Source organism: Oryzias latipes, chromosome 5 (genome assembly GCF_002234675.1).
Source record: "Oryzias latipes chromosome 5, ASM223467v1".
NCBI classification, from domain to species: Eukaryota; Metazoa; Chordata; class Actinopteri; order Beloniformes; family Adrianichthyidae; genus Oryzias; species Oryzias latipes.
Genome location: NC_019863.2, coordinates 12,754,904 through 12,826,992, shown reverse-complemented (window position 1 = coordinate 12,826,992; position 72,089 = coordinate 12,754,904). Strand labels below are relative to the sequence as shown.

General features: G+C 38.0%; 3 protein-coding genes across 4 annotated transcripts in view; 1 reads left to right on the top strand and 2 right to left on the bottom strand.

Moving 5' to 3' along the window:
• LOC101169441 (eyes absent homolog 2) overlaps nucleotides 1–9,419 on the bottom strand; it is a 27,978-nt gene extending 18,559 nt beyond the window's left edge. Inside the window, exon 1 of one of the 2 annotated variants that reach the window (XM_011474931.3) lies at nucleotides 9,136–9,419. In XM_011474931.3, coding sequence (XP_011473233.1) covers nucleotides 9,136–9,141 — 6 coding nt within the window. In that variant the 5' untranslated portion in view covers nucleotides 9,142–9,419. The remainder of the gene's footprint in view (nucleotides 1–9,135) is intronic. The other variant, XM_004068709.4, reaches the window with a different exon arrangement.
• Nucleotides 9,420–40,811: 31,392 nt separating this feature from the next.
• rtf2 (replication termination factor 2) lies at nucleotides 40,812–67,891 on the top strand. Its single transcript, XM_023954922.1, has 9 exons — nucleotides 40,812–40,976; nucleotides 41,249–41,343; nucleotides 42,091–42,184; nucleotides 42,636–42,775; nucleotides 43,451–43,529; nucleotides 64,042–64,152; nucleotides 64,257–64,311; nucleotides 66,305–66,379; nucleotides 67,086–67,891. Exons 1-9 carry the CDS (start codon nucleotides 40,908–40,910, stop codon nucleotides 67,280–67,282), a joined length of 915 nt encoding a protein of 304 aa, XP_023810690.1. The 5' UTR covers nucleotides 40,812–40,907; the 3' UTR covers nucleotides 67,283–67,891.
• On the bottom strand, nucleotides 50,690–60,090 carry LOC101157298 (beta-1,3-galactosyl-O-glycosyl-glycoprotein beta-1,6-N-acetylglucosaminyltransferase 7-like). Its single transcript, XM_023954921.1, has 5 exons — nucleotides 58,340–60,090; nucleotides 55,630–55,885; nucleotides 52,307–53,042; nucleotides 51,782–51,877; nucleotides 50,690–51,300 (listed from the first exon to the last, which is right to left on the bottom strand). The coding sequence occupies exons 2-5, from the start codon at nucleotides 55,834–55,836 to the stop codon at nucleotides 51,056–51,058; spliced, it is 1,284 nt and encodes a 427-aa protein (XP_023810689.1). The 5' UTR covers nucleotides 55,837–55,885; nucleotides 58,340–60,090; the 3' UTR covers nucleotides 50,690–51,055.
• Nucleotides 67,892–72,089: the final 4,198 nt, after the last annotated feature.

Below are 72,089 nucleotides of genomic sequence, written 5' to 3'. Positions count from 1 at the left end.
TCAGCAAATTATCATCAAATAGTACAGCAGAATAAAGCTCTGTTTGAAAGATTGCACAAAAACGTCCATTCCTGTACAGCTAACAAAGAAAAATAAATCTACTCTAACCGCAAATAGTCAGTATTGTTCCAAAATAATAACAAAATCACCTATTAGAAAGTTTGAAGGTCTTAATAAGTTTTGAATTGGATCTAGTAACAGTAACATTTGTTGCAATGGGTTCAACTCCTTTGCAAGCTGAAGAACTTCCTCTATGTACACATTATTGTTTCTCTTGTAACTGATGTCAACTTCAGTCAAAGTTCACCAAAAAATTCATAAAAAAACAGTAACAACAAAATAGATACAGCTTTGAGTGCTAGAATACTGTCCTACCTTTACAAGAGGTTTCTCTATACAGTGTTACCTCACATTGCTTTACTTTTTGTGAGCTTGTAATTCTTTTCAGTGCACACTTTTCTTTAAACAGCAAACTGTGTTCTGCTTCCTGATTGGCTGTTGGCCTTGTCAATGAATCTCTTCTGTGCTGTGTCACCTCTAAAGATATGGGTTCAGCTTTCCAAATCTACATAAATATTTGATTGTGAGTAGGTTTTTGTTATCATTCTAAAGTACTGGACTTATTTTTTCTGTGAAGGTTTAAACTTTGAGAGTCCAAACCTTAAGAGAGAAAAGTGCGAAAATCTCCATGTCTGTCTGAGAAAAGTGTATAAAATGTGATGTGAGGCATTTTACAGCCTTAAAACATCCGTAATCCTACTTTGCAGTTTTCACCCATGGCAGGTTATTTATGGAACGTATCCCTCACAATAACCGGGGCACCACGGTCACAAAGCTTAATCTAACCTCTACCACAGGCACTGTCTACAGATTGACACAAAAACAGGGATATAACTGAACACAGTAGCTGTTGCTGTGTTTTTGCCTGTCCTGGCCCTTTCCAGTAATCAGAAGAGAAAATGTCCTCTTGACTTTGTCAAAACCCCTTCAGTTTATGCTAATACAAATCCACAAAGACGCAAAAGTCGTGTGACAGCCAAGGCACTTCCTGGTTAAGGGTGAGGCCTGGGTGGAGGGCAGCCAAGGCCATGGGAAACTACAGGACATTGGGAAGAAGATGCGCACAGCTCAGCAGAGACGCAGAGAGCCAAGGTCTGAAACCGAAGCTAAAACAAACTCTGCAGGTCTACAGGGGGCCAAAGGGCCACAAGGCCAGTCACACAAGTTTCACCTGGGCCCCAGGGTTCTGCTAAACCACGACTTCTTTCACGGATATCAAATTCTAACCTTTGTGCTGCCTATTGTGCAGTAAGTTGAAATATAATTTGATACACTTAAAAAGAGCTCACAGTGTTTATGCAGATGTACCTGCATGACTAACTGCTGAGTAAGGAAGGAAACACTGACAAAAAAACAGAAACCCTTATAGGGCCCATAACATAACCTATGAAGGCAAATGGAAAACTTGGTGCAAGTCGATATATTAGATTTTTTGTCCAACGGTTTCGTTTATCTGGCAATAATTAACTGTGATGAGACTTAAGACAGTGTTTCTCTATTTACAGAAAATTCATTCAAAGTGATGAGAAAAACAAAACAAAGGTAATTTAGACCAATTCTTGGTATTATTTTATATGAAAACATCTACTTTTCTGCGTACAAGCTCAAAAGGTAATGTTCCTAAGAAAACACTTTTAATATTTAAACTACTAAGAGAACAGAAACTAGAAAAACACCAAGCCCCTTATAGAATAATTTCCAAAACTTTTATGCCTACATGTAAATCAACAGCAATGGAAAGAGGAAGCAAATTTGGCGAAATACAAGGAAACTGACTGACAGCTTCACTGAATACAGTCTCTGTCTAAATACACACAGCTTAAATCCCATTTTGCCATAAAAAACTGATTTTCATGGGTCGCTGTGCCTGCTCGACAAGAAAAATGTGTGTCCGACATGATTTGACATGATTTGTGAAATCCTGAATCAACTGTAACAAACCTGCTTACACACTTCCCCAATAGCATTGTCTCTGCAGTTCCGGGGTCACTGTTAGGTAAAAAACTTCCATCAGATCAGGAAAGACAACATTTTAACGTCTAACATTTGACAACTGATAATGTGAATAAGAAAACAGCAAGTGAGAAATAGGAACCAACTACAGAATTTGTCTGGATAGTTAAAAGAAGAACATCATTTCTACACATCTTCATGTATGTTAACAGGTCAGCAATTTATGATTTACACACAAAAAAAAACGGACTCAAGCTAAATGAAGCTTAACTATATCTGCCACAACACGCAAATGGAAAGCAAAATAAGCGAGCTAACACAAAAGGAAGCAGTTGTGCAGACATTCATATTCTTTCTCTGCCAGAGTAGAAACTTTACCTCAACACTAAAGTTTTACTGAAACTACTGTATTTGTTTAAATTCCCTCTCCAATCATCTTTCAACCTATTGGTAATGTGTCCCCAGTGGTCTTATGGTTATGGTGTTTTTAGGCAAAGTCAAAAAACCTGAGTCATTTTTTATAGTTTCTTCAGAGCGGCAGGAGTTTATCAGAAATTTGCCTCTGAATTGTTGACAAGAAGTAAGTCTGGGCTCATTTCCAATCATCCCACTGCTTATACTCTTTCCTGCTAGATTAAAACCCTTCACAACCCCAACCTAACATAAGAAGTGCAACAAAATGTCATGCAGTTTTTAGCCAGATGCCAGCTCAGACGAGGAAAATGACGATGTGCATTGATCTAGTTGTCTTCAAGTGGATGCATCAGAATGGAGCAGAGCAGGGAGCTTGTGGCCTGCCAATTGTATTTTCCAAATTAAAAACTACAAGCTTTTTTAGCTGTCCTTTTTTTGTCTGCTCATGATTTACATTGATTTGAAAAATAGAAACACTTTAAAACTCAGTCTTAATCTTAATTTCCTTTATCTATGTTCTCCTTTCCTCACAAGAGCATGTTAAAAACACAAAAACACCATTATCATTGGATCAATGCAGTTTACTCTTATCTGAGGCTTACACAAGAAAGCCACAAAGTAAAAGCAAAGCAAAACAGTAATGTCAGAAATGTACCCTCAGTAATACTCCCACCAACCATCAGGTTTTCTTAACTTTAGAATAAAAGGGCTTTTTTTAAATCCAAATTAAAGGAGATTTATTTTCCGAATAAAATAATAAAATAGACCAATTTGTACTTATGTCTGGTGTCTGTCTGACTGGAAATTCATACAGCATCAGAATGTGAACTGTGTGCAAGTCTGTTTTGATGTCTGATTACATTTTGCAGAGACCTTCTGAAAGTCAGCAGCCTGAAAAGGTGACCTGCAGGTCTGTAGTCAGGCCATATGGGACCCCACCTGGAGTCCTTGATTTGGATGGTCTACAAAAGTGCCTGGGGGCCTCTGGGTGGGCTTAAATCACGGTTGAACACAAAACTTTTTCTCAACTGCTGATAAGACAAATTACAAAAGGGCCACTATGTGAGACTGTGACACGCTTGTCTTTTAATGTGGGGATAGAAATACCATCTGTCCAGTCTTTACCACAAAGCTTTTAATTTACAGGACAGGCTAAAGTTAATGGTGAATATTTGGGGTAAATTTTGTTCCAGAAAATGTCTTTATAACATTGCAGTTCACTGAAATAATTGGATAAAAGACAAATCCTTATTGAGACTTAGCGTAGATGACTTCCTTGACATGATGGAAAACATCAGGAAAACAAGCAATAAACATAACCCTCTAATGTTAAAATTCCACTCAATATTATATAAAGCCTTAGATTAGAAAAGCACACTTTAGGTTTTTTTAAGCAGCATTTTCTTTACTTAAATATTTACAAATATGTCCAGAAACCTAAACTCCCATTTCATGTAATCTGGCTGAGTAACTACTCACTGACCGTTTCTACATGACTCACTCAGAATTTCACACTGGAAAAAAAAATTCTCTGTGATCTTGTGGGTAAAAAGGATTCACAAAACACACCCGTCGTGTATCGGCAGCACAAAGGGTATGTTTCCTTATCCAAACAACTACTAATCTGTTAATTTGTGAAATGAGGCTCCTATTGTGTTTTCAGCACTTCTGATGGACCCTAGGTGTACTATGTGGCAGGAAAAAAGAAAAATGTCCTCGTTTTTTTTAAATTAAAATTGAATTTGTCTTAGCAGAGCGAGAAAAAGCTGAATTGTGGTATCTTAGAACTACCGGTATGCAAAACCATAAAATGAATTAACTCAGTAGGGGAAGGATTATATAAGATTGCTTCTTCCCACTCCTTTCTGGAGCAATAAATCAAGCTCTACTTGACTTTAGTTAATGATCACTATATTATAATTAAGTAAATCTGACTGAAGTGTGTCTTTATTTTTGTTAGTTTGCTTTTTATCGTTCCACTTCATAATTTTTGAAATGAGTTTGATAAATCTGTGTGTTATTTTTGTATTGTGTTGACAACAACAAATTCTTGAAATGAATAAATAAAAATAAAAAAAGAGCAAAGAGACATTAAAATGACTCGAAAACACTTATTTTAATTATCCTGAAATCAGATTTAATGAAACTGCAGCGTTCGATGCCCAATCTGTATGATATGGATTTGATCCATACTTAACATTGTATGTATATAGAAGAAGGTTTCATATGAGGCAAACCTGTGATCAGACTTAATGAGAATACAGACTGCGTTGTGTCCAAATTCATTCACTACTCACTACATAGTGCACTTTTCCTCCCCATTTTGTAGAACTGTTTAAATCTAAAATTCCAAAAGTCTCTGCAAAAAACCAGTCTATAGGAGTTTTTTAGAAATTCATATCTGGGATGTGGGCTGCTGGTGTGGAGTAAGCGTACCCTCATTTCTTATCAACCCTTTGTTTACTTACTTACTCTCCTACGGCCTTAACAACCTCAACCTAACATTACAGGTGCAAAAATAAATGGTAGTTTTATTCTCAATTTTTTAAATATAAGTTGTCCATCATAAGAAAAATGCTACAAGAAGATGGTAAAAACACACACAAAAAAACAATTTTCATCGGAATGGGTCTTTAAAAGAATACTCAATCCTACCGATTCATGAAGCTAAAATAGATTCAAACATTGTCTTAAACAGACAAATAACTATAGGACAGGTGGGATTGATCTCAACAACTTCTTTACAAATCGTGCAGAGTGGAAGAACATGTGAGCTAACATGTGAAAGAAGAAGAACAGAAGTCATTCTGCAATTGAATTCAATTAATCTCTAGCAGCAGTGAAGCTGTTATCGGCTCTGTCTGCAGCCTGTAACTTTACCTCCAAACTTGATGGCTTTTCCTTTCTGCTTGAGTAACTCTTGCACTAAGACCACTATAATGCAAGGAACCCCTTGTGCCTCTTAGTAATCAAACCCCGTTTTTTCAACTGCTTCTGCATCTTTATCTCCCTGTTTCTCCAACATGCACTCTTTCTTTCTTTCTAAATTACCTTCTGGACACAAGATGCTTTTCTTTTCTCTGCTTCTTGATACTATATTTCTTCCATACTTCGGTTCAATGTCTGTGTCAGAGGACTTACACTAATTATATCCTAACAATTTACCCCTGTAATACAGGCAGGAGGGACCACCAACCCCACGGCTCAAGACTCAGTCTCCTCCAGAATCAGTGCCCCGGGACGAAGGTCAGCGAGAGGGACAGCTGGCAGACCTCCCAGCAGACTGAAAGAGTGAGCACGGGGTTGAAGGACTGGGCTGACCCCAGTCAGATGGTGGTCCGGCTCCCAGGTAGAAAACATCTGTCCCAGTGGTGAGAGTGCGGCTGTACAAGCGCTCACAGATTCAGGAGTGACACATGCCTGACTGCACCAACACTCCTGCACACACACACACTTGCAGGCCTGCTGCTTTATTAGTCATTAGGATGAAAAGGTTTGCCCTCGATTAGTCTCCACTGCACATGATGGCAAGTGGCCGCCCAATTTGCTAACAGCTGGCTAGACAGACACAGTCACTATAGACAGGATCAGTTCCAATTACCTCTTTAGAAAGCTGCATGGATGAGTTTCACCAAAAGTAAGAAAATCAGGAGAAAAGATGTGTTCCCTAAAGTATTAATTATGGTTTAGATTAGAAAACTAGTGTAAAAAAAAGAGAAAAAAAACTGTGGGTAGTTTTATAGATAAAAGCTAACGCCAAAGGAATTTTCTGTTGAAGCCACAACAATAGTTCACAAACGGAAGAATTTTTAAATTAACTTTCAAGATTATCCACTGAAGGCTTGTTGCGATGCGTGTGGCTTCATTGTGCGCCAAATGAGATAAGGACAGCAGAGGCAGCCGGAGAGACAGCTGCTGTCTGCTGACAGAACAAGGTTTATTACACACACGCACGCGCACAAACACACAACACCACAAAGACATCCCAAGAGCCGTCTGGGGACTTCAGGGAATCAAAAAAAAAATGGAGCAGAAAGAGGACAGAGATATTTAGAGGAAAGTTTAATCACATCTCAAACTCTTTGAGAAACCAGCTGCAAATATTCACAAATGAGCAGCCAAGAAAATATCCACAAGGATTTTCCTGCATGAAAAATATAAGAAGATGCTTTCGTCTGTTTGGCTTTACATTGGATGCCATTCCAACAATACATTATTTAAATTAACAGTTCAACGTTTTTCTGAAGCTTAAAAATCCAACTTCAAATTTCGAAAACGCAAAATTTCAAAACCTATTTCTTCATCCAAGTTAGCCAACTTATTTTTAATGAGCAGTAATATATATTTTAAACTTAATGGCAAATTTGGGTCAGGTTTTTTTGTTAACATAAAGGCAGATTTAATTAGAAGAAATTATAGGTAAACAAAATGATTGTGCATTAGTAGGGTAATGCTCCAATAGTAATCTATTGACTCATAAAATAAATATTCAAATTGAATGCACAAAAGACCAATTTAACACAATTAAACATAATTGGATTGAAAACAAAATAGTTACAGTACCTTTTTGTGGTAAACAAATGCACAACCAATACTGTAAAAACTGAATAAACTAGTTGACATGTTTTTATTTTACCTCTGATTAGCCCGTCAATCACATTAGAAAACAGACTCTCAAATATTTGTTCTGTGGAATAAACCGACAGCTAAAACCACAACTTAGTGCAGGAGGTTCAGAAGAAATACGCGAAATGTGGAAAGGCTTTTTTGCGTGTCCTGGACTATCCTTGTACCAAAGTGGCACATGAAACATTTTAAGGCTTAACTTTATTTTAAGCCTGAACTTGAGTAAATGTGACTCCTATTGAAGAGGAGAAGGGTATAATGGAAAGAGGAAGAGGTTCAGAGGCTACCAGGCATCAAGAACTGAAAGGATGTGAGGGAATATAATAACACTGGAGCAGATAAAGTCAAGAAAAGCAGAACTTCCTTTAAAAATATTTATCAATCCTACAAAAATGTGGCCACAGAAGGGTTTGGAATTAATTTGTGTTTTCTTAAGAGGGGGTGCCTCGTGCTACAGGATGGGGAATTCTCCACAGCCCTGGACTTTTTGAAACTCCTGCTTATCCAAAATTTATTGGAGCGAGTAATAAGAACCATGGAGTTTGAGGGGAAAAGGGAACAACTGTGAGGGTCTGGGGTCAGCCATACAGAGGGAGTCCAGAATTGGGGCCTAATGTTATTAGGAAAAGAACCTCGGTGTTAAATCAAACAGGCTTGAGCACACTACAGTATGTGGTCCGAGAACACCCTCCTCTGCCTCCTCCAAAACCGGGGATGTTATTTAGGAAGCTAATTATACAGCAGATTTAGGAGGACTTAAAGCCTGTCAAGATTCAGAATACGATATAATGCCATTTCAAATAATCGTTCTTTGGCTGTTCTTTAACCGCAGAGGCTTATTTCCAGGTTATTAACGCTTACATGGAGTAACGTATGTTTAGCTTGTTTTAATAAAAAAATTTAAAATGTGATATTTTTGAGAGGTTTTCTCGGCCTTAAATTTTTTTTAACTTGTCTTGAAATATAAAAAGGGTAAAAACATGCACATCCCCTAAAAAAATGAAATAATTACGAAAGTTTAAACCCTGAAAAGTAAAACACCCATATAATATAAAATAAAAATGTAGTAAAGTTTTATTTATTTTATGGCTTGACAGATATAAGTGGGCCTCATCAAGTGTTACTCTTCTGCACAAATTGGTTTCAAACAGCTGGCAAAACACAGACAGCGACTTTTTGATTCAAAGTCATGAAGGGTTCCTTGAAAAATATGAATACATGCCTTTGAAAAAAATGTTCAGGGAGTCTCCCCTAATTTACTTTAATAAGGAGAACTTACATCGCTTTTCTGGTGGGGTATCAGTAATTAGGGGGCACTCTTCTGTAGCTCAGGCTGAGCAGAAATGCAAAAAAAACAACAAGAAACATAGCAGCCAGTATAAATGAAACAACACTTCAGGAGATACGTAAATGACTGTGAAACACAAATCATCATTTGAATGGTTCTTTTTCTTCTGCTCATAAAAACATTACTAAAAAATTAATGTGCAGTTTTTACTTTACTTAGGCCTATAATAACCTGTATACAAAATAATACATATTTGGGTTTATGGGTTCTTTATGCTAAATTAAAAATATCCTGAAAATAATAGGAGTTCTGCTGGCTAATTTAGTTTGTACCAGGCCTTTAATGAAGAGCAGACCTTAAATTTAGGAAAAGATGTGACAGGCTGCGAAATATTTTTGCTTTTTCATTCTTCATAAAAATAATATTTCATTATTAAACCTATAATACTCATTAAAAAACCTGATTCGAATGAAACAATATATTTACTGAATATATTTTAAAATAAAATGTCCTATTAATTGGAAAACTCACAGAAAAATACAAATATAAGCAAAACTCAGAAAATAATTGCCTAATACGTGTAATAGGACCGATAATTCAATTTAAGATAATAATAAAAAGCTTGTTAAATTAAAATTTGTTTTATACAGCTTCGAGTCTGAAAATGTTTATTTTAAATAAACACAATTTAATACAATTTAAAGTAGCCTAATGAAATCATAAAAAAGTATTAGAGTTAAAAGAACAAATAAAAACAAGGTCAGAATTAAATGTAAACTTTTTTTTAACCTTACCATCATTTAGAATGAAGCAAAACAGGAAGAATCCGAGCAGACTTCAGCAGCGTGGAGTCTCCATGCTGCCGCCACGGGCCCTGAACGCAGCGGGGAAAGGAGCGCTCTTGCTTGCCGGGAGCGGGTGAGGAGGAGGGCGCCCAAAAACGGGCTCCAGGTGACCAGCTTTGTGCAGACGCACACTCGCGTGGAGCTCAACTCTCGTCCTCTGCAGCCTTGAGGAGGAGTGTTTGCTTTCGCGGCCGTGGGGAGGTGATGTGAGGAGGATTCCTGGTTGCTCCCTCCTCCTCCACCTCCACGGCCTGGCTGTGCGCGTGCTTGTCTGTGCGCATGCCCCTCCCCCTCTCAGCAGCAGCGTTCCCCTTTTCGCTCCTTTTCTATCTGCATTCCACATGTTTTCTTGGTCAAGGGCTATTATCCACGTTTGTTTACGTTTGAACGAATCATTGAAAGTCTCTGTGAGCGCTTCAGATATGAAGATTTTTCAGATTTGTAAATAACTTCAGACTATTGACTGCTCTGTGGACAGCAGCGGTCAACGTCAACAGTTTGTTATCTTTGAGGGGGAGATTCATGATTTCCATTCTCTCTTCACCGCCTTGGTACTACTGTGGAAAACTCATGAAGAATGCCAAACCATGTTTGAATCAATATACAACACAGTCAGCCACGTCTTTCAGAAATGTGCTTTAAATTTCTGTTTCACTGTAGGAGTTTTACCACAAGGGATGCTTCATTCACTTTAAGTATGTGTGTCATCTGTATAGTTGCGCGAAAAGAATGGTAAAAATTTCAGCTATTATTTTATGTGTGTGAACCAGTTAAACAGGCATGTCCAAAGTCCGACCCAAAATGAGGTCCGCATTCAAATTTCCTCCGTCACACAGGCTTTTGTCAAAAACTCAATAATAAATGGCTGAGCACTTACAATTTCTCAATTGTTTTTGGACAAATTGTGTAATAAGCTGTTGTAAACCTTGGCTACTTTACCTTTAGAGCCCTGAGGGCCAAACTAGAAGAACAGAGTCATTTCTTTCTGCAATCTAAATAAGATAAATATTTGTGTTATTTTTGAGCGTTTCATAGTGTCCCCTGCATATGAAACATTTCATATAAACAGATGTAATGTTTTCCGACAGACTTTCTTTATTTTTTTGTCTCTGGTTGTCAAATCAGAAATTCAAAATCATTTTGATAAAGTCGTTCGTTGATGAGTAATTCATTTCAGAAGTAAGTGTCAACTGCTAAAAAAAAATTTCAGTTTTGTTTTGGTATATCAACTTTATCCTTAGTTAAAACCTATAAATACCTGGGACTTGTTTTAGATGAACATCTTATATTTGATGAAGGAATTTAAGCTCTGTCAGAGTCAGTGGGACGAGCCTTAGGAGCTGTGATGAATAAAGTATGTCATGCCTTGGGGTTTAAAACCTTCACAGAATTGTACAGGTCCTGAGTTCGTCCTGTTGGACTATGGAGCTGGAGTCTGGGGTTTTTGTAAGCATATACACATGTAGCGAAAAGGTTCAATGCAGAGCTATGAGGTATTTTTTATGAGTACATCAAAAGGCTCCTGAACTAGCTCTGCATGGAGACACAGGCTGGGAACCTTGTGAAATAAGACACCAGTGTGATATGGTAAGATTTATTAATATGCCTGACACAAGATTGACTAAACATATAGTTATTTGGAGTTTATAAATCCTCCTGGAGTCAGCAGATACAGTACATTTTGACAGAACTTGATCTTCAGTATATTTATAGAAACAGGCTGAGCTGCAATATAAGAAATTAAGAAATACATGTTTTGAGTTATATAAACTGCAATGGAATACTGATGTTTTATGTAAACCAAAATTAAGAACTTATATTTTGATAAAAGATAGTTTCAGTACAGGACTTTAAGTTAAACATAATCCAAGTTGAGGTCAGAGGTCTGTGTGTGCCCAGTTTAGATGTGGTATTCTGCCACTAGCATTAGAAATGAGGCGATTCCATTCTGTCCCTTAAGAGATCTGTGTTTGTACCCTCTATCACCTAAATGAAATAGTAAATGAAAGCCAGTCTTTGTTTTATTGTCTTATCACGAGAAGTGAATTGTTTTCTGGTTTATTTTTGTTTGATATATCAGATGAAAACAGATTGAAACATTTGTTTAAGTTTAATGTGTTTAAAACGGCAAATCTTGTTGAAAGCTTGGGAACGCTGTAAGACTTGACTTAAAATAGCGACTCGTCGCATTTCGGGCAGACACTCGGCAGAATTGCAGGTTACTCCCCTAGGGCGGGTCAGTTAATTAACCCACCTGCTTAGCGTCCTATTTAAGTCAGGTGTGCAATTGTTCATTCTCTCTTACCTTCAGCGCTCATTCTTTGCCCCTCCCTCCTCCCCGGCTTCCACCTGTGGGCTCCGTTAGGGGGGTTGTTACCCGAAAGTGTATGGAAAAAATAAGTGTCTCAAGGAATTGAACGGAGCCTTATGCCAAAACGAAGTTGTGAATCAAATTGTGAATGTCAACCTAAAGATGTTGTGAAATAAATATTCTTCTGCAAGAGTTGTCTGACTGAAATGAACATTGTCTGTTGTTTGTCTTTGTTAGTCCATGTGGGCTGGGCACCTTTGGTCCTTTACACTAAACTAAAAATAATTTTAAAAAAAGAAGATAAAAATGTATTTAGTTTTATTTCTGTTCTATGTGAAGATATGTGGATTCAGAGAATGTCAGGCCGATTAGTTAGCCCTCACACATTTTCTTTCCACCAAATCTGGCTTTCTTTGCGAAAAGTATGAGTTACAGTAATCACAGAAAACAGATTTGAAAAGTCACATTTGGAGCCAAAACCACTATCTTTTCAAAATACTCAGAACGTTTTTATTCTCTAAAATCTTGTGGCTTTATAGGAGAAAAACGTACTCACATAAAGTGAAAAAAATTAAATAAAAAAATTACAGTTAAATCTTTTTTATTTATTAGGGACGTAACAATTAATCAGCTCAATTGATCATTCAATTTACAGCTGTTAGCTGAATCATTATATATACCATTAAAAGATCTTTTCAAAAGGAAAACATTTGATTATAATCAATATGGGAAAACACCATTTAGATTTTGGCATGGTAGGTTTATTTTACTATAACATGAAAAAGACCAAGTGCCATCTGAACTTTATGAAACTAAAATGCGAATGGATTTGCCATTATTAGATGTTTTTGTACACATATTTAACTTACACTTGATTATCTTGAAATAAGTATAAGAAATCTGGAAAACATCACCTGCACTGTTCAGTACCCAGGTATTTATCTCAGAGTCCCACTGGTTGAATTTTCCGCAAAAGATGTTCTAGATCAATTTTAGCTCAGGGAATCAGCTAAGATAGTTAAAAAAAACAACGTATCACCCATTTAATTTATCAATGTTTTTTGTCATGCAAGGGAACGCTGGTTGAACTGTAAGATCATGAACTTTAATAAAGTTTCTAAAAATGTATTAAAGACTTGCGAGGATGTAGCTGCTTCTGATTGAGTGGAAAAATGTGAGAACTTTTTCAAGGAACCAAAACAGATCATGTACCTGTTGTACAGGAAAGCAGTTTTTGACAGCCTTATCTGTCGAAGCCAAACACATTCCCAGCAAGCTTCCCTGAAAGTGAGGAAGTTGAATGCAGGTGTTTCATCCTCTGTTCATCCCTAAGATTCATGGAATAAGAATGTGCCAGTCTTAAGCATGACCAGCATGTGTTCCATTGTTTCTGTGTGTTTTCTGTAACACGAGGAAGACTGTGTCTGAGCTAAGAGACACCATTCAGGAGGAAACAGGTTCTCCTGCGCAGGGACAACAGGATATAGTCACTGACATCATCTCCACAGATTCAGCGTGGGAGGTAACCTGGGGCTTGATCTGTTCTACTTTCTGTCTGGGTCAGTGTCGGCATCAATTACTTTAACATAAAAAACAAAGACATCATTTAGGAAAATTTGGCAGCTATTCTTTAGCTGACTAATTTGTCTAATGAAGCTCAAAAGTAAAGATTTATTGCTGCAGAAAAGAGTTATAGAACTCAGAATTTCCTAACTCTTTTTTTGTGTTATTGATCTTCCAAAGCATCTGAGGAATTACTTGGGCTCGGAGCTTTAGCGCGAACCTGCAAACCTCTGCAGAGCAACATTCAGAAAGAAGAAAAGAGAAAGAGAATTACAGCCACATTTCAGCATAAAGCAAAGCTTGTTGCAAAAGTGGTGCATCCTGTTTGTCTGAGGCGGTTGAACATAGGAAACAAATATTTCTGCTTTAAAACTAGTCTGCAGTTCTACAAAGATCTGAAAGAGTAGCATTGTCAGGGTTTAGATTTTTAAACAGAAAAACATTAAACCTTTTTATTGGAAATAATTGAAACAAGCACTGTTGTCTGGGACTCACACCTGTTTGCCCAAGAGGGCTGCAAGTTATTGTTTTTAGTGGGAATGATTTTCATTCTTATTGAAACCAAAGCACTCAACTCGGTTGTTCAGTAACACAATAACCCTTCCATAAACTTTCGGCTTGCACACTCCCAACTGCTTATTTAGTTTCACAGGTGTCTACTTTTTTTTTTGCTGGGAGCAAATATTCAAATCGAATGTTTCCCTGTGCTGCTCACTTTGTTCTTTGTTAAACAGTGAGGAGGTTTGACACCCTCTTTATCAATCAGCTTATTTTTTCTTTAAGTAAATTTTAATTTTGTGTAAAATATTTTGAGGATTTGTCTGAAGAAGCAGTAAAATCATTTAAATATTTAGTAAGTTTTGAAATATCTCTGACCCGAAAGTCAGCTTATTTTTCTTTACTTGCGAGCCAGAAAGGGGTCATTCTAGTTAATCTCATTTGTTAGTGTCTTAGTTTTATTTTAGAAAATTAAATGAATGAACAGCCACTGTGTAGCAAAAAATGTAAACAAAACAAACGTATCTTATGACAAAATCTAATTGCAAAATTCCCAATTGTGAATAAAATTTGATACGTCCACAAAAGTGTAGGTCTGGGGCTGGATTGGACCATAGCATAAGACACATATTGAATGTAAAAAAAACTGTAAACAGATTGTATATTTAGTCCACAATTTTTCAAAACAGAGATATTAAATGTTCTATGGTCTTCAAGGGAAAAGCTATCTGATTATGTGCTAAAAAGTCCCAAATCCGTTGTAATGTATTGACTGTGCTTGACATTTAAAATGCATTAAGTGCAAAATTCCTGGACTTGGGCCTCTCTTGCATGGGTTTTGCTTTATCCCATAGATTGCAGCACTAGTTATCCAATATGGCAGCACCCCTGTTTAATTCAAGAAGGGCCCAAGTCCAGAGCCTTTAGTTTGCTAGTCCTCTGAAACTATAAAAGTGAGGTGCCTCATATTATAGCATTTGTGAGCTCTGAACTGGTGCTAAATCTGGGTAAGTTATTCATTTGGTGTAGCCTCCCTTTAAGTTATGCAATTAAAATAATTTCCTGGAAAAACAAACTTCTTGGACTTGGGCCCCTTTTGAACTAACTGATTCATTTTTATCACAATTTAGAAGGATTACAAAAAATAAAAAACAATATAAAAAACAAATTCTGTTTATAGTTTATAGCAGGGAAACACAATTTTGCTTCAAAGTTAAACCATCATACACGGCAGTTAGTGGTTCTTTAAAATTAAGCAAAGTAAAAGTTTAACTAAGATTCTCCACGGAATAAGTGTGCTCATTTCGATGTGTGCAAGTACCATATGCATCGAATGCAGAAACTAAGTTTGGGGCATTAAAGTACTTGCGAAGTAGTGAGAGTTCTCTCTGTGTGCTTTGTTTCCTCTTGTCTGTTTGTTTGTTCTTATCTAATCATTTAAAAATTGAGAAAGATCTAATAAGGATTTTTATGTGATTTCATGTGTTTCATGCAGACTATGCTGAAACTTTTTTATTTTTACCATTCAAACAACCACTTTAGTCCAAGTTCCCAGATTACTGGTAGTTGTTTAAAATTTTGGTTGTTTTTGTTCTTTTATTTTTAAATATTCCATTTATTGTGTTGCCTCAGTCTAATTTTAGTTAAAGCTGTGTAAACCCTTTGTCAATACGTTTACATTTTTTCCGTTTGTTTATTTTTGCATACGTGCACGGTTCCATTGTCACAACCGTGACAAATACAGTATGTAGAAGTTGTGCACCAATGAGGGCTAAAGCAAGGATTAAAAAAGAAAAAAAGCTGAAAGATTCTACACTGAAACAGAGGCATGAAATGAAATTGGGACTGGAAAGTACAGTAACCCAGACATGATGAACCAGTCTGTCTTTGGTTCCAACAGCAGTGGTTTTATTTCGTTACTTTGACAGGAAGCTGTGATGGGCAAATAAAGGCTTCCATTGTTTTGTGTCTTCCCCTAGCTGCTTCAGTTGGCAGTCATTTTATCTGCAGACACTCATTTACTGTTGTGTGTGCTGTTGGTGTTCCCCAAATCTTGCTAAAAGACAATATAATGAATTTCACTGACACTAATATAATTTAATATACATTTCAGTTGTGCTTAATTCCACATTGATAAAAATTTCTGACATAACGTTTTTTTTTATATACTGTTAATCCTATATAGCCCTAATTTTTCCTGGATAAAAGATGCAGAAAACTCTACAGGAAGAGGACAATATTAAGAACATCAAATAAGAATAGAAGTCTATGCATTTGGTGATATCATCTTGTATTTGCTCACTAAACCAACTTTTAGATTGTTTTGACTTTGTATTTGTATATATATACATTTTCAAATGCTTAATGAAGGCAAGTACATTTACATTTGTTATACCTCAGAAACCTGATTTAAATTACTTCTTCCATTTTTGACATGTAATTTTAGCAGATTTAAAAAACAATGTCCGGGATTTTCCCTGTGTCCCTGGTAAAAAATATGTACCATACATTCCAAAAAAATAAGAATTAAGCAAATATTTATGGAAATTAACTGATTGCTAGACACTGTATTTCTTTCAAAACATCAAACCTTTTTTCTCATTGTAACATCCCACCTTTCCTCCTTCCTTAAACCACAGGGACCAGTGGTAGAGCGGCTCAGCCTCCCAAACGGACAGCTTTCAACAACTCTGGGGGCTGTATTATGTGTTATTGAACTGACCCTGGACTCTCACAGGAGGCCCTCAAGAACACAGGCATGTGCTAGGCCAAGGGAGGTTATTTTCCGAATGCGAAATATGTTTTAAATTTGCACAATGAAATGAAAACAGGTGTTGTATTTGTGTATTATAACACAAACAGAGGGATTTTCTTTGTTCTGTAAAAATGTGTCTAGCAGTAACCTATGAATGTGCACACATGACACATAACTATCCATAGCTGTACACCAAAAACCCCTTCATCGCAATTTTATTCCTCCTTCTCAGAGCCCCCCAAGTCTAAGGTCTGCGAGAATGATTACCTTAATTTTATAAAGTGCACGGCTTCCTTTGGTTCAATTTTCACCAACACCATAAAATACAACCAGTTGTAAGGTCAGCAAAAACCCATCTGGTTTTGCCATTCCTCAGGCTTTAATGACCAGGTAATAAAAGTTCAATTTGACAGAAATTAGAACAGATGTTTCAGGCAGTAAGCCTCAGACAGAATTGGTTCCACAGTAGGATGAAATCTCAGTCTGCAGAAGCTGCTTATTGGTTCTATATAATTTATAAGCTGAGTGATGTTAGAATGCCATTATAAACAGCAAAGAAATGTACATTGAACTACACAGCACGAAGACCTTGCAGTTTCTTTTTTTGCAGTTTATTTCTTCTGTTGGTGTACAGTTTCTAATCAAATATTTTACATTTAAGAATAACGGGGATAATCATTTATCAATGCCACTCTGTCTATGAAATATGGCTTTGTATTTTAAATTAAACTTGTGGCTATAAGTGAACTTTAGTGACATAAAAATGTCAAAGTAAATTATTTTAACATTCAGTATATATCACATTTGTATTAAGTCAAGAATGCTTCAGCTTAGATAGCTTGATTCTTTGGTTTGTGCTGTTGCAGGGTTGATCTGTGTGAGAAAAAAAGGAATCGGCTTTGGGATATTTAGTCCAAGCCTGCCAAAGTGTAGTTTGTGTGGACATCCTACAGTCAGACTTGCCTTAGTGCGGGCTATTTGTCTGCTCAGTATATATTTACACATTTTTCACCTGCTAACAGCCCGTATCTACCCGTAAGGGAAGTTGTGACAGAGGCAATCGCCTCAGTGGAATTTGTATCAATTTTATGTGCAAAAATGTCAAAACTTTTACCAGTTATAGAATTTTGTTGAATACCTGCAATTTTGAGGTTGTATGGTTGCACATTTTGTTTGTTAAGCACATTTTTAGGACATTGAACACTACATCAGTAAAATTATGGTTTTTGGTCTACATATTAAAATATAACCCACTTGTTTGATTATCTCAGGTATTTTCTGTCTGAAATCACTACAGGTGTGTTTGGCAACTTCATAAAGAATTTGCCAGTAGGTGCAAATCTTATACTCTATCCCTGCTCTTGGTTTGTGCTTGAAGCGTGGGAAAGTGTTTGGGGAAAAGCAGTCTTTCTCACCAACACTGGAAAGTATTACCTTGTTTTAAACATATAAGAATGCTTAAGTGGATATGTCATATTAAACATCCTCAGGGCAGGTATTCACTGAACTCATTTGTTAGTTTTCTCAGGTTCATAACCAAACTTTCTTCTGTTTCAGCTTGTGTGAAAGCAGGTTTGAGTTTTATTTTATCTCTCGCACAAACAGCGACCCAACATTGGACCATTAAGATATCAACTGTCTCACTAAGAACAACTTCTGATACAAGAAAACCCTTTGGTGCAAAATGTGCAACCACAACAGACCAACAACGCCTTATCAATCTGCAGGAATATTACAAAGACCATCTGAAAAGCAGCATGCTGCCAAATGACAGGTCCCGCAGCTGATACAGAGTTTTACATCTGCTGATTTATCGTTCCCCAATGAGCACAAACAAAGCAGATCCTCAGCCAGTCTTTTATATGATGATGATCTGCGTTTTGCATTTTGAAGCCCTCAACCTACACCTTAAACCCGCACACAAACATGCTTCTAAGCTGTCTATTTCCTGTGTGTTGTCTCAAAGGTGAGGTATTTTTGTTCACACATGAAGTCACAACAATTCCCACGACTCCAAAGAAGGCGTCAAGCTTAAGGACCGTGTTTAAAACCTACAGGAATTTTGTAAACTCCTCCTTTCTTTGTCCCTTTGTCTTCTTGTTTTTCTCCTTGTGTGAAAAAAAGAGATGTGTTGAGAGTATTGTGTTTCTGCTCTCCCTATGTGACCTTTAGGAAGGTGCGGATGCCAGCTGTTTGACTGCCAAGAATTATTTTATATTATTTTATTATTGTGTTTCCTGGGGTGTGGGAAACAGGTGTGAAAGAAGATGATCATTTACATCTGAATTCACCTGTATTTGTTTTAGGTAATGGTTTTGTAAGGAACAGGGAAGGAGTGTCGTGTCAGCCGCATTCCAATTGTAATGCTAGACAGCCGTCATTGTCAGGTCATGTCCTACTTCTATCACAAAAAACAAGCTGTTCTTGGAAGTAAAAGTAAATAATTTTACTTTGCAATTTTTTGTGTGTTATTTGAATACTTTTGGTTCATCTTTAGATAAAAATAGTCAAAACTTTAATTTTCGAACATTTCTGATTCTTTTTAATAAAAAATGTGTCAGATACATATAAAACATCAGGTTGTGCATCCCGTTTTTATAAAATGAATACATAAAAAATAAAACTACTGGCTGGCCTAGATATGTACATGGTAGTAGAGAATATAATGAAGAGAAAATAATCAAAAATCCAAATGTATAATTTGGAGATCTTTCATTCTGAAGTTTCTGATAGTGCTGAAATAACAGTTTTTTAAATAACCCTATGCTGTCTCTAATTTTTTATGTCAAATCACTGAGTTCAAGCAAAAAATACAGATAAAAATCTATAGAAAAAAATTACTTAAAGATCTGAAATGTTAAATCACAATATACCTATATTTTAATAAGTAAGAGGCAATTTTTACTCAAATATATGATTTTTATCAACAGAAAAGTAAAACTAGTTCCACAATTTGGAATCTTTGCACACACATTTTTCAACAATAACAATATATATATATATATATATATTTTTTTAAAGCACTGAAAATCAACTAATTTAATTAAATTGACAGTTTTTGTGAAATTCAAGTAGAGTAAGAGCCTTGTTTTAAGCCTTGAAAACATTGATTTGTTTCAAGCAGCATGCTTCGGCCTGAATCACTACTGGCTCTTGTCTTTTACAAAACCATGAAAATTGATTGCAGCAAATCAATAAGAAACATTATAGCTTAACATACCTCCTTAGTGTATGTGTGAGGGAGAGTTGGAAGTCACTGACAAAGGATAATTGTTTTTTTTCACAGCTGTAGATCTATTATTTAATAATTCATGAAGGTGAGTTGGTCTTTATAAACCATAAGAAAGATATAAATAGGGTTGGGGGAAGTACATTTGAAAATACATATAAAGAGCAGTGATAATCTCTAAAAATTATTACAACATTTGGATTTTATTCCCTTTATGTTTCTTTAGAAGGTACACTAATGAGAACTACTAAAATATTTAGTAAAAGCAACAGTTTAAAGTTTAAATGGTGGTAGGAATGCATTTTAATTGTACATTTGTCAAGATTGCTGTTGAGAGAAGCAGTTAATGAAGTATGAAGACACACCTTTTCAACTTCCATTTCTTAGTTACAAATTGTCATGATGACCTTTTCACCTTCTTGCAGTAAATGAACTCATGGAACACAGAAATGATTCAGGGGAAATTGAGAGTATGAGACAAGGAGATACCTGCTCAACTCCCACAAAAATCTGCCCTGGGTGATAAGCACAGAAACTCTCTCAGGCATGTTTGTCTTTTTTTTTTGAGAAAAGTGATAGAAGGAAGGGGCTGGAGAAGAGACTACAGGTGACCTTTCAGTTCTTCAGTTCATTGCCTAAGGTGAATGAGTGGGAGAGACTGTAAAGGAGAGAAAAGGTGGGGAGGAGCAAGACGCTGCAGAAAATCAAAGAACTAAAGTGTTCATTTCCTCTTCAATCTGCTGCAGGCAGTGATTTTTGGCCAACGCTTACCTACTTGCACACTGTCTTCTTACTACTGTGTGTGAAAACTCCACCCCTTTAGGCTGAAGATAGAAGGAGAGAATGTTTAAAAACAGAGTACTGTGTCTGTGTTTTCAAGTAGGCATTTCGTCAAATCAGTTCATGAATGGAGATTCACACGGTGATGTTCCCTCATACCTACAAGACTCCTGGCCCACAGCACAGGTTGTTCTATCCAAAGCTGCAGTGTGTCGTAAATCTGCCTTAACCTTTACACCTCAGTTACTTGTCAGTCTTGTGGGGTTGGGATGTGTCAATCATGTCCATAATCCATGCTTGGTGCGTTTCAACATAAAAAGGAAAAAAGATGATAATGTGGCAATGTTGAAATATGACCTCAAAGATTGATGTCACACATTTATCTAAGGACTTTTTAGTGAATGATCATTTACTCCCAAGAACAGTGTAAATTACTTTGATAATTATGATGGATTCTGTGAAAACCTAGGCAAAGAGGTACATCCATGCAACATCCATGCAAATGATTATGTACAATTTTCTGCTCTTTGCTACATTATCAATTGTTTATGTCATGTTGATCAAAATGTATTATATAGTTCACTGTGCAATAGTCTTACTCCTCAAAACACCTAGTCATTAGTTCATCGTATAAGTCATTAACTGCAAAATGGTTGACCAAGTTGTCATAATGTGACAAACATATTTCGCTGCATTGCAAGAAAGGATTTTCGCTGTGATGTGGATGAGAATTTGTGGCCTAACATACAGGAACGACAAGAGGTGTAGGAAGACCACACCAATTCCTACTGCACTGCCTGTACTGTTGTACAGAATATTGTCCTATCTTTCTTTTCCCTTTGTGTTACTGTTTGCAGTGGGTTTTTTCTATGCTGGTGTGACATGGTCTGTCAACAAATTACAATATGAACAGTAAAGGTGTAAATGTGAATCTTTTCCAGTCTCTTGCAATCAAACAAAAAAGGTGTAATTTACATTTTACAATAATTGTCATCCAAACTTTAGCCATAGTTTACATCAGAACCTCCCTCTAAAGTACACAGTTATATTGACAACATGACTAAGTAATTTGCCTGTCTTGTTCGTAGACAATGACACAAGGACTTGACATTCTGATGGCACTGACATGTTCAATGACATAAAGACTTAGATTTAAGAGATGAAGTAAAGATTTTGAACAAGTTACAGGCTTTTGCGAGAAATCCATAGTGTTTTGCCGTTTGTACAAATTGTTTTGAGAAATGCACACACATATTTGCAAACTTCAATTCTGATCCGAGAATTGTACTAAAGCGACTGAGAAAAACTGTAATACAGGGGGGCACAGTGTCAGTTTAAAGCGCAAAGTCATTGTCATTTTCTTATTGGCAAACACATGAGGAGCACAACCGGACTTTTTAGAGTAAAAAGATAAATTGTACAAGAAAACAGTTCAAAATTAAATTTCTCCAATGATATCTTTCACTCAACGATTTAGACGTGTAAAGGCTGATCCATTAAAGTTAACAAGTTTATTCCAACAGTAGAAATTACATTTGTTTTATCTACCACCATATTTTCTGCAGTAGCCTAGGGTTCAGCAGATTATAAGCAGACCATCATTTCACTTTTGTCATAGTCCTATGTAAGGTATAAGCCTACCGAACTTTAAAGCACATTAAACGGGACAAAAGAGTCAGATATAAGTCCTTCAGTCAGACTTTATTAACTGTGTTCACATTAACTCTGTCTATGTCCAAATTCCCACCCTACTCCCTAACTACTAAAAAACGAAATAGTGTGGGACTATGTAGTGCCCTGGATTTTAAAAGCAATTCGGACCCCATGCTCATTACTTTTTTTTTTCAAACGCCGTATATGACGTCATCAGTTTCACAAAGTTAAAATCTCATTGATATGAGCGTTCTGCTATGCCATTTATGAATCTACTGCATTCTTAAGATGAAACTGCTCATACTTTATTAAAAAAATAAATTTAAATACATTTTCTTTGAAAAAAATTGTTCAAACACAATGCATTGTGGTCTCTATTCACTAATCTAGTGAGCATCGATGTACACTAGTTTTTCACTGAGACTTCTGGGAAGTTTCTAGGGCACTCAATTTTGGAATTGTAGATTCGGACAGCGCTACACAATGGCAAACGCACTATATAGTGCACTATATAGCACTTCACTACTGCACTTCTGTACTCACTATATAGTGCTCTATATACTCACCATATAATGCTCTATATGGTGAGTGGTGAAGGAATTTGGACATAGCCTAAAACGTTTTTTAACTCACTACACATTAGCCACTTAGTAAAAAACAGATGGATACCACGAAACATACGGGACTGTGACTATGCTAAGTCCAAACCTTGCTATTAACATGTAAAAAAACAACACTCTGACACCGCCACACATTGGCTGCATTAGTGTGTTCACAAAACCACTACCAACTTTGCTATTCCTAAATAAAAACAGATTGGTATTTTGACCGAGCGCTGTGTACCTCTCAAAATCCCTTTGACATCAGTGAACGCAACCAGAGATAATCCACATTTAAGGCGCACTGAAGTTTTTTGAAAAAAAAATAAGGCTTTTAAGTGCGCCTAATATTGCGCAAAATACAGTTATGTTTAATTACCATTCCCCAGTTATTTTTGGATTTCCCTTCTTTTTAATATCAAAACACAGTAGAAAAGTCCGTCTTGGATCCACCAGTGGGATGTGATTCCACTTAAGTGCGGGGCCAATGTGTTTATGGCCATGTCTGCATGCAGTCAACACTCACTGGAACTACACACACCCAACCACACTTAATTAGAACAAGACTGTTTGACTCACCACATTACCCTGTTATTACTCAAACTGAAGGACACAAGATGGCTTCAATAATTCGGCACACAACTGAGAAAATTTTTTAGGCAATCGAAGCCGGACGAGCAATCATAGACTCGGCCGTGTTCCTCGCTATTCATTTCTGCTGCTGGAGTGGTGACAGTAAAAGAAAACAATGTCTTTTGCATGTTTAAAGATTACCAGGTAATTAAATTAACAACATATTAACAAATTGAAAGGTCGAATGATTGCATGTACATTATCACATTTGAATCCAGTTGGAGGGCATAAATTATTACCAATCCAGGGGCCTCTCAAGATTTCCCAGGGCTCTCAATAATTCATATGTCTGATCAGTAGCAGGCTCAGTTTCGGCTGAGTAAATTTTCCCACAAGAACCAGTGCTTTAGAAAAAAATCACCACTCTTTCTATTTAAGTTTACAGCTTATTGATAAACCACCAGGGAGGAGAGCAGACCAGCTGTTCTTGGAGCACAAGTGATGGATGCCAAGTGTTTTTTTCAGTTCTCTAAAAACGTAACACACCATCCATTCTGACCCCCCCTCCCCCTGCTTCACTGAGTCTAGGTTTACTATCATCGAACTGCGTTGATTGAGAGGAAAAATGTGACTCAGTAGTTTTCCCAAGTACAAGTTCCACTCAAAGGTATGCAGGAAAAATGTTTAAATAAATTGTAAACAAATTAAACATTTAAGTTTTTTATAGTGACCTGTGGACCCAATCTTTATGGAAGGAAGTGAAATTCAAAAACTATAAAACTGATCTCTAGTTGCATGGGTGCCAACTATTAGAGCTTTTTCTCTATAATGTGGTGATGTATCAAAGAATAGAAAAAAAATAATTTGGTAATGTGTGTTTAAATGTTAAGTGTTGCTTTCCTATGGTAATCATAAAAACTAAAGTCTTTCTTTACGAATGGGCTTCTGTTTTTTTTTTATAAAAGTGTTTATCTGAGTTGAATTCACGATAAAAAAATATGCACGATTCAGAATTTTCTTGAGTTGAGGACTTTCTGAGCATTTTTATTGTTTATCAAATGTAGACTTAATTTTGTACGGAGCCCTTGTCCTGACATTAAGATATTAAAATATATCTTGTTCCCACAGATTAATATCTTGTTCCCTCAGATTAATATCTCGTACGTTCGAAATACTATTCCGTTCCCACAAAATACTATTGCGTTCCCTCGAAATACTATCCCGTTCCCTCGAAATGATTAACTCGTGCGAACGCAATAATTATTTCGTTCGAACGCAATAATTAATCCGTTCGAACGCAATAATTATTCACGTCATAAGTCATTTACGCGGATATGCTCTCTGTACGCCGGCAAAAGCCGCTTCCTGCCGCTACTTCCGTGTCTCTGTGAGCATTGAATAGGGGTAAAAAAAAAATATCATATTAAGCTGGCTGCTTCACCTAATGCACTTACCATTAGCTCGTAGCATAACAACAATAGCAGTATGTCACGTTTCCCAGCATGCTTTGCGGCCAATCCTTGGTCTTGTTGTTACACCTTGGTTACAGGGACACGGTGATTGGCCAATGAATACCTAGCCAGGTATTCTTCTGGCTAGGCTGGAGCTTGCACTCACTGTCCCCCTATTCCTCCCTGCTCTCTGGCATTGTGGGCCCCTGTGGTGGCCTGCTGGTCTGGGTGTCTGGCTGGATTGCTCGGCGGGCTGATTTGCTCTATCTGCGCGGGTGTTGGGGGGTCCGGCGGCCACTGCTGCTTCAACTGGGGTCTTGGTGTGGAGTTGTCAGGGCACTCTTCCTCTTTTTTTACATTACATCATCCACCACAGCAGAACATAAACACTCACTTGAGGTCAGGTGTCTACTCACCTTTGCACAAATTGTATGTGTGTCTGAATGAAATGGCCATGTGTTGGTTTTATGCACAAGTATGTGTTTTATGCTTAAGTATGTGTGTGTCAACTGTAGTTGTATTGGGTACATGTTGACATTTTTGGAGAAAACAGGTATATTTGTAACATTTGAGTGTGCATGTGGACAAGCCCCGCCCCTTTTAGACTAACATTTGCACCTGACAGTAACGATTATTAACTTCCAGTTGCTTGTGTTGCTTTATCCTTCTACCCCCCTTCCTTTCTATAATCATCCTTCTATTTCCTTACCCCCCCTTTTTTATGCCCTTAACCCATCCCCCCAACATCACTCTCTCTTCTTTCCTTTTCTTATTTTCGGTCCAATGCAACAAAAATAAAGTTCAGCCTAAATTATAAAAGAGGTATATTCAAATATACACCTTGTGCGTCAGAAGATTCATAATCCCCTGTTGTAACAGTAAAATATGTCTAACATAAGAGGCCTTCACCTCTCATCTGTTTGCTCAGCTGTTAGACAGGACAAGTTTTAAAAAAAAGTAAAGCAAAAAAAGATCATATAAGTTCACTTCTTCCCAATCCTTTTCAATCAATTAGTTAAACGACTATTCACAAGCCTAGTATTTAATAGTCTCATTGTGTCACATATCAATTTTCCGACTAATTATCCTAAAATTGATATATCTAAGTATATAGTAAATATATCATATATACTGTGTATAGGATTAACTTGTTTGTCTTTAGTTTTCCAAATCCAAATCTAAACCAAAAACCAAAGTCCTTTTGGACTATTGCTATCAATACATGTTTCCCATCACAATTTTGGTAGTTTCACCCAAGAAAAATACACAAATAATAAATTTTTCTCAAGCAAATATCAGCCATGAAGTATTCTGGTAATTTCCCCAGGAGAGTCCCAACTGTTCGTTTTTTTTCTATTCTAAAGAAAAAAAGAAAAAAAAACGAACTTTGATCTATATTTTAATGATAAATAAACTACACCATCCACTTGAACTAAACAAGAGTTCACCTTAAATGCAAGATGTATTTATGGAGCTCGCGTAAGAAATTTTTTTTGAAGATTATACAACAATATCTTCTGTTTACCCCATCATTTGTAAGTTTATCCCTTTTTTGATCAGTTTAAATTCAAACTGTATGGCCCGTCTTTGTCCAAAATGTGCTCTCTAAAAAGAGTCCTTTGAGGCAAACGATTATCTTTTAGATGACCAGTGTCCATATGTCAACCCTCATAAAGGAATGCCTCTCACGTGAGCTTTGCACTTAATATCAGCAGAGAAGCTTTAAACAGCTGCTGCTTCACATTCTCTCCATGATGTAGTGCAGAAACCTGAGCTTTGTTATTGATCAGCCTTTCATGGTTCTTAGCTATCAGCCTGATGTCTCTACATTCACTTTATGACCCTGTCTTAAAAAAGGACGGGGGGGGGGGTGAATGATAGCTAAAACCATTCAACATAAATGTTCTCTGTAGACAAAGAATAGGTAGCTATATCACAAAAGTCATCACAAGTAACTTGGTGAATCATATTTCTAAAACAATCTTGATTTATGCATGGTCATTATTTTATAATTGCAAATTCTCCCTACAGAGGTAAAGCAAACAATTTTTAAATATGTAGCTGAGAGAAGTTTGCTCTGCTTTCTTACAGTCATGTTTGACTGTTTAGCTACTTGGATGCACTCTACTTGAGACAAACCAGGCTTATTTCAATCTATTATTTCACATTTTTTATGACTGTCTGGCTTGCTGAACTTAATTTAAAAAATGTCATGCCAGCCTTTAGATAAAGACATTGCTATTCTGCTTGGTTTAATTCATGCTGTGGAACAGAAAAAAAACAGTGTGCGAATCAGACTGGCCAAAAGATGGGCAGCAGTTGGGGGGATAATAAAGAAAAATATCTGAATATACTTCTGCAAAAGTGTCTCTTAAGTTAAGAAAACATAAGAGTTAAAGAGAAACAGCTGAGTGCACTGAAGCATGGACAAAAACACTCAAGCAGTTAAAAACAACAATAATAATCTTGCTGAGTTCTTATTAAAAGGACGCTGATGAGACAATGTAGCAAAAGGGATGGGCCCCAAGCTCTATCCCAGGCATCCTTTGACACCACACCCACCACAGAAGAAGAAAGAAAGTAAGGTTTGGCAGGGGCGGCGGGATGCCGCTGGCCCTGTCAGATGGTTCCAAACACCAGCTTTACCACAGAGGAAGAAATTTGGCAGGATCAGCCAGAGCTACTCCGGCTATGGACTGCAGTGTGTTAATGTTGGAACGGAGCCAGCTGCTGCACTGAATGCTTCAGTATTTATGAGTGGGTATGTTTGTGTGGGCGTGCATGTGCGCTCTCAGCTTTAAGCAAAATGCCAGGGAAACCCCAAACCACCCAGTTTGTCATCTTGTCTCATACCTCACTCTTTTTTTGCCTCTTCTGTCATCTGCCTCCTTCTTCTTCTTCACTCTCTCTGCCATCTGGCTTTGGTGAACAAACCTCTGACAGAAGTGCTCAGACAGCTCAGCCTCAACAGTCTGCAAGTTGTTAACGGGACTCATTTTATTTCACCAAACGTCTTCACAGAAACCTTAATCCTAACTATGAGAATGAGGGGCTAGTTTAAGGTAATTACTTTGGCTGACTTTTGAATATATATATATATATATATATAATGAAAAAAAGAAAACATAAATATTTTATTGTCTTATTAATTACAAGCAAACATACTCACTTTTGCTTTCAATGTAGCTCCAAGGCAGGTACACTCTTATTGATTAACTTGTGTTTATTGGTCTTTGTTAGACCTATGATCAGTTGTAATAAAAGAGTAATAAAAAGAGCTTTTTTGCACAAAATCTAAATACAAATGCAACTCTTGCAGTATGCAACTTATAATTATAAAGATGTATCCATAAGAAAATTTAATTAAAGTTCCAAATATGCAACTTTCACGTTTGTTTCCACCATTACTATGTCAGTAAGTTGCGCTAAAAACATTTAGGTGACCTAAGTCAGTAAAATTTTGTTTTCAATAAACTAATTACAGTAATTATCACTTATAAGCAGCTTTTACCTAAAAGATTCTAACTTTAAATATGCTCAAATCATGTTTTTTTCTTATAGCTCACATTTTATAAGAGATTTTTTTCTTTATTTTTTAATAGAAAAGAAATTAATAATGCTAATCATAGGTAGACAATTAAGCTGCCAATTGAACTTTTTCCTGCATTGACTTGAAAGTTATGGGAGAAAAAATATAACACTGTCTATTAAACCTCTATAAGAACCCCTAGACTTGTGAAAGTACCAATACAAGTTTGACAGAGATGATGTTCAAGAAATGTTTAAATAATGAAGAAATATGTCTCTTACCTCTCAAACATGTACATAGTTGTTATTTTTTTATAGAAACGTTGCTGAGTATCACAATAGTTGTACATCTTTCTGTTATACAGTACCATGGTAAATACATTTGCTTTCTTGATATCAGTGTGTCCTCTCATGTTAATGTCAGATGTCAGTGTTTGCTGATCTCTAAATATCATCTTAAACACATTACTGGCATTTTCCCTATTTGCCCCCATTTTCTTCAATCCCAGCCCCCACATTTGTGTTTCAAGTCAGACTACTCATAATCTGTATCCACTCTTCTACCAGTTTGATTCATATGGTTCGAAGCAGATAACATCTCTAACTGAAAATCCTCATACCAGTTTTAAACCTCAAAGCATTTACCACTCACAAACATCTGGATAGGTGTCGCTTTTGTGCATGAGCTCACATACGCTCCCAAGTGTTTACACATGCAAACATAAATTGGTTGCAAACATGAGCACATAATGCACAAAAGCACAGATACAATTTTTAATGCATTTCTTCCTTCTTTCCTAAAGTCCCTTTGATTGACAGTGTCTGGCCTTGCAGGGGATTACGATGGAAAATGGGGTAGGTTGAGGGTAAAGGGTGGGGGTGCAGGAGAGGGGTCACTAGGTTTAAAGATAGGGTGAGGGAGAGTAAAAAAGAGGGCTGAGGATTAGGTCCACTGAGGTTCATTAACCTGAATGTTTACATAAGCTGATCTCTTGCAATGAGACCATTTTCCTTCTCACAAGTGTCCCCTTTAAAGAATCTGATGCTACTTCCTCTGCTTCCCTGAATCCAAACGAAGCTGCATAGTTTGCAGGCATTCACTCATCTGTGTAAATTAAAGAGCCAAAAATGAAAATGGTGTGGCTCTAATAAACAATAATGTTACATGCAAAAAACAAAACAAAATTTAATTGGAAAGGTTTTGCATGGATTTAAGGATTGAAAACATTTGGATTAAAAACAATGTTCACACAGATCTGGGTTTTGGGAAATGTTTATTTCCTGGAAACAGGAATTCTAAGAAAATGTCTAAAGTACAAATGACCCCTGTCATTGTTGGTCTTTTTTTATAAAAACCTAAGGAGAAACCAACAAACATAAGGGATTGAAACATCATGCTTGGGTACAAAGGGTTAAAGAGCCAGTAAATCAATGTCAGTCATTAAGCAAACTTCAAACCTACCAACTTGTGCTTTTCCTGCTTTTCTCTGAGGACCTGTTAAGCTTTCCAGAGTATTGCCTGAGCTCTAAAGACAACACTGGGGGCTATTTGTGTCTCAGATTAAAGGGGCAGGAAAAGATAGCACAGTCACCTGAAAACAGTGGTAGTAGACCGTCAAGCTCCAGAGGTTCTCCCCCAAAAGAGCAGTTAGCAGAACAGGCCTGCCTAAACTGTTTAGCATCTCTTGGAGAGTGTTTTCCTTCAGCAGTGAGGTGGAAAAGTAAATTAGCATTCACTCTGTGCCTGGCTCTGACTGTAAAAAGAAAAGAAAAGTTGAGGATGGTGTGCTGACAGCTAAAAGATTGCTGTCTTTAAAGAGCTGTAACAAGGGGGACATGGCTCATGCTTAAGTAAACAGAAAGAAGTCTTGGACTGTTGGCCAAACAGGCTGCGGCATGTACAGTATTTTAAAATGACTATGACATCAAAAAGGCCATCAGATCAACTGAGACCCTGCTCGGCAAGAGGCATTCCTTTGAGGACATCTGCCATGTGGGTTTAATATTTCACCTTGAATGATTATGAGTGCTGTACAGGTTCACTGTGGGTCCATGCATGTTTGACAAGATGCTGAGTCTACAGACATAAAAAAAGGGAAAAGAGGGAAAAGTCAGAAAGCCGACAGGAAGAGTGCCAAATCACAACTGCTGAGGGCCAGCCGTCTATACAATCTCTGACAGGAAGGAGAAAGTGGGGCTGAGGGGAGAAGGGATAGGGGAACGAGAGATTCGAAAAAGAGGGGTGCTGGCAGGGGGGAAGAGGGAGAAATTGTTTTTGAGGAGACATCTGGCTTTGATTTTGAGGGGAAAGCATGGACAAACCAGCCTTTGCTGCTTGTTTTGACTGGGCTCCTCAGAGGAAGTTGATGTTATTTGTTTTTAAATTGCTAGTGGCTTGTTAATTGATGAGTAAGAGCCATGACTAAACTGGGATTAGACAGTTTTCTTTGTTTTGATGTTTACCAATTTGCATGCACTGCAGTGTGAATACAGGCTATAGCATTAAAACTTGAATGGTTCTAACACTAAATTTTCTAAAAGCATTTAGCAATTTAACCTATGAAAGATGTAAAAAAAAACATCAATTTTCAATCAAAGCAAACCGGAAAAAATGAGAAAGAGATCATATATATATATATTTTTAAATACATATGTTATAACATCCCTGCCTTCGCCCACAAGTGGCCAGGATAGGCTCCGGCAGCCCCGTGACCCTGAAAGGGAAAAACGGTCAAGAAAATGAATGAATGAGTGAATGTTATAACATATAATATATCTTCTTTTTTTTACTGCCAGTAAATTTTTTGTTTTTTGCTGATATATTGAGAGTAAGAGGGACCCCATAACAAGGGGTTGTGCACTACTGAATATTCAAACATCAAGAAGCTACGTCCACACCGCTCTCGGCCACGTGCGTTCAAGTGACAAAATAAAAAAGTATGTAAATACATTGTAAGCACACTTCTGCAGTCAAAACTCTTGCATGCAGGCCTATATATGGAAGTATTTACACGTTTTTACAACTGTCTTCAGGCTCTATGTACAAAATGAATGCACTCTGCCAGCCAAACCAAGACAAACTTTGACCAATAAAGCAGCTGGATTTGGTAGTAACGAGGTAAAACTCTCCAAACTAAGAGGTTCATCTGGTGAACCCAGACACAGCAACGACACATATCAAATGCTTGGGGTGTATGTAGCTTTAGGGCAAGCTAGATTCTGCTTTTGGACATTACAGCAGAACAGAACAAGGTTATGCAGCTCTTTACTGGCAAATACCACCAAATTCCATCAGAAAGTCCAGCTTCTAAAGTCAAATGTACATAAACAGTAGCTATAGCTATAGCTATAGCTAATTGCTATAGTTAAATTCCCCTGAGTTTGGCCACAGCTTCTTTTAAGGTTTGCATTTTTACTTAAAAAAATATTGATAGTCTCAGTGAACAGACAGAAGACAGCTAACTAGTGAACTATGAGAGCTTTTAAAGGGAAACTGGAGACCAAAATTAAACTTCTTGTTTTCAGATAGGTTTGAGGTTTGGTTGGTTGGTTGGATGGGACATCAGTTTGGTTGCTGTTTTCTAAAGGCACCTATAAAAATACCAGAGACATTTGGATTTTGTGAAACCAATGAAAAGATTTGTGAAAAAGGAAGAAATCAAAAGTGTGTTAGGTATTGCAGACTAATATGATGAGCATTTTGACAATAGTCTGATCTGGTCACCACTTTGTTTCCTTGAATAACCACTTTTGTCAGGTGGGGAGGGCTTGTGAGCATGAAGGACCCAAAATGCAGAGACGGGAGGCACGTTGTTCCAGGGCAAGAGGTTTATTAAAGTAACAAAAAGAGCTGCAGAGCAGGGAAACAAAACTAAACTTACTGAGAGAAAAACATGAACACATGGCAGAAGGGAAGAGACGATAATGGACCAGCACAAGAGGAAGGCAGAGACAAGACTTAAATACAGACAGGACAGACAAGACACAGGTGAACATGATCAGGAGAGATTGGGACCAAGGAAAACGCAAGCGCATGACAAAACAGGAAACCTTTCAAAATAAAACAGGAAACAGAACTCAAACATGACTGAAACAAGATGGAAAGCAAAAACCAACAGAAAGAAACCCAAACAATGACAACTTTGTTTGCCAGGTCTCAAAGCTCACTTGGCTCAGATAAAGACCACAAAACCAACCTCTGGTCTACTAACTGCTCTAAATAGACTAATAGTTTCTGGGATGCTTTTAGCTAAGAGATTTTACTGAACGTTCTAAACATAAATATATTTTTACACTTGTCAGAACACTCCACAAGGTGACTGAGAGGTCTTAAATATCTGACAGCACACTCAGCAAAAAAAAAAAAAAAACACAATGAGGATTGAAGTAACACTATCCGTGGTACAGGAAAGCAGAAGTGAAGAACGTCAGAAAAGAGAGGATGTTCTCTCTGCGTACCACACAGAAACACAAGAAGATCTGTTCAGAGGATGAGGAGGAAGGGGCAGAAGACAGAACCAGCACTCTGACACTTATTCAATATCCTCAGGAGTTTCTACTGTGGTCATGTGCAAAGATGTGTGCATAGGTCTGTGTTTGTGTCTTACTGTGTGATTAACATAGAGAAACCACACAATTTTGTAATGTTCACAAGGACAATTGTGATGCAGCCAAAGGTTCAATGAAGAGCAATTCATGTCACGAATAAAGTTTCACTCATTTCCTACTACAAAGACTAGCACGTACTATTAAAAAGCCTAAATACATGCTACTAAAGAAACACACATTATTATAACACTTACTCTGCAACAAATGCTCTCACACAGTAGTACAAACACTCCACGTAAAAAAATAATAGTAAATATACTAGTAAAATAGCACATAGAAGTACTTGTTTGTGAGAGATTTTATAGTAATGTGTTTGTATTATAGTCTCAAAGCATTGAAATCGTTGTGTGCTAGTGTTTTTGGCAGTTTGTGCAAACGCTACTACATGAGTGTGCGAGTATTTGAAGATGTGAGTAGATTTTTACCATTGTGCGAGTGTTTGTACAGACAAGTGCAATCATTTGTAGTCGTGTGTGAGAACATTTGTATTACCGGTACTTTGTGAGAACACTTGGACAAGCAACTGCAGCATATGCACCAGTTTATAGTTGTGTATTTGTTTATATGTGAGGTAGCGAGTGCAAATATTTGTAGTAGTAAGCGAACTGTGTATGGCTTTGTGTGTAGACTTTCCTTAAAAGCATTTTAGAGCCTTTGTGATAGGAGGTGAGTATAAAACATTATGTATGGTCCAAACGGCTCTTCGCTTTACTCCTGTAGCAGTCACAGCCCAACAAAAATATTTCTCAAAGTCCATCAGTACAAAACAAAGCAGGTTTTCATTTTTCAGCTTGAGTGGTGATTATTATATTTTGCCAAGTGAGAACATCAGTGGGAGTGAGGGTCCAGCACAATTACATCATTCTTTCAATATTATGTCTAATGACTGGGAGGTCTGACGTTGTATTTCATTTTTTATTGTTTTTAGTAACAAAAAGGTATAAAAGTTATTAAAATTAAAGGCATTGTAACCATAATACACTGTTTGCCATCAACAAAAACACAGTTTTGTGTTGAAACTGAAGATAAATCACAAACATTACACACATCAATTACTTATTGATTTCAAAAAATAGACAAACATTAGCTAGGAATTGGTGTACTTCAAACAATCGAAACAAAAAAAGACTAAAGAAGAAAAACAATTTACATTTGTACCTGGATATATATATATATCCAGGTACAAATGTAAATGATGCTATTATAATTATTCTTAAGCATTACTAGACATTTGTGTACATATATTAGATGACATATTGAATCCATTAAACATGATTGCTGTCAAAAAGAATGTAAATATTTGCATTAAAAGGAGTGGGAGGAAGAAACCTGTGTCTGCAAGGCCAGTAAACTCAACATTACCAAAATAAGTGTCATTGCTGGTAGATATCCAACAACAATATTTTTTTGCAATAAAACCACTTAAAATCTCAAATACTTCTGTATTAGAAGGGAAAAATTCCTGCAAGCTTTATGAGATGAAAGGGTCAAATGTAGAGCCAAAGAGCTAAAAAAACGTTTATTTCACATGTTTTAAAAAAAATATCTTAAACTACTAACTTAACTTAATAAGTTATATTTTTTGTACACTTTCAATCTGTTTTATCCATTCCTTAATATGTTTTTTAATGTCTCTGTCACAGCACTTCTGTGTAATTTAAATGCTAACATTTGCAAAAAGTTTATTATTATTATTATTATTATTATTACGAGTTAAAATACCGACATGGGCTAAATCATGCAAGTGCAGTATACAAGCATCTTCTTTTTTCCTTTCCAAACTCTAACCCAGTTTTATTTATAGGTACTTGTTTTATGAGGATCTGACTTTCCCTAAGAAGCAGACTATACATGTTCAAGTGAAAAAACAGCGCTGCAGGGAAGAGCTGGAAGTCTGACACAAATCTCATCAATCCATCAGTCACAGAGAACCACCACCCTATGGGGAATATTTGCCAATAGGCATGCAGGTGAACCCTTAAATCAGCTTTAATTGTGCTGCTGAGTTGGAAGCATGGTTAAAAGGTGTGGGAAAGTGAGTCTGTGAACTTTATTGCCTCCTGACTCCCTGACATGCAGCTTGTAATAGTGATTGGTCTATAAATTATTAATTTGCAAAAGTTGGAAGAATGGCTACAGTTAAGAGGCCTTAATATTCCTTTTGGCAGACAAATAAGCTTTTAGGTTGAACTATGAAATTTGAATTTAAATTGAAGGAATTAGTAAATACAGCAGCCAAAAGACCAGTTGGTCATTTCTGTTTAATGTAATTAACTAGTTTTAAAAATAGCCACTTTCTCAGCACAGCAGTCATGTCTCCTTGGCTCAGTCTGCCAATTTAGTGACAGCTTTTAAAAATTATTTACTCCCTTAGTTCCTCTTGTCATGGGCACCAAACCTGTAATCTCCAAACCCATTTATTAGATCATTTGTCAGAGCCTGGAGCTTCTCATCTAGTTTCTTTTTTTTTGTCATCAACGGCTGCTTTCAGTTTTTGTTGGGTGTGGCTGTCTGCAAATACGCAAAAGGTAGTCTTATAGAGGTGGACCGAATAAAGGCAGAGACAGGACGTGCAGTGGGCCTTGTGGATTAACTTGTTCCAGGCCCTTCATTTCCTTTTTAAAACAGAATTTACAGCTGATTAGCCTCCTCTGTAAAGACAGGCCCCAGTTCACAGAAGGAACGCGATAAAACATTTATGCAAGGCCAGACGCAGAAACACTTATTAGAAACACGTGTTCCCTTGAAGACACCTCAGAGAAAATAAAAACACAGCAGATGTCTCGTTTTCAGAAAAAATCTTCTACGGCAGAAAATCATATAACTGAATGTCAATTTAGGAGACAGAACAAAAATGTTATAGAAAAATTATGGGACTTGTTCTTTTGCAAATTGATTTTTCTTTGACGTAGCAGCATAAATGCATAGCAACACGGAATCATTAATATAAATAGCTATAAATGTTTTATTTCATTAGGATTTAATGGACAGGCAGCATCAAATCATTTCAAAAAAGATAAATTGCAAAACTGAAAGACTACGGTGAAGAAGACATTTCTCTTGTTAAATATGTAAGTCTTGAAGTGATCAGAGTGGAACTGTTAATGATGAAATGAAATTCACAACTAGGACATTTAGCTAAATTTTAGTTTATAAAAATAATAAACTAATTAATATAGATGGTTAATGTTTATTGACATAGATTAGATCAATAATTTCTGACGTTATCCAAAATAATTCTGAATGATGTCAAACTAAGTCTGAGGTGGGGGATTGACTGCCGTTAACTACACATAACATTGCAAAAAAAATGGGCAACTCTGTAGGAAATTATTACATTTGTTTTTCTTGAGTCCAGCTGTGGACACTCCAAACAAAAATCAAAGCTGTTATGAGAAAAATAGTAATGATTTACACTTTAACACCAGAGGTGTCACCAGTGACCCCTAAATGACACACAATTTTCGACCTACTGTAACTCGCACGTTTCCATTGACTATGAAATTGTGCAAATTGGATTTTTGTAATAGAAACATGACAATTTTGAAAAGACTCGCTTTAAAAAAAAAATGTTTGTGCTTTGCGGTTTTTGAGGCCTATTGAAATGGACATATTATGCAAAGCCACAATGGAAGCGTCACACCGCTAATCACAAGGTGAGCATGTCATGTAAAATTGTTGGATCCACAGCTCCTCTGTAAAATCATCAACCACTATTTCCCAAAATCCACGTCTAAGACGTTTAAGAAGCTCACCGCTCCATGGCCTGATTAAGACGCCGACGTCTCCTTTGATAGATGATGATGAGTGCCAGTGCCGCGGCAGAAAATTTGAATGAATCTGCTGTTTTGTTCACATCTGTCTGTTGCGGGGAATCTGAATGCAGGAATGAAGAAGCAAGTGGAGTGAGGAGAATGATTTAATTTAGCCAAAGGTTCTTCTCCAAACATTTGAAGACATGTTTTAGCCAAGCCAAGAACATGAGAACCAGCAGAAAACTACAGTGCAACACTAAGTGCAAAAGCAGGTGAGCTTAAATAGAACAAACTAATCAACTGAAAATGCTAGCAGCTGTGACATTTCAGGTAAGATGGGAGAAGGGGCGGAGCCACAGCCAAATTGCACAAAAAAACTGACAGACTGTGACACTGTCGCCATGTTTTTGAAGAGCTTATCACGTGAGTTTGTTTGTGTCTATGCGCATAATTAGGATTTTTATGGGAACAGCGTAATTGCAAAAATGTGTTTATTTTTTTAATATTTCCTGAATATGAATAAAGTTTTACTTACATGTTTAGTGGAAACACAGCTAATGAGGAGGTTACCTTCTCTGAAACCAGCCCCCAGTGGTCTTTTTGGGAACTGCATAATTTTGTACTTCCTAATGACTTTCTTCTTTGGAAACTGAATGTGGGGAGTGGGGGTGATTATATGATATCTTTATTCAGTCAGTTCTTAGATTAAGGTTAGTAGGGTTTTTGTATATATATTTTTTTATAAAGGAAAAAACAAATGGTAATTGACTACTGTTTGAAGTGTGGCAGTCAGCTCACAGAGAATAGTACTGATGGCATTTACCATCTATCCAAAAACGAAATTATTCTCTAAATCAAACTTGAAAATCTTGTTCATAAACGGAAGAGTAACAACAGTCTAAACTGATTTTGGTTTTCTGGCTTTCATAATTACCTGTCATGACCCTACACCCTGCTCTTCTGCTGTGAAATAAAAAAAAAGTGAGGCACTGACAATAAAATGGATTCCAAAAAAGTTTTCAAAAATGTAAACATGACATAAAAATGTGTGTGGAAAGCCAGCAGCTTAAGATTTAGGCCTTTTTCTGCCAGCTGGCCTCCGCAGCTTCATGTGTTCACTGCTAGCCCACAGAATACACAAGGTAGCCACAGATATGTCCCCATCACCCTGGGCCACACCACGCACAGCCAGAAGGCTGTCAGAAACTTTTCTGCTGCCATGTGAAGCTAATGAGTTGTGACTGTTTGTAGCTGGAGCGATTCTTCCATTCAGATCTCTGTCTTCATGTCTGCATACTCACAGCTATCAATGAGGGTCTCTGGACCACAATGCAGTATGGTTCTGTGCTTACAAATCGATGTGTCTCCCATGTGTTCTCATCATTGCTTTCATTCAGGGTGGCTTTCCACAGTGGGAAAGATAATCACAAAACTGGCCCTGTGATAGTAATAATCTCATCCAGGTGGACTGTGCACAAGTGATGCTGGTGAATGGGTACGTGTCTTGGCTTGGCTAGTGCAATGACTCCAAACAACTTGTGGTCAGTAAAATGTTGAGCTGTGAACTTGGTGCTTCCAGCAAACTGAAAATGTCACACACAGCACCGAAAAATAAATGCCCTGCAATCATCTGCTGCTTTGGCTGCATGTTTTCTCTTGTGTTGCTTTTTTAAGACATCTATGCTGAAAGCAATAATACCTCAGTTAAATGTTTTTCCAATCACATCAGAAGCAATGGTGAAAGCAAACTTTCTGCTTAAATTAAAAACTCAGTCTCAGGAATTCACCATAAGGGTAAGGTATCCTCCTACTGCACATATGCAGATTGCAAGAGGAACATGGACTCTCTAACTGCAGTAATTACAGCTCAGATAAAAAAATAGATAATATAGATAGAATAATAATAATAGATAATATGATCATAATTATTGGCATAACCGTGACCGCATATTATTTATTTAATAGTGTTTGTAGAAAGTGATTGAAATGAATTAGTCTGGCAATGCTCCCACTTTTACTCAACATCACACTAAATGTTAGTCAGTTTTAAACCTGCTCCCTGGTTGTGGTGATTATATACCTGGGGGCTCAAATATGGTATCTTAACCATAATTTTAAGAATACAACAAACACATATTTCAATATGTGTTCTATTGGTTTCAAGTTTATAGAGAAACCACGTTGTCATATAAAACCATTTTTAAAGTTACTTATGGGTCAAGCTTATATAATATGTTTCATTTTTAAAAGGTAAAAAAGTGACATAAAAATATGGGTAATACCTGTTGTGATTAACAAATAGTATTTTAAAACTCAAGAATAAAGCATTGTGTATTTTCTTTCTTTTTTTTTACTGAACTCTGAAATAATAATGCTAATTTAAGAAATTACAGTAGTGTTGGCATTCAGAGTGTTGGGATGCTTTAAATTTAATTTTAAACTTGATTGTGGAAGTAAAAGTTAGATATCCGCTTGATTGTTGGTGTTCATAAGGTCAGACATAACAGAATGTCCTATTCTGACTTATCACACAAATCTCACGGCACCACCGTGATATTTACCGTGTTGAGGAAAGACATTGTTTCTATACTTTTTTGTGATCTAGTAAAAATTACAGCGGGTATTAATATACTTTAATTTTAGGGTGTGCAATTTTATAAACAGGACATTTAATAGTTTGCCATTTTGGGTAATTCGTTTGGATTAAATGCACTTTGTATACATTATAATTTTTTGGATTAGGCTGATGTTAGCAAACAGAGTTTTGTAAGACATTGTGTGAAAATTTCAGTCCATACTTTTGTTTTTTTTGTTTTATATTTATAAATATATATATAGGATGACCGCATTACCACTTATCACCCCTCTCAACAATAACTTGCATTTCTTATGAAAACATCAATTCACAGCACCCTCAAAAACCAATTGTGGGAGAAAACTAAAGAACAATGGCAAATAGGTTAAAAGGATCATTGTTGTGGTCTTCTTTTGTCTGCTAATTATTGAGTTCCTTGGTGTCCTGGGGTGTTGGTTTGCACCATGGGTTGGGGGGTGCTCAACTCTCTCAAAGACAGTTTGCTAACAGAGCTTTCACTCCACTGCCTCTAATGAAAATCCATACTAAACATTTAGCGCTGTGTGAGAAAGGGGGGAAATTCAATAAGACACATAACACAATTTATAAATTACAGGAAGAACCAATCGAACTAAGGGCAACATATGAAGAGTCTGTGTTTTCTTTTGTTTTGTTCGTTTTGCTCCATTTTAGTGAGTGCATCTGGGGTATCTGTATGTGGTGGGTGCAGAAAGGCTGACATTTGTTTTCTCTGCTGAAATGAAGTCAAACTTTGTATTTTATGCAGCCTTCTCCTCCACACAGACCATCAGTCATGCTGGCAGAGATGTCTCCACTGAGGTATTCCCCAAACTAATGGTCGCTCTTGGACAGCATCATCGATAGTAAACTAATCTGATGCCTGCAAGGCACAGGAAACAGATCTCATTAGCACTCATTGAACTATCTTCCAAGGAAACTTTCATCTTTAGACCACTTTGACAACAGCCCTAAGAGCCAGACTAATGTCACTTACTAGTTCTAAAGTTAATGGCTGACTGAAATTGTCAAATAGATGGATGAGCAGTAAAAGAATGAAGTAATGTGTCTTTGGTTGTTTTATTTTCAAGGGTGTACGCAAATGTAGAATATGTAAGTGAAAGAGTTTTTTAGTAAAGTTATGTACTGAATAAAAACTAATCAGGCATGTTTACTTGATTTGTGGCCCAAATTGCATGCTCTGCTTTCATGATTCACTCATTGTTGTGTGCATTACACGTTTAAATTTATTGTTTTATCTTTCATTCATTCATTCGTTTTCTGTACCGTTTTTCCCTTTCGGGGTCACGGGGCTGCCGGAGCCTATCCCGGCCACTTGTGGGCGGAGGCAGGGGATGCCCTGGACAGTTCGCCAGTCTGTCGCAGGGTAGAATATCCACAATCGCACATCCATTCACTCTCACAGTCATAGCTATGGTCAATTTAGAGTTGCCAATCAACCTATGTTTTATCTATTCTAAAATAAAATAAAAATGCTAAACTTAAAACAGAAAACTGTGATTATTCCTCTTTTTTCTCTCTCAAAAATCAGTTTAAGGATAAATAAGAGTGACTGCCTTAGTTCAGTCGTAGTTGACTGATTACTGGTGTAATGTGTCCACCTTGTGGTTGGAACTACAAACTGCAGCTGTGGGATGCAAGTTATAAATTCAGCCAAGCCACTAGAGGGCGGTATGCAACAAAACGCGAATTTAGCAAGTGTTCACAGATCTGTTTGTTTACAGCTCGATCACTTCCTGTATGTGTTGGTCTGCGTAAGCCTGCAAGCTAACCGATTGACTTAATCTTAAAATAAGTTTCAAAAATGGGATGCGATGGTGGAACGATTCCCAAAAGACACGAGTTAGTGAAAGGTCCCAAGAAGGTTGAAAAGGTAGGGCATTTTTTCTTCTCCTGTTAAAATATTCAGCGTTAGAGAGGCTAAGGAAGGAGTCAACGACGACAACATGCTAATGTCTGTTGTTATCTAAAAGTCACCCAGTAAATCATTTTTTAAGCGTTTACCTTAAAGTCAGTGGGGTACCTCACCCTTTAGCGTGTTCTCGTTTCTAATGAATAGCCTGTTTTACTATATACATTTTTTTTACTTATAGAAAATTATCATTTATGTTCATAATATGTTGTTTTGTCCACGCTGATTTTTAGGTGGATAAAAATGCTGAACTACTTGCTAAGTGGAAATTCTGTGCATTGAGTCAGGAGAGACTCAGACGCCCCATTGTGTCTTGCGAGCTTGGCAGGTAAATCTACATAGAATGATTCGATCCTATATAAATCACTGTGTCGCTAGTATTTGGTCATTTGTCGGGTAATCTATTCTTAGACCTGTTAAATCCTGCTATAAAAGGAGTCAGAAATTGGTATTACTAAACAGAAACTGATTTTAAAATGTTATATTTTGTTTAGTTTTATACTTTATTTCTATTTGAATTTTGTATGTTGTCTTTTACCTCTAATTTTCTAAGTTTCTTCTACAGGTCAGTTTTATAACATTTTTTTAATAACATCAACCTGCCAGGGGACTGCAGATGGAAATGTGTCTAAATCTGGCAAATTTAAATTTGATGTTCATTATTAATATCAATTTGACATTTTTTGACAGTTTCTTTGCCCATTAGATTTGAAATGTCGTCTTTGGTTTGGTTAAAAAAATATTTAAAATGGTGGTTTAGAGCCAATTTTAGCTTCACAAATACATTCAATTGAACTTCTGGTGTTTGTACTCAATTATAGCACCACACTTGTAGGATATTAAAGTCTATTTTCTAAATAAGCTTAATATTTACCTTGTGTAAAAGATCAAAAATACTGTATATAATCCAAAATCAATTCATTAATGTAAATAATGCTTTTGACTTTTATTTTTTATTTTTTGCTAACTTCTTTTACAAACACATGTACAAGTATTTAAGATAAAATTATAATTTTAAATATAACTTTTACAAAGACATTCTACTCTTAACACTTTTGTCTGTATTGTCTCTCAGGCTTTATAACAAGGATGTAGTTATTGAATATCTTCTGGATAAATCTGCTGAGAGACCCAATGCTGACGCTGTAGCACATATCCGTGGGACTAAGGTAAGTGACTTTTTACTAGGTCTTTACGAATATCAGAACATTGCCCACCTCTCTTTTAACCTCTGAAGACCTGGCGTCCGCATGCATGGACTTCACAATTTGGGTTATATCACCACAGTAGTTAATTCTGCTTAACTGTCAAAGAGAAATGAAAAAGGCATATCTAACTAGAGCTCAGGTCTTTTGAGGTAAATGTTAATCATGCTTTATTTTACTTTGTTTGCCAACCAACGTCTTTATGTTTGAAGTGCTGATGCTCGTAGATTTATGTTAAGATTGTTTCAGAAAGCGCCACACCACTCGCACTGAAATGACTTCAATATTAGTGTCAGTGATTTGTACATTGACATGGTGGTTTAGGGGCCTTGAAACTGTCTAGTAATCTGTTCATTGTTTTCTTTTTTTCTAAACAGGAAGTACTGTACATTGATAAACCAATCTTTATTTGCAGGATATAAAGGAGCTCAACCTGACCGATAATCCTGAATGGGAGGGGGAGAGAAGAAATGCAAAAGGAGACATATATGAGGACATCCATCGTGGCATGTTCATTTGTCCCGTCGTTGGTTTGGAAATGAATGGAAAACACAGGTAAGCAATGTTAAGTAAAGGGTATTGAACCTAAACAGCATTATACAACATTATATCCAAAGTAATTGTTGCAATTTCCTCTTTAAAGTTTCTTATTGTATTCTCAGACTTTTAATGATTTGCAAAAAATGCTTTATCATTTTTGAATTTATTGGTGTATTCTTTTTAGTTTTAATTTAAATTCTTTTTGGTTTCTAAACACATTCACAAGCGCTTGTAATACCGTCATTGAAATGCTATTTTGTTTGATCACCATAACACACTTCTGTTTTATTATCAGTTTTAAATTGTTCATAAAGGTTTTCATAATAAAGGTGACCTAGTAAATGTCTCAACACTGTGTTGTTGGAACTATAATTCTCTAGTCTTCCTGCTATTGACACCAGCATCTGACACTTCTAAGGAGGGTTGTTGTCAGGGGTTACGCTCAATCTTCGGAGGACACATTTTTAGTTGAACCCTGCCAGTTTAAGCTGCTCTGTTTGTCTTGAATTGTTGAGGTAAAATTTAAACATTTGAAAGAGTGAAATGCAAGGAACCACTTCTAGAACCATGGCTAGTTTTTTTTTATTTTATTTTATTTTTTAGTTACCTTTGACAATGACTGGTGGCTTTATGAATCAGTGAACTTACTTTGAAGAATTTTTCTAAAACCTTTTTGTTCTAAAATTGTAGGTTCTGTTACCTGCAGACCTGTGGCTGTGTGTTTTCAGAAAGAGCCCTGAAGGAGGTCAAGACAGAAATCTGTCACAAGGTAAGTCCTTCTACTAAGCTCCTTCCTCTGGGGTATTTCTTAGTAACTACCGGTATGTCCAATTTCAAAGAATCATGCTAGGCTTCTATTGTAGTGCATTTGGCCTCCTTTATGTTTTTATTTAAAAAAAAATGTGACACAATACCCGATGCCCAAGTGGATTTCAGAAAAATCCCATTAATTGTCTAAAACAGTATCCCAAAGTGTGTTTTATTTTTCCCATAGAATAAAAATACCTAAACATGGCAGTTTTTTTAAATTTTCCTAAGATATCTAGTACATTTGGAAAACTTAACATTATAAACTTTATTGTTAAGCAACTACAGATATATTTTAAACATCAAAGATAAACCAGTAAAGACTTGAAAAAAAGGTTTCTATTGTTACTCCAAACTGTTGAACTGTTTGTCCAAACAGGTTCGACGAGGCTGAGGAAAGTAAACTTGAGATGATAGGGCCACTGTGTCCTTAAAAATGATTGTGTTATTCTGTGGGAAGCACTACTTCAATATAAACATCAGATTGTAATCACCTATATGCTCAGTTCTGTGGTATTACTTAGGTTTTACTGTCTCTAGCTTGGCTTATCTCTGTTTTCCTTCTAGTTTATTCTGAAATGAGAAGAAGCTTCAGATTATTTTGGGCTCTCCTCTGTTATAAGCAGCATCAAGGCTGTGGTTGTGATTTCCCATGCACAGGCTATTTTAAGGTTTTAGGCAGTGGATGATTAAGTGTCCCTTCTATTAAAAAATGTTGCAGACAAACCCTGTTGTGGGTTTTTTTTTTTTACATTTTTATTGTGTTTTGAATAGAACCTAAAACCAGAGAGACTTTTGCTAGCATTGACTTTATATTTAGATTTCTTACTGCTGGCTATACAAGCTTCAAAGTTTGTGATCTTTATATACAATATTAATTGTTGTTAAATGGACTCTAGAATTTCCACCAAAATTCATCATAGAAAGGTTTTTCCAGTCCTCCCTGCTGTTGTTAGACTGATCAAAGATTCCAGTTTTACCTTTGATCTTTAGATTTGTAATAAAAACAAGTAAAGACTGATAAGAATGTGTATGTAGTTGCTTTTAATAGTTGTTTATAGTACTAGATTAAAATCATTGGGATGTACTCAGCTGGCTTTGGGGTTAATGTCACTTAAATATTTTAAAGTCCCACTCTGATCATCTTTGATCTATTTTAAAGGCGTTCCCAGTGGTCTTTTAGTTTTGAATATGCAGTGTTTCACCTAAATCAAAAACCTGTGTCATTTCTTATGAAATAGTTTTTGCAGAGCAGCAGCAGCAGTTCATTAGAAATTCGTCTCTTGAGTTGTGGGCGGGACTGTTGGCACAGAGTAAGCCCACCTCCTTCCCATGATCCATCTGTTTATACTCTCTCTCTTACTAGCTTACAGTCAGTCCCTCACAACCCCAACCTAACATCATTGGTGCAACAAAAATGATGACCATACTGGAGCAATCCAGCCGTACACTTTAGAGCCTATACCAGCTCAGACAAGGAAAATGAAGATGTACATTAGGGCTGCACGATATGAGGTAAACTTGCGATATGCGATATTAGTGATCAATATTGCGATAACGATAAATTTGCGGTAAATAAACAAATAGAAAAATAAACAAAAACATCATTCCCATTTCATTGCAACAGTTTAAAAATTATACTCCAAATGACCCTCATCGACATGGGGGACAAACGTCAGGGTGGCTAACCCTGGTCCTCAAGAGCCTCAACCTTGTCTGTTTTCCAATTCTCCCTAGATTTATCGATAATGATAACCAAAATCAGGTGTGTTCAGTCAATCAGGATGTGAAATCACTTGAGTCAGCCAATCAACAGCAAGCTGGTTAAGGAGAGCTGGAAAACAGGCAGGGTTGAGGCTCTTCAGGACCAGGGTTAACATAATAGGCCTCCATCTGATTGGTCAACAATGGGAAGGCGTCCATCTGATTGGTCAAAGCATAAAGGGATTTATTTGATTCGTTAAATGCTTCAAGCTGCTAGAAGATTGTTTTAACACATTTTGGGTTTGCGATTTATTGCGATATTTTCCGTCTTTTGCGATATGCATATTGCAGAGCTGGATATTGCGATAACGATAAATTTGCGGTATATTGTGCAGGCCTAATTTACATAGATCTAGTTGTCTGGACGCGGATGCATCAGAATGGAGCTGAGCAGGGAGCTTGTGGCTCAGTGTAATTTCTCTGTCTCATCTATAAGTTTTTGTTCAGTATTATTTTTTGTCTGCTTCTGATTCACCACGATAAAAAAATGCACAGAATTGTAATTTGAAGCCAAATTTTTTTATTACCTCCTCCATTTATGAGAACAATGTTAAAAACACCAAAAATACACTTTTCCTTGAAGTGGGTCTTTAAGACAGTTTCATGGATCCTGTCTCTTCTCCTTTTCAAACTCAAAACCAAACTTTATTTATTTGTATAGCGTCTTTCATTCCAACTGAAAACACAAAGCGCTTTACATGAAAGCAAATAAAATAGCCATAAAATACAAAAATTAGTTAAAACAAAACACACAGATCACTCACACAAAATTAGCACCCCTCCCTCACCAGATTCCTCCCTTCACCCACCCAGACCCACCAATATAACCCTGAACAAAAACGAAGAACTGCAGCTTAAAGAAAAAGTCTGAGGAGGAAAAGATGTAATGGGAATCCATTTATTCCAAGGCCCAGCCCGATCCAAATTTTCCATCTTTACCACAGAAAATAATGTTTATGGATTGCTAAAATTTAAATGTCAACCAGAATGTGGCGTCTGACCACAGCTGCCTGGTACGTTACCACTCACATGGAGCGTCACATGCACCCGTATGGAAGGGTTGACCCGTACGGGGTCCCACAGATTTTTGGGTTGTCCAGATTCGTTGTAGGAGGATTGTAGAGAGGAGCGGTGACTTATTTTCTTGGAAGTCTTATTGGAAGCTCAGGTGTTTCTCGTAGTTACTTTGAGGCTTGTGGTGCCACCTTAAGGGACGTCATAAAAATTGAAACCAAAAAAAGTGCATGAACATTTTGGCTCTACATTCTCACCGAATGGTCCATGGATTTGATATTTTGCGTATCTCTTACAGGATTGCTCATTTTAACCGCAGACAGTCCATATTCCCCTGTGAGGGCAGCTGTGACTAAGTCTTTGGCTGTGTGATGTTTATTCATAAGTGAGCAGACACATTTGTAATGCATATGTACATTCCCACATCTCATTGATGTAGGTGGAACAGGTTCCCAGAACTCATCTGTCACCAAAAGTGAAGACTAAAGCATTGAATAACATCAGTGTGGACAGAGGCCTTTGCCCCAGATCCTCAGCCATAAATTCACAAATCTGACTACGGTAAAAAAAAAAAAAATCAATGCTAAAAAAGAAAAAAAGAAAGAAAGTATGAAATATTGTTAAAATGATTATAATAAAAAGATTTTAACCAAAGAGACAAAATCAAGGGTAAAAAGAGCTCAATCGGCTTCTGAGCCTAGGTAGCAGACACCATGTTGGATAAATATGGCGATTTGATTGTTTAGAATCTGGACCAATCTTTGTCACGCTAACTGAAACTTATGTGAGTCAAAGATAGGAAAAAAGCGAGATAAGACAAGATATTTTGCTTTGCAACCACAAAAATATCTTTTGAAAGCTAAAAAAAAAAAGTTTTTGAAAGTGAAAATAAAAATTTAAAAAGCCAAACTCAAAATTGAAAGCAAACATTTAATATTTTTATTTGCAACTTAGAAGGTTTTGTGTGCGGTGGCATAAATATTACTCCATATCCATGTAGTGCAAACTATATTGTCATCACAATATTGATCATTACCGTAATTTCCAGATTATAAACCGCTCCTTTTGTCACACTCTTTCAACCCTGCGGCTTATTCAATGATGCGGATAATTTATGCATTTTTTTCTTTTTTTTAATGCATTTTTTCTAATGGCTAGGGGCGCTCAAGCAGGAAAGGGTAAGAGTGAGACAGGGGGAATACAGTGTATGTGTCTAGCAAGACGGAAGTTTAATGTAAATTCCTGACAGAGATAGTGTGTGGCGAAGAATATCTGACGCTATTCCAATCCGACACTGAGTAGGAAGACTTTCATGGTTTCAGTGCACAGGAGGCATGCGCCTATAAGTTACTGCTGCTCTCAGTGACTTTTACTGGTATGTTTTTTTTAACCAGCCCTGTTAGTGCAGTTACTACCATATTGCTGCCGTGTTACTGCCACGTCACAGGCACTGTTTGGAATAGAGCTGTGACAGTGTGGGATTATTGATCATCGCGAAATGAATCAACAGGAGTTGGGGTGTCGCGGTCCCCCCCAACACAAAAAACCCCGGCGGCCGCGACGCACATGAATACCGGTGCAAGTAATAATTACAACGCACTATTCTTTATTAACAAATAACAGTTACAACTAACCACTAACTAATGAACTAACTATATAGGTGTTGTAGAATAAGTATATGTGTCAGTGCTGCGTGTGTAGAGCGCGCACAAGTGTTTTGGAGGAAGGAGCTCAACCAGCGCAAGAGTGAGCGCTCCCTCTTGCGCTGGACGTGCTCTACCCTCTTTCCTACACACGCAGGGCGCGGTTTCAGCACATACACATCCTCATTCTACAACACATGTTTCAATGTGGGCACATGCGGCTTATAGACAGGTGCAGCCTTATGTATGTACAAAATGTTTTATCCTTTAAAATTGTAATGGGTGCGGCTCATAATCAGGTGCGCTCTATAGCCCAGAAATTACGGTAATATCACAAATCGCAAGTTTTCCTCGTATCGTGCAGCCCTATTTTCGACACACTAAACTCTACAGACATGAAGGTATTGGCGTGCCTTAACTGGACATCACATTTAAAATAACTATTTAAATTTTACTTTATTCCGTAGTATGTAAACATCTTAGTAGTATATACACTGACCAAAAATATTAACGCAACACTTTTGTTATTGCTCCCATTTTTATGGTATGAACTCAAAGATGTGAAACATTTTCCACATACACAAAATAACCAGTTCTCTGAAATATTGTTCACAAATCTGTCTAAATCTGTGATACTGAGCACTTCTCCTTTACCAAGACAATCCATCCCACCTCGCAGGTGTGCCATATCAAGATGCTGATTAGACAGCATGACTATTGGAAAGGTGTGCCTTAGACTGGCCACAAGAAAAGACCACTCTTAAATCTTCAGTTGTATCACACAGCACAATGCCACAGATGTCGCAAGTTTTGAGGGAGCGTGCAATTGGCATGCTGATAGCAGGAATGTCCACCAGAGCTGTTGCTAGGGAATTGAATGTCCATTTGTCCACCGTAAGCTGTCTCCAAAGTACGGTGGCCCAGAAGGGTCACAACACAACACATTAACTTTACACACAACGCATTAACTTTACACACAACACATTAACTTTACACACAACACATTAACTTTACACACAACACATTAAATTTACACACAACACATTAACTCACAACACAACACATTAACTCACAACACACAAATTAACTCACAACACAACACATTAACTCACAACACAACACATTAACTCACAACACAACACATTACCTCACAACACATTAACTCACAACACAACATAATAACTCACAACACAACACATTAACTCACAACACAACACAATAACTCACAACACATTAACTCACAACACAACACATTACCTCACAACCGAAGTAAAGCTGCAATGGAAGTGCTTTTATTCTGAAATTTCCACTGGGCTGAGGGGCTAACTGCCTAACAGAAAGTAACGTCACAGTGAGCTGTGGAGGGAGCATGATTTTCTACAAGAGAAGCTAGCAGCAGCGTTGCCAGATTGGGCGGTTTTGGGTGTAAATTTGCGGTCAAAAATGCATAATTTGGGCGGTTTTAAGGTCGGTTCAGCGGGTTTTTTCCCACTCATGAATATATAATAGCGGCCTACGTTAGGCCGTGTGGCTTTTGGAGTTCTACTGAAGCTCCGTGAACGGCAGAGCTTAATGGACCGGGCTCTGTCATCTAACCTGTTGTTGGGGGAGTGCAACGCCCCGCCTCTTAGAAATTGTGTTCATTAAAGCCTGACAGTGCGATCTCTCCACATTTGTCGTGTCAAGTGTTGGGGACCGCGTGCGTGTGTGAGAGGAAGAGGAAGAGGGAGCCGAAGAAAGGAGAGGAGCAGGTGCAGGGACTGGGAGGGTGTGTGGGTGGGGGGTGTTGGGGACCCAGTGAGTTGGAGAGGAGGGGGCTGGAGAAGGGAGAGGAGCGGAGCACGTGCAGCGACAGAGAGGGGGTGTGAGTGCAGCACGGAGGAGTGTGCGTTAACATTGTGTAGCTTCTCTTGTAGAAGAAACATGCTCCCTCCACAGCTCACTGTGACGTTAATTTCAGAATAAAAGCACTTCCATTGCAGCTTTACTTCCGTTGTGAGTTAATGTGTTGTGTTGTGAGTTAATGTGTTGTGAGTTATTGTGTTGTGTTGTGAGTTATTGTGTTGTGAGTTAATGTGTTGTGTTGTGAGTTATTGTGTTGTGTTGTGAGTTAATGTGTTGTGTTGTGAGTTAATGTGTTGTGTTGTGAGTTAATGTGTTGTGTTGTGAGTTAATGTGTTGTGTGTAAAGTTAATGCGTTGTGTGTAAAGTTAATGTGTTGTGTGTAAAGTTAATGTGTTGTGTGTTAAGTTAATGTGTTGTGTGTAAAGTTAATGTGTAGTGGGTAATGTTAATGTGTTGTGGGTAAAGTTAATGTGTTGTGTTGTGACCCTTCTGGGCCACCGTACCAAAGGCACAAAGACACATAATCATGCTGTCTAATCAGCATCTTGATATGGCACACCTGCGAGGTGGGATGGATTGTCTTGGCAAAGGAGAAGTGCTCACTATCACAGATTTAGACAGATTTGTGAACAATATTTCAGAGAACTGGTTATTTTGTGTATGTGGAAAATGTTTCACATCTTTGAGTTCATACCATAAAAAATGGGAGTAATAACAAAAGTGTTGCGTTTATATTTTTGGTCAGTGTATATAACAATAAGTACAGGCATTTAAAAACATCTTTGAAGTATATGTAGTCCACATTTACTGTTATGGCAGGTGGGTAGAAGGTGGAATCCAAATGCGGACAAGGCTGTCCGGGTAACCAGTTTTATTTTGAACAGAGTGAGGATGGCGGGCTGGCAGTTTTGCAGGCGGGCAGGAAGGCTGGCAAGCAGGAGGGCTGACAGGCAGGATCAGAGGTGAACAATATTCTGGCGTCGGCTGGAGGTCCATGTGAGGTTTAAGTAGAGTGGCTGACGAGGAGCAGATGAGGACCAGGTGCGAGACCAAGATGAGGTGCAGGTGTGGCTCAGGCACTGGATGACAGCATACCCACAGGATCACAACATTTACAGCATGTAAAAGTGCAGTGACTGTTTTCTGTTCACATTAAAACATGTTATATGTTTTATAGAGAGGAAAAATGATCTGTAATGACTTGCTTATATTCGCAGACATTTCATGTCACTGTAGTGCTGTTGAAGTCATCGCTGGTGCTTAATTTCTCTGTTATCGCCAGAACCCACGATGGTTGAACTGGAATCTTTGCCTGGTTGAGCACTTTGCTCCTATGCCACTGTTCCAAACAGTCCAAGGCCTCAGGATAGGCATTACTTTCAAACTTATTGGCAAACATGTTGTTGTTGTTGATGATCCACTCGATGTCCCCCATTCCGTAAACACAGATGTCTCTAACGTAGTGTCCTTGAAAATAGAGACAGCTGTTAACCTGGACTTTAGGCTTTATATTTTATGACTTAAATCTGTGCACAATGGTTTTGTTTGCTTTTATTTGTCTGTTTGCTCTTAAATAAATAGAAAAAGTTAGTGTTGCACTGCGACAGACTGGCAACCTTTCCGGGGTGTACCCTGCCTTTGCCCAACAGTTAACTGACTTTGGCAACCCCATTACACCAAAAGGGATATAGCGGGTTAAAAATATGGATGGATGGAAGTTTGTGTTGCATGCAAGTTTTGTAAATAATTGGACTTCATGATGATAAAAAACAGTACTGCATAATTAAAAAAAACATATGAATGAAGTCTTTCCGGTCAAACAGATAAAGGACTGGAAAAATTTTGTTATGGGATATTACTACCATGTAAAACATTTCTAAAACAATCTAGTCTTTATAATTCAGTTGTTACTCATTAACTAGTTGTTGTGAGATCTTATATGCTTTACCTTTGCAACCTTGGTGATTTGTTCCTTCTTGATCTTTCCACTTTATTGCTCGGATGTCTCCTTCCCAACCGCCATCAACACGGCTGCCTGGAGCTTCTTTACGTAAACAGAAAGTACAGATTTCTAATAATTATGTCACTAAGGTGTATCTGAATCACTTGCCTCATAAATGTCACTTGTCTAACACATGGCATGAAATCATTTCATGTTTTTAGTTCATTAAGATTACAGAAGTCCCAAAATTCTATGTTCTATGGTATTGTGCAGGCATTTCTATTATACTTTATTTGATGCAAGTATGCCGGGAGTATTGCTAATTGTCCCTAGAATGGCGTTGAGTCATAGGACAGGTGGTGTCAAAGAGTCATACAATCCCTCATAAATGCTCCTCTAGGGTTTCATAATTTTATCATTATGTAAAGTTAGTTAAATGAGTTAGTTAGTTAAAGATGAAAAAGATTACAATTCATGCTTGGTACAATAATTTAAAATCAGTAGTAGGATGTTGTATTGTCCAAATCTTACCTTTGAGATGATTAAGTGTCACCCAGTAATGCTCGTCTGGACTGTAGGCGTCTTTGGACCACTTCAAGAGGTTGAGGGCTATCGGGCTTTTCAAAACAAAGTCTACAAACGCCCTTGTTAAAGCATAGTATGCTGTTCCAAAATAAATTTGCAGATTATCTGGTGGAGGTTCCTTCTTCTCTCCTTTTTGAATGACGTGGGATCCTACAATCTCCTGATGCTGGAATTCTGTCCTGGATCTGATGTGCGCTGGCTGTTTGACCCCAGGTGTAAGGTTTTTGTCCCTCCACTCTTTGCTCTGCATGTACTGAACAAGTTCCAGGTTGCTCTTAATGGGGAAATCCTGTCCACACAAATTCACAACCTTCTTCCAGCCTACGTTCGACCTGATTAGATCTTTCATGCAGTTTAAGTCAGCTTGCAGGCGAGAATAGCCACCATAGGTCACTGTTTCACTTTGACTGGACAAGAATATATTTTCAAAACAGCCGACTAACCCCCTCACGACTTTCTTGTACTCCAATGGAGCCTTAGCATCAATATGAATGCAGTACACATTTTGGGGCATGTAAATAGCTCGTAGTGTACGCACAAACATCTCCAGATCTTTGTGAATAGTCATAATGAAAGCTAAGGGATAGTCCTCTTCTTCTTGACTCAGGGGTCTAGTAATAAAGTGCAAGTCTCTGATTAATTCTACACACGGCTGATTGTCTTTTAGGATGTGGTTTACCACCTGTTGACAAAAACAGAATATGTGAATCCCGATGTCATTAAAACATTATTTTGCATCACTTTTTATTTTTCCTGTGCTTGATCAATCGCCCGTATCCACCCATAAGGGTGTAGTGACTAAGGCCTAATCAACATTTGCTTTTAGGATTTTAAACATACCAGCCACAAGATGATTGTCTTCCATCATAATCAATATCACCAAAACTATTCGCTCACCTGCCTTGACTTGCATATAAACTGAGGTGCTATCCCATTCCTAACCCATAGAGTTCAGTATGATGTCGGCCCACCTTTTGCAGCGACTACAGCTTCAACTCTTCTGGAAAGGCTGTTCATAAGGTTGAGGTTTGTATTTAAAGGAATTTTGGACCATTCTTCTACAAGTGGATTGGTGAGGTCACACACTGATGTTGTTGGAGAAGGTCTGGCTTTAAGGCTACGTTCACACTGCAGGCGGAAACGACCGGTTTCCGATATTTTTGCCCCTATGCAACCCAATTCCGATCTTTTCATGACAGTCTGAACGACACAGATCCGATCTTTTCAATTGCGACCCAGGCCACTTGGGTATGCCGTCCTGATTCCGAAACGTATCCTATCTTTTCAATTGCGACCGCCGTCTGACCGGCCAGGCGGCTTGATTCCGAACCATATGTGATCGATACGAAACAAACGTCATTATTTTGCGTTGAAGTAGGCGGGAATGAAAACATAAACAACAACCATGGCGGACGATGCTGCTGAGACCAGTCAGTGGAAGGGAAGCGATGTCCCCGATTGGACTAATATTTGGGTCGATCGCTCTATTCAGGCCAAACTGGATGGCTCTTATCGCAACCGGGCGGTTTTTGAAAAAATTTCCAGCTAAATGGCCGAGCGTGGTGTTGAACCTTTCCCGCGATGACTTTTTTTTCTTTCTCCCCTTTCCGACCGTGATCAGAAGCGCGTGGGACCCAAGGCGGATCCTCCGTCTCCTCCCTGTTCTGACCCTTAGATTCTCGAGGATTCTCCAGAGCGGGTTAATAAAGAATCAATAGCATTTATTCTGGGGGAAACCTTCTTCTATTACCGTTCTCCTTCCTCCGTAACACACAACATGAAAGCGCGCCCACACTGCCCTCCCCCATTCTCCACCGCTGCACGCGCTCTTCTCCTGTCTCTACGGCGCGCAGCCCAAACACATACACATCCTCATTCTACTACAGTGTGTACAGACGATCCCGACTCCATTGCCTTCTTAAAATGAGAAGATTGTAATTGCGCTGCTCCTTCGTAAAAATAAATTTAATATTGCAAAAAGAGCTCCACTGTTGACAACACTGTTGTTGACATACATTGTTCACATTGGCTCCGCAAAAAACGAGTGACGTCGTTCACCGTTGAGTACTCTTCTGCGCATGCGGGTCAGTTTTGGGTCGTCTCACGGTCACACTGGAGACCACAAAAGTTCGGATTTACTTGGAAATGTGAACGGTCTTGCAAAAAATTCGGATTTTTTCAAAAAATCCGAATTGAGCATTAAGCCCTGCAGTGTGAACATAGCCTAAGTCTCCACTCCAATTCATCCTAATTCAGGTCAGGACTCTGTGCAGACCAGTCAAGTTAATCCACACCAGACTCTGTCATTCATGTCTTTATGGACCTTGCTTTGTGCACTGGTGCACAATCATGTTGGAAGGACCCTGTTTCAAACTCTTCCCACAAGGTTGGGAGCATGGAATTGTACAAAATGTTTTGGTATCCTGAAGCATTCAGAGTTCCTTTCACTGGAACTAAGGGGCCAAGATCAAGTCCTGAAAATAACCCCACACCATAATTCCTCCTGCACCAAATTTTATACTTGGACCAATGCTGTCCCAAATGTGCCGTTCTCCTGGCAACCTCCTAACCCAGACCTATCCACCAGATTACCAGATGGAAAAGAGTGATTCATCACTCCTGAGAATGTGTCTCCACTGCTCTAGAGTCCAGTGGCGGCATGCTTTACACCACTGCATCCGACGCTTGGTGACATGTGGCTTGGATGCAGCTGCTCGGCCATGGAAACCCATTCCATTCAGCTCTCTGCGTACTGTACTTGGGCTAATCTGAAGGTCACATGAAATTTGGAGCTCTGTTGCACTATACGCTTCAACATCCGCTGACCCCTCTCCGTCAGTTTATGTCGTCTACCACTTGGTGGCTGAGTTGCTGTGGTTCCCAAACTCTTCCATTTTCTTATGATATTGCTGACAGTTGAGTGTAGAACATTTAGGAGTGAGGAAATGTCATGATTGGATTTGTCGAAAAGGTGGCATCTTATGACAGTTCCACACTGGAATTCACTGAGCTTCTGAGAGCTTTCCATTCTTTCAAAAGAGTTAATCATTAAACGAATTTAAACCAGTGTTTAAGTTTACATTTCTGCAAAATGATTTGATTGGTCTTGTTGCCAATGCATTCAGCGTGCGTTATCCTGAAATCTTATGGCTAAAGCATGAGTTCATTCATCTCCAGGGTATTAGTAGTTACATCAAAGATTGGATCAAAATGTTTCTTTGCATTTAATTTAACAAATTAAAAACACAAATGCAGAATCAGAGACGTACCTGGCAGTCGCGCCGATACCATTGTGCAGCTGTTTCTAGGCCGGGCAGAATGGGCCTACATTCATTGGAAAAGTTTCTGCAGTCAGAACTCTGCAGGTGCTTTAGGTCAGTTGGGATTCTAGTTTTGAAATAGATAAATGAAACTATAATTATGCTTATTCCTAGGCAAAGCAAGAAGCTGCATTTTTTTCCTTCAAGCTGGTACATAATAGTCCTGTCTGTCCGTAATACTCCAGCACCGCCTCAGAAAGAGCTCCTGTGAAAAAGAGATTTGGTTCAGTTATTTGCAAAGTTCTTTCAGACCCTTTAGGAATACTAAAAGGAGTTCAATATGTAGGCTATGTCTGATTGATGAAACCAATTTTAGTAGCTTAAGCTATGAAATCTAGTTCACAAAAACTCTTATCTGGGATAGTTCCTGTCAGTTAAGTTTTTTCCTGTAGTAGTAGTTTCGTGATGTAGATGAATTGTTTGTTCTATAATCAAAATGCAGAGTAATGCATGGAAAGGAAGATGCTCCTGTCTTTGCTGTTTACACGCAGCACAAATCGCACTGGGAAGTAAGACACAGCTGTTGTCAGTTAGGAGAGTTTAAGCTGGTTACACTGAAAATGCAGATTCAAATAACAAAAGCTAATGTGTTAACATTTCAGCCAAAATGTCTTCTTCAAAATGAACTTTATAGCTAAAAAAAATCTAAATCTTTAATAGCCAAACAAGTCCTCTAGACATGTGCCTTCATTTTTTTCTATAGAAATATGATATTATTAGGGTTTCTATCTTGTTCTTTAACTGCCCTGTATAGATGGAGCAACACATGTTCAATTATAAATAGGTTCATCTCTCATTTTAACAATGTCCTTCTTAGTTTTAACATATTTGGGATTTCTTGGTTGTTTGTCTAATCAGATCTTTTTAGGCAAAAAAATAGTATCTGTGTGAATCATAAATCCACTAAATGTTTCGTGGTTGATGTTGCAGAGCCACTACCCAACAGCAGTAAATATAAATATACTAAAGCCTGGTGTTGTAATTGAGCAGATATGCGCTGACCCATTGATCTACGACGGAATTTAGAAACAATTTTTTTTCCCTGTTTGCAATTGTTGTAGTAAAATTACTCGTATATCCTCCCTGCAGTGTTTTTTTCTCTATACTGTTTAACTAACCGTTTAAGTTTAGTTAAGGGAGAAGGAGAAGTAGTACCGGTACGCTTTCAAACTGTGTAATTGTGTAAGTATTATAATAATACAAGTATCTTGAGTTAATGTTGGTCATATTCAATTTCCATGTACTTTCATTTTTAGTTTTTAGAAAGAAATCTAATTCTGCCTATATACATTTTGGCAGATTTTACTATGAGAATCTGTTATCAACCAGGATTCTAAATCAGCGCATTCTATAAAATTGGATATTTCAAAATATGTAGACTAATTTCTAAGGATTTATATTTCACAAAATGTGCTTGTATTTTTGGAACATCAATCTCTTGTATTGCACTTCAGTAAACATGTGGCAGCCACATCTTTATCAGCAGTAAGTGATTTGTATCTGCTACCGCTTGGCCAGGACTCCCATTAAACACGAGGTTTTATACTTTCAATGGGACTTCCATGGTTAAATGTAGGCTAAATCAATTAAATTTTAAAAACACTGAACAATATATTTTACTTATGCTGTTAAGTAAAGCTTGACTAACAGCAAATATTTCTGGGAGTTTAATATTCATCTGTTCTTATGCTTGAGAGATGTTTATTCCATTTTCAGTATATAAGTGCTTGTGTGCAACCATTGAGATTACTAGTATTGGAATTGAAGTATCACATCATGTACACACATGTTGCTCCATCAGTAATCGTCATGCTGCAGTTTTGTGTTTTTCTTGCTAAATTCTGTCCTGATAATTCCAGGAATTCTGTGTTTACTTATTTTGGTGATGGTTCCTTTTTTCTTTATTAAGCTTTACTATTTAATTTTTTATGTTTTTGCTTTCTACTCTAATTTTATTGTGTTTAGGAAACCGATTTCCTTCCGCTTTTTTATGTTAATCATTTACATTGCACTGCATAAATGGACTTTGATGCTGTGTTTTGGTAAGATTATTGTTTCGTTAGTTCAGTCTTAGTTTTGTTGTGGATCTTGATTTTTCTTTTTACCGTCTGTCCTATTTTTATACATAAAATTCCCAATGTATTTTTTTTTGTAAAAGTGTGCTATGCTTGTATAAGTTTGGCTTACACTATGTATTATGTCATAAAAGCACTAGAGAACGTTGATACAAAGTTCCTCTATTTTTCAATCGCATTATAAAAATAGAGGATATAATGTACACAGTGTAAAAATAAAGCAGCAAAAAGTATTTTTGTTCCCATGCCGTTTCATTTTTCTCCTGTATTTTTTAAGCCAAATATTAGTATTTTTCCTCATGCTGTGTACATTATACTTCCTCATTTAAGCCTGTTGAGACTAGAACTAATGTTATTGATTTCACTTGTGATCTACTTAAAAATGTCTCCACTTATGTTTGTTTTTAAAGAAGACCTCTTTCCTGACAAACTCTGAGGAGTCTGAGTCTACAACCCAAGTGCATAATCTAGAATAGCATCAATGTCTCTCATTGAACCAGGAGATGAAAGCAAAGGCGTATGACCATGTTAAAGACTTACATATGTAAATAGCATATACAAAATTAAAACGGTGATCTATTTACCTTCGAGGCAGTTCAGTCTGCAATTCTGTTTGAAAAAGAAGTAAAACTTCTCATTTAAGCGTTTCTTTGGATCATTTTCTGAAGTCCTCTTTAAGTTCCTACAATCCATGTGAAGTCCTGGGAGGAACAAAAAGGATTCCCACTGGCGGCTTGAGCAGCAGTGTTGACAGTATTCGAGCTAAATTTGTTGGCCAGGCTTGTTTTGTTTCGTCCTGGCAGCGAGGCAGAGTTCCCTTAGCTCAAGATTCTGTCAGTGTCTGTGTTATTCTCTGGTCGTACTCATAGCTGATTAAGCCGCTCCCCCCACATCCCCACGAGACAAGGTCCATCCCTGCCTGGTTACCAACAGTAACACCCAATCACACACGCCACACCTGATGCAAGAACATACTCGCACATCGTGCACACACTTCCTATCATTTTTTTATCCACTCTCCTCCCACGTCCATTTTCCTGCCTAATGTTGCTTGCATCTTTTTTTTATCCTCTTGATTTCCATTGATTTACCCCAGACATTTTTTTTTACCAGAATTGTCTCTTCTTTTCTTCTCTGAATTTAGCTGAACAGCAGCTCTTCATTGCAGTCCAAGTGTCTGTAATGTCGCTCCACTGAACATCCTCCATGTCTGTCCCCTCACCAGCTGCTGCAGGATTCTGGTTGACTTATTCACTAATTTGATGATTAGGTGTTTGGCTAAGTAAAAGTCTGTGTGTCATTTGGTAATGGCAGTAACTGACCCTAGAGCTGCACGCACCGTTTTTTTTTTTTTGTTTTTTTTTTGCTGCCTGGTCAGCTTCTGAGATTATCCCTCTTCTGTTGAACACAGCACATGGCTGGAGTTCAAACCCGACTGAGCCCGCATTATAACCAAACAATGGATCCCCTGCCGGTTGCTTGTGTTTAATATTTCTGTTATGGGTGTGTTTTCCTTTTTGGGAGGCTGTCATCTCGCTTGAAGTTTTCTGGTTTTAGATAGAAATTGTACATTTGTGAATACTTACTTTCACCCTAAGCTCTCCAGTGCTTCTCTGGTTTTGACAATACTTGGATCACAATCTCTGTAAAATGATCAAGAAAGAATTTGTTAGCCTTCAGTTTTTGACAAATTCCGTTTAGCAAATGTGAATTTCATTGTGAGAGTTTAACTAAAAAAAAATTGTTCCAAGTCATGTCATGGCAAAAAATAGCCTGAAATAGTCTTTTTAGTAGGGGTGTTGTTGATCAACTTAATCAATGACTCAGTTTATATTCCTACGATCCAACCGTATTGAATTGTCTGAGGCAAGTTGTTTATCCTATCGACCTATAGCATTATAAAAATGTTTCTAAATTAGAAAATACCGTTTGGTTTGAGGGCGGTAGGTTTATTTTACTGTATTGTAAAAAAAAACAAGTGCATCACATCCAACAGCATACATGTGATGGCAGTAAAGAATATTCAAGCCATCATTACACTGTGGTAGAATGTTCTAATAATGTCCTGTTTTAATCTATTTTAGTATTTATCTCTGAGTCACACTGGTTGAAGTTTTGGCTAAAGATGTCCCGGATCTATTTTAGTCAGTGAATTGGATTTTTCAAAATGGACTAATATCCACTATGAATCGTATCATCAACCACAAATTCTGATATGAATCGAATCATTGTTAAAATGAATCGTTACACCCTTAATTTTTTAGTTATTACATTTTGCTGTCTGTTTTGAAAGTTGTAGTTGGAAAACTGTGACATTTTCCTTCTTTTATGTATATAGTAGATAGGGTTGTGCCGATGGACGATACCATCGTCCATCGTGATGGGTGACTGACATCCCGATGGAGAGACACCATCGTGATGCCACGCCCCCGCCACGCTGCGAGTCGACACCATAAGACGCGGTTACATGTGAAAAAATATCTTGATCAGATCAATGGTCGGATTAGAATCCAACCGTGTACATGGTTCCAGAAAAATGTTTTCAGAATATAACAAACGTTCACATGGGTCACACTTTCGGTCGGAATAAATCATTCGCACATGCGCAGTAGGGTTTGAAAAACCGGAAGCGGATATCAGTTCCGCAGAGCGGCTATTTTTTCCTCAAACTTTATTGAATGTAACAATTCAATACAAAATGTTGCCGAGCGGCTTTATACATTGATATGTCAGCTCGGTAATATACAAGACGATCTTCTAAACGTGCTTTTAATAATGTTCGATTATTATGAAACGCCTGTTCGCTCATCGTTTTATTTTTAATCCGTGTGGTCATTGCTTTTTCTGTTGAAAAACGGAGCCGGAAAGAAGCCAGAATTAGCAGTATGCTAACACGGGCTAACAACATTAGCGCTGGGTGGTGCTGCAATCTGCATCTTGGCTGCATATAAACATGTGGGAATAACATCAGCCTTTATTTAGTCGGGACACGACTCGAAACACAAATCAACGTGATTGTTTGAACGATTTCTAAGGACTGAGCAACATTTCTACTTTGAAGCTTACACCGCCCCAAAGCGCTGTGTGTGTGCTCACGATCCTCTGGTCAGACACACACTTTTAGACCCGGTTCTGAGTTCGGTAGCCCGTTCCCCTAGAGCTGCGGAACGGATCGCAGTTCTAAATCTCCCACATACCACTCATGTAATAAAGCACCCCCCCCCCCCCCCCCCCCTTCCACTCAAACACAAAGCTGTAAGTCTGCGCCCCGCCGGTCCACTTGACTAGTTAAGTGCGGGAGCAGACCATTTCTTTTCTAGTTTGTTTGTTACCTTTTTTGTTAAAGTCACTTCCCTCAGTTTATACTGGATAATCACGAATGAGTCATTTGTTGGGAAATAAAATAAATAAAGTAATAAAGTAAAATAACGAATAGCAATTATATAAGACCGAAATATTAAAAACAGCCCCCCCCCCCGACGATATAATCGTCCATCCCGATGGTTGACAGCAAACATCGTCAACGGACAATTTAAGGGACATCGCCCAACCCTAATAGTAGATTTCATTTCTGACATACAACAGCCATTCATTTTCACCAGAGTCTTAGCAGCAGCATGGCCTTTTTAACACAACATTAAAAATGGTGTACTTATCCACATGCCTGTTTCTGACCACCTTCAGAAAATGTCCCATTATAAAGCAAGATTGTTTTTTTTTTTCATGTAAAATAAAATGTTTAAAATCGGCCTGTGGTGTAACTTTCGGTAGACAAAGCCTGATAATGATGTTCATAAAATCCATTATCACTGACAGGCTTTAACAACTTCTCAAGAAAAGAGGAAAATTGATTCTGGTGAAGGCATTTCATACTTCGAGGAAGTAGTAACTAAAGTGGAAGACAAAAGATAAAGTGTCCAGTTAAAAGTTATTAGCTGAAGTGAAAATTTGGGATGTGGCTGCCACTTTGAAATGCAACAAACCCCATAAAAAGACTGAAAAAAATCTGACAAAGGACTTACCTACAGCAAATGCTGTTAAAAATCACTATTTTCACTATTAAAAATTCAGTCTGTCACTTTTGCTAAAGGAAAGGGGCAGATACCATTTGGAATTGTAGAATTCATGTCAGATTTGAATTTAAATAGGATGCAGGGGCTTACAGACAGTGCTTGTCATGTTACCCTGGGACAGATGAATGTCAGGTTAAAAGGAAAATCTTTGTTCTTCATGAGAATTATGGTCATTAAAAACAAATGCTAACAATAAAAACGCAGGTTCCTCTGGTAAACAAAGTAAAGCGCATGGACTCTGTTTGTTTAAGATATGTTTGTGCACACTTCCCAGGGCCACAAAAAGGACAAAGGACATTTTTTATTATTTTTATAATTTTTATGTATATTTTTTTATACCGTAATTTCCGGATTATAAGCCGCTACTTTTGTCGCACGCTTTCAACCCTGCGGCTTATTTATTAGCTGCGTTTACATGGACAAAAGTAATCGGAAAGAACGCCTGATCGGAAGAAAATTGCATCATGTAAAAACGCTGTTCGGAATACTCTGCCCCGATCAGACTCATTCGGTTCAAAATTTCTTTCCAATCGAGATAGGTGGGTTATGCCAATTGTTGATCCGATGGTTGTTCATGTAAACGGTTCATTCTGATCGTGTGTCACTTCTGCTGTGGTTTAACGTCATGCATAGACGGTACGGTGCTACAGTGAAAGCTTTGGAGCTCAAACAGGACCGCCCAGATCCTCTCCGGAGGCCCGGTGAGAAGCCCCGCTCCGCTCTCACCCCGCTGGCTCTTCGCCTCTTCCCTATCTTACACCCCTCACGAGGGGTGCCGGGGAGGAGCGCTTCGTGCCCTGTGACGTCTAGACCCTGCACGGTACTGGCTCAGGTGCCGGTGGACCGAACGAACTGTGTCTCTGAGCAGAGCAGCTGGATTAATAACTTTGTGTTTGAGGGGAGGGAGGAAGATGCTTTGTTACATGTGCATTTTGTTGTTTTGTTACATGTGGGAGAATTCGGACTGCGATCCGTCCCGCCGCTCTGGGTTAGCGGCTGCCGGACGCAGGAGAACCGTGTGTCCGAGCAGAGCTCGGACTTCGAGCTCACACAGCGGCTTTGGGGCGGTGTGCGAACTTTTCAAAGCAGAATGTCGCTCAGTCCTTAGAAACCGTCAAACAATCACGTGGATTTGTGTTTCCAGTCGTGTCCCGACAAAATAGAGAATTTACCTCAGAGTGACTCTGACAGCGACAATGAAGGAGACACTGAGATAGTGTGTGGGGAAAAATATGTGACGCTATTCCAATCCGACACTGAGGAGGAAGACTTCCATAGTTTCAGTGCACAGGAGGCGTTCGCCTATAAGTTACTGCTGCTCTCAGTGACTTTTACTGGTATTTTTTTTTAACCAGCTAGTGCTGATAGTGCTATGGTAGTGCTGTTACTACCATATTGCTGCCGTGTTACTGACGCGTCACAGACACTGTTTGGAATAGAGCTGTGACAGTGAGGGATTCTTGATCATCGCGGTGATGAAGCAGCAGGAGTTGAGGTGCACCCCCCCCCCCCCCCCCCCCAACACAAAATCCCCCGGCAGCCGCGGGGCAAATGAATACCGATACAAGTAATGATTACAACACACTATTCTTTAATAACAAATAACAGTAACAACTGACTACTAACTAAGGAACTAACTACATAGGTGTTGTAGAATGAGTATGCGTGTCAGCGCTGCGTGTGTAAGAGGAAGGAGCTGAGCAGCGCAAGAGTGAGTGGGAGCGCTCCCTCCCTCCTCCGCTTCACACGCTCTTCCCTCTTTCTTACACACGTGGCGCATGGTTGCAACACACACACATTCTCATTCTACAACACATGTTTCAATGTGGGCACATGCGGCTTATAGACAGGTGCAGCATTATGCATGTACAAAATGTTTTATCCTTTAAAAATGTAATGGGTGCGGCTGATAACAATGTGCGCTCTATAGTCCAGAAATTATGGTATTTACCAAGTCCACCACAGTGGAGTTGGCTTAAAGTTTTTTCTCTTAGCATACTTTTTTTATTTTATTTTATTTTTTTTAATATTTTGTAGATATCTATAATTCAATAAACGGAGCGTCAATTTTTATATTTTATATTGTATAACAAAATATTTTGTTTCTTTTAAATATGCTTTGAATCTGAAAAACATTTACACTTAATAATAAATAATGGGGGTGCAGTCAATGTTTATAGTTTTTTTGTAAGAATTTTCTGTTTGTATTTTAGTGTGGAGATCCTTTTGAAGATGACAACATCATTGTGCTCAATGGCACAAAGGAAGAGGTGGAGAAGCAGAGGGAGAAGATGGAAGAGAGGCGAGCCAAAGCCAAGACCAAGGTCATATTATCACAAATGAAGAACTAAATTGCTAAAGTTGACTTAAAAATACATAGTAAAACTTAAGGTGTAGTCCTATTGATGTCTAATTATTGCATTTTTAGAAATCAAAGAAGACCAAAGCAGCTGAAAGTGAATCCACACCTGCAGCATCAAAAGGTTTGTTAAAGTCATGGAAGTGATTTATGCTTTAGACTTTACATAAACAAAACTATTAAGCTAACAGAATGGTGCAAAACTTGCCTCTTCATTTGGATAAGGATTTGAATATGATCCTATTTAAACTTTTCATTCAAATTAAAAATATTGTCAGTGCTCAAAAGTGAGAGAACACATAAAGTTATCTGAATACTGTTATATAATATTTACCAATACAGCTTAGTGTTTGATTGTTGTGCTGGAAATTAAATAGTGTTTAGTTTAACACAATTCACTCCAATGAAAATAGCGTTTTTAACATGTTCTTGTAGCATTTTCCTTATGATGGGGGACATATACAAGAAAATTAAACTTAAGACGACTAAATCCATGTGCGTCTTTGTTTTCCTCGTCTGAGTTGGCATCTGGCTCAAAACTGTACGGCTGGATAGCTCCAATATTGATCGCTAATTTTATTTCACTGGTAATGTTAGGTTGGGATTGTGAGGGACTGTAGGCTGGTGAGAGAAAGTGTAAACAAAGGGATGATGGGAAATGAGGGAAGGCTTTCTCCGTAATTCTTGTCCAAAGTTGAGAGTTACTTTTTTTTAGCTGTTGACTTTTTTTTTCAACCATTCTCTTGCACAGTATTTAGAGGAGTTGGTTGCAACCACTTCTTTTTTTTTTCTTATGTATAAATATGTAGAAACAATGAGTAGGGAGCTCACTGCTGAGAAGTTGAAAGGTTTCCCCCTTTTTTTTTCTCTCCTCTCATATATTTCCGTAATACAAAGCTGTGACATGCGAGAGAGCAATAATTATCAATGATTGCAGCAGTAATCCAACACCCTGTTGAGGAGTTAACACTGTTCTCACAAGTAGGAAACAATACCATTTCTCATGCATTGCTTAATGAATACATGTATTTGATACATATATAATAGCTTTAGGTATATATTTACATATATTTTATAAACGATGAGTGGAGATGTGGTGAAGTAGCTTCACAGGTTGCAGGACAGCGCATACTGTAAACACCAGCCTACATTGTTTGTTTTGTGTTTCTTTTCTCCCAGCCCAGCAGCAGTTTGTAGTTTCACCGAACACATGCACTCACCCAGACAAAGAAATCACTCACACATCATATCTTGTTTAGTTCTAAGGGTGCACACTTGGTTTTAAATAGAATCTTACTCACCTTCTACGTTTTTGTGCACAAACAGCCAAACCAGAGCATTGTACACATCAGCATGCATATCTACAGGAAACAGGAAGTGACTTCTCATGTCAGAATAATTTTTTTTCTCTTTTTTCCCCTGTCTGTCTGATTGATTTTGTTTCAAACTTAGTTCTGTATTTCAACTGTTACTATTTGTTTTCTTTTTTTGGAGTTATGTGTAAGGATACCCCAGGAACTTGTTTTAAGGAATTGTTTTGTTAATTTGCCTGTGTGAGGGCATAAGCCTTTATAATGGGTGAACATTTCCCAGTTGAGAGAGCAGTCTTGGTTGCAGTGGTGGCAACAGGCTTTCCCAGAAACTTTGTATTCTTTCTTTGATTGTTGTTTTGGGATCAATACAATCCCATTTTGAAAGTTGGAGTCTGCTGGCTTGGTCATCCTATTTTAGAGTGATTAATTTATTCACTGCTAAGAAGAACCCCGTCACAGGCGAGCTCACAGCTGAGAAACAATTGTAAGATTTCACTTTTTTAACCTTTACTTTAGACTCTAAGAAACGTGTTAAAAATGTCCCCCGTCTCCTGTTTTCACATAAAAGCTTCTTAATAACGACAAGTCCACACTTTCCTTTGAGTGAGGACTACGTAACTGGCAAAAGTTGAAAATATATCTCATCATAAAATGCCTGATAACTGATTTCATTGATTTCATTAAAATGGAGATCACTTACAGAACACTCCGAACAGTCATTATTGAGAGGCAGAAAGAGCTTGATCGTGTCATCAGTCGCAGTGCTTTGGTCATAATGAACCGATTCCTAATTCTTCTGCGCAGGAGCTGCAAAACCTCCACCAGCCGATACAGCTGGGAGGAGCTCCATGCTAAATGGTGATGGAAGCAGCCAGTCAGGTAGGATGAACACACTTGGGTTCCATCGAAAACTGTTAAATATTCTGATACTATTTTATATAAAATCTCTTAATTTCTTTCTTCCTCATAAACAGGAATTATTCTCTTCAAATGTTTGCTCTGGACTCTGACTCTCACAGAGGAGCACAAGGAAAATATCAATTAGCTTTTTTTCTGCAGTTTAACTAATTTAATAGAACAATGAAAACAACAGCACAGTGCATGAACAAATGCCAAAATGGTGCACTTTTGTTTTTTTGTTGAAACTTAAAATTGATTCATAGACGCTCACAAATGCAAAGATTATGCAAACAAGAGTGCAGCAGCTGCAGCAGAGAGGGTTAGCTGTGTGAGAGGACTCTTTTGGGTTGCAGACAGGAAGCAGCTCAGGATTATGCATAAACCTCAGTGAGATTATAAATGACCTAAACCCATATCATAAAAACATCCTTAAGGTTTCATGAAGGTCTAGTCACAGTTTTTAACATTTAGTAGACATTACTGAGTGTTAGTCTGTACCTTGTTAAAGTTTGGACAGAGCTCCATAATGTTTTTTCAAACGAATCTATCTTGTCTGAGCTAATTCCAAAATAAATGCTCATTCAAAAAATGTTGATTAAAATTGCTATATTTTTACTTGTTTTAATCTCTCTGGGCTTATTATCTTTTTTGACCTTATAGTTTGTCTTTTTTTTTTACCACCCAGCTGTGGCTGGACCTTCTGGATCCTCCAGCTCCTCTAAGAGCTCCAAGTCCTCAACAAGCTCTGCCACCAAAAGATCCATCCAGGACTTGGAGGAGAAGTCTGAAGCTTTTAAATCTCTGTTCACCACCCACAGCTCTGCCAAACGCTCTAAAGACCAAATGTCCAACTGGGTCACCCACACTCCTTATCACTTCTAACAAGCAAGTGCTCAATGCAGAAATACACCTGTTTGACTTGTTAAAGAAACCCTTAGCTGGATGGTTTATAATTTCTTTTACATTTGTGAATTTTTTTACCCAGCTGACCTTTAATGCCATCCCTGTTGGCTGGTTTCCAGCTTTCCTCTTCAGTCCCCAGTTTCTTTGTGTTTACATGTTACAAACATTTCCTACAAGCTCCCTCAGAGGATCAGGCTGTTTTGTTTTTTTCCCTCCCTCCGCTCACTTGTGTGTCTCCAGCCACAGGCAGCTTAGGACCTGATGCTGGGATGATGGTTAGAGAGCTAAAGAGAGCTAAAAGTGTTGAAGCAGTAGTGGGAGAAAGAAGCAGCAAAGCTGATTTCACTCTTCAGAAAACAAGAAATATTTACTGTTTATGAAGAAGCAAATTATACATTTTCACCAACATTTCTTTAAAAATATTTTTACCATAAGATAGGAAACATTGTTCATAATTTATCACCAAATTTGTTATTTAAAAAATCTGTTTGACGGCATAAAGACAGATTAAAACATCTAGATGTGTGATGTGTTCTGGCAATTCAAGCTTTTATTTTCTTTCCTCTAAATAAAATGAATTTATGTTGAGATGTTTCACTTGGTTTTTTTAGAAGCACCCAAGATATTTCCATCAACATGGTTTGTCTGTGTGTGAAGAAAGTTCTAAGTGTTTCTCATGACTGAAGGACCTCTATCTATCGGATGACCTCTCAGCCAAATGTGAGGGAACTGAAACGGCTCATGTATCGCATCAAATTTAAGCCTGAATTGATTGTTGAAGCAGAAATGTCCTTTGGCTCTGAGCCAAGTAAATGCCTGAATGGAAGTGAAATATTTCCTGATAGTTAGGATACATTGATAATTCACACAGATGTCCCTAAATCCCGTCTTTCCTGCAACCGGCCTATAATTTGAAAAGAAAACAGGAAACTTAGTATTTAATCGAAAATGATAGGTAAACCAAATCACTTGTCTGTCTGATTTTTCAACTGCCAGAGACCCAAGAAGCAGCTCTTTATCTCTGAGGCATCTGCATCCTTGTTTGTTTGATGTGCTCTTGAGAACATTAACACAGAAACCTGAGGCTCAACTGAACCAGAAATGCAACTCAAACGTTTATAAAAACAAGACAATGAAGGTTCAGATCTTGTCGTTTTTGCAGATCTTTTTACTGGAAATACGTGGCATCACAAACTTCCTGTTTAACAATGGGCTTTCCTTTGTCTGTTTGTTTTTCTTTGGGCCTTTGTAGGAGTTTCAGGTAAAGAGTAACTCAAATATGTTCAACACTTCCTAAAGGAATCCCGTGATTACAGAAAATTGTAAAAAAAAACAAAAGAAATGAAAAGAAATAAACTGCTTCTTATACTCTAGAGTGGTTGGAAAACACTACTTCTAACATTTCATTTTCAGTCATGATAAAGATGTTTACATTTTGTCTGCAGTGGATGAAATAAGTATTTGATCCCTTAATGATTTAGTGGGTTTGCTCACCTAAAAACAAATTGACAGTCTGTCATTTTGATGGCAGGATCCTTTCAACAGTGAGAGATTGAAAATCACAGACAAAATTTTTAAATAGAAATTTGCATTTCATTAAGAGAAATATTTAAGTTGGAAGAAGTATTTGATCCCCCAGTAACTATTAAGAGTTCTGGTTCACAGAGACCAGTTAGACTCTCCTAATCAACCTGTCACCTGTATAAAAGACACCTGTCTACAGAATCACTCAGTCAGACTCCAAGCTGGCAGTGGTTGTAACCCTTGTGCTATCATACGCACTTTAACATTGGGGGTTGGGTCATCTAGACCCACTAGACAGTGCTCTGAACCTTTTTTCTTCAATGATTTGTGATCTTCACTGGTGTCCATGGATTACATGAAATCTTTCCCCCTTTATCCACCTTTGTCATGGTAGGGAGAACACGTTAATGTAAGTGTGGGGTCTTCTAAGGTAGCACAAGGGTTAATAGTTTTTGTGTTTTGAAACAGTTGTCGGTGAAATGACAGGTGGAGCAAAATGAGGGAGTGTCTGTGGATGGAACATGAGCACGTGAAGCTGATCTGCGAGCTGCTGAACCCGCTTCTGACCGCACAGCTGTTTTTTTTGTCATGTTTTTGGCGTTTCAGCGGCAGACATTTGAGTTCAGTTTGTTGAATAATCATCAAGCAAGGTCAGATTAAACCCAGACTTTCTTTCTGTTCTACCAAATATCAAAATAAAATGTGATACTACAGCTGATCCCCACTCCATTCACTGAGGATGAAAAAAATGAACGATGACGCTGTCCAATTGTGGAAGATTTGAATAATAATCTCTAGCATACAATGGAGAAAGTAAAACGTTTACTTTCAATTGCATTAAAAACCCCATGACGGAATGAACTTACATTAAGATACTCAGGCCCTGTCTCATAATGTAACTAGATGAATAAAATCATTCGCTTTTTTGAATGTTAATGGTTGTGAAGTTTTTGGAAATGTTGATTGTATTTTGTTGCAACCTAGCCAATTATATTGCTGTATGTATGACATACAACAAATGCAGAACTGTCTGTTTCAAACAAACATAGTTACAATATGAGTTCAACTTTGATCTCATGTTCTTTTGCATGATTTTTATGAAACCACTTTTGCTGTGCCCTCTTAATGCTGTAGATATGACATACCATATATGCTGCAACTTTTTTTTCAAACATTGCAAACCCCATACCTGCTGACAAAAATTAGCCATACAAACAGAAAGTATGACAACAAAATCAGCCACATATGCAATAAGTTAGTCTTGAACCTTTGTAGACTGCTGATGGAAAAAGTCCAGAAAAGGCCTCCAATCCTTGTCATAAACATTTTTCTTCCTGAACCTCTCATCACATAACTATTTTTTTCTAATTTAAGATGGAACAGCACATCTCTAATCCAATGTGTCACTGTGGGTGGGGCAGCATCCTTCCAATTTAGAAAACCCAAAAGAGTTGAAAAAACAATTGGTTGCTGACCCCTAGTAGGCAATTTTAAGGTTTTATCCCTGACCCCAAAGAGGAATAAAAGTGGGTTTCAAGGAACTTTAGTTCCAAATACAACAGTCAATGCTTTACCAACTTTGCCCCAAAACATTTGTATTTTGGGACAAAGCCAAACATGTGAATCAGATCAATCAGGTCAATATGTGGGTGTACTTTTGCCAATTTGGAGTTATGAAGGTGAATCCTGTAAACCACTTTATACTGAATAAGACTATGTTTGGCCCACATTGAGGAGAAGCAAATCTTCCTTAAAACATCATCTCACTCTGATTCACTGATCTTAATTTGAAGATCCATCTCCCAACCCTTTTTAATGACTAACATTGAAGTTGAATCTGACACGTTCTGCTTGTTTTGTTTTTGGTTTTCACTCTTTGATCTTGTGCAGGTCTGCTGTGGCTTCTTCCTTTTGCTCCGCCCACTTACCTGTGCTTCCTGCTGGAGTCCTGTCTGTCTATTTAAGCCATCTTGTTTTGTATCTCTTTGTTGGAGCGTTTTGTGTGCTACACCTTGGTTTTGATCTACTGTTATTAAACAGTCTTCAAACTTGGCCTTTGTATAAAGTATTACTCTGCATCTGGGTTCTTGAGCTGTAAAGCGTAACATTACGCTCCAACCAACATGACAGACCCAGCAGAGTTTTCTCAGGCTTGTGATGTTCCGTTGCCTCCAGCAGATGGAGCCATTCCACCCGATGGCGGGATTGCCTCACTTGTCCAGGACTTGCATGGCTGCATGTCTGAACTGCTGGAGCTTCATGGTCGCATGACACGTCTGGAGCAGCCTTCACCTTCACCCCCGACAGATAAGACTTGGTTCTGCTGAACTCTTTGGTGGCACGGCTGAAAATTGCCAGCCCTATCTTGTTTCGTGTCGGCTTCAGTTTGATTTCAACCCCAGTGACTTTCCATCCGAAAAGAGCAAATTCCCCTATGCCCCAAGTTTTTTGACGGGAAGAGTAAAACGATGGGGTTTGGCTGAGTGGGATCAGGCGGCGCCCCATTGCTGTTCCTTCAGTGCTTTTTCCACTCAGCTTTTGACGTTTTTTGACCCCTCCAAGTCTCACCAAACAGCTGCTTCTCGACTCCTCCGGCTGACCCAGGGGTCCAGCACTGTTTCAGATTATGCAGTAGAGTTTCGCACACTTGCTGCCAGCACCTGTTGGCCTAACAAGGTGCTTGTGGATGTGTTCCACCAAGGACTTTCTAGCTCCTTAAAGGATGAGCTGGCAGCGAGGGAGGTTCCTGAAGATTTGGAGGCCCTGATTGATCTCGCGACTCGGATCAACCGACGCAAAACAGAGAGAACCCAGGAACGGGTCTGGTCCTACGACACGTCACCAACGTCAGCGATTGACACCACCTGTCCCTACCCATAGTCACCCTGATGACTGGGCTCCATCCTCTGAGACTCCTCCGGAACCCCTGCAGGCAGTCTTGGGGCAGCTATCTCCAACAGAACGACAGAGACGCATGAGAGGTGGCTTGTGTCTTTACTGCGGGAGACCCGGCCACTTCGTCAGAAGCTGTCCGGCAAAACACCACAAAAGCAACTTGTGAGCCGCGTTTCTCTGTTTTCTCCGCCCAATCGGCCTCCAACGACGATTCTGGTGGCTTGTGATCTGCGGTTGGTTGAGTTCGAGACTCTTATTGACTCTGGTTCTGATGGAGACTTGATATGCCAAGATGTGGTGGACAGGCTGAGGATACCCATAGAGCGCCTGCCTGCTGCCCTGTTCATCAATGCCATCAATGGAGCAC

Bases quoted from the DNA above. Each gene is read 5' to 3' on its own strand.
- LOC101157298 (XM_023954921.1), bottom strand. From the start codon at position 55,836: ATGTACCAGCTTGAAGGAAAAAAATGCAGCTTCTTGCTTTGCCTAGGA. The intron at 53,043-55,629 runs GTACGTCTCTGA...TTTTGTCAACAG, and splicing joins GGTATCGGCGCGACTGCCAG to GTGGTAAACCACATCCTAAA. The intron at 51,878-52,306 runs GTAAGATTTGGA...GTTTACGTAAAG, and splicing joins GACACTTAATCATCTCAAAG to AAGCTCCAGGCAGCCGTGTT.
- rtf2 (XM_023954922.1), top strand. From the start codon at position 40,908: ATGGGATGCGATGGTGGAACGATTCCCAAAAGACACGAGTTAGTGAAA. The intron at 42,776-43,450 runs GTAAGCAATGTT...CTAAAATTGTAG, and splicing joins GAAATGAATGGAAAACACAG to GTTCTGTTACCTGCAGACCT. The intron at 64,312-66,304 runs GTTTGTTAAAGT...TCTTCTGCGCAG, and splicing joins CACACCTGCAGCATCAAAAG to GAGCTGCAAAACCTCCACCA.